General features: G+C 44.5%; 4 protein-coding genes across 13 annotated transcripts; 2 read left to right on the top strand and 2 right to left on the bottom strand.

Moving 5' to 3' along the window:
• Window positions 1–18,387: 18,387 nt before the first annotated feature.
• Window positions 18,388–23,145, top strand: cops2 (COP9 signalosome subunit 2). 2 transcript variants are annotated; one of them, XM_056608555.1, is made up of 13 exons: window positions 18,388–18,549; window positions 18,998–19,111; window positions 19,240–19,317; window positions 19,410–19,535; window positions 19,644–19,733; window positions 19,827–19,904; window positions 20,340–20,514; window positions 20,910–21,088; window positions 21,238–21,290; window positions 21,608–21,705; window positions 21,800–21,882; window positions 22,073–22,131; window positions 22,513–23,145. In XM_056608555.1, exons 1-13 carry the CDS (start codon window positions 18,496–18,498, stop codon window positions 22,655–22,657), a joined length of 1,332 nt encoding a protein of 443 aa, XP_056464530.1. In that variant the 5' UTR covers window positions 18,388–18,495; the 3' UTR covers window positions 22,658–23,145. The 2 variants fall into 2 exon arrangements, with proteins under 2 accessions (XP_056464530.1, XP_056464529.1); XM_056608554.1 differs by having other exon boundaries at window positions 18,405–18,549; window positions 19,410–19,541; window positions 22,513–23,131.
• Window positions 23,146–23,296: 151 nt separating this feature from the next.
• Window positions 23,297–43,702, top strand: secisbp2l (SECIS binding protein 2-like). 8 transcript variants are annotated; one of them, XM_056608550.1, is made up of 18 exons: window positions 23,297–23,514; window positions 26,331–26,581; window positions 27,707–28,037; window positions 28,322–28,487; window positions 29,987–30,213; window positions 31,358–31,382; window positions 31,571–31,686; window positions 32,123–32,248; window positions 32,445–32,555; window positions 33,609–33,776; window positions 34,068–34,209; window positions 34,509–34,696; window positions 35,503–35,638; window positions 36,033–36,195; window positions 38,167–38,387; window positions 39,167–39,321; window positions 39,776–39,995; window positions 41,786–43,702. In XM_056608550.1, the coding sequence occupies exons 1-18, from the start codon at window positions 23,494–23,496 to the stop codon at window positions 42,448–42,450; spliced, it is 3,432 nt and encodes a 1,143-aa protein (XP_056464525.1). In that variant the 5' UTR covers window positions 23,297–23,493; the 3' UTR covers window positions 42,451–43,702. The 8 variants fall into 8 exon arrangements, with proteins under 8 accessions (XP_056464525.1, XP_056464524.1, XP_056464523.1 ...); XM_056608549.1 differs by having other exon boundaries at window positions 28,319–28,487; XM_056608548.1 differs by having other exon boundaries at window positions 28,313–28,487.
• A 5,007-nt stretch (window positions 43,703–48,709) lies between these two features.
• Window positions 48,710–58,582, bottom strand: mylk3 (myosin light chain kinase 3). 2 transcript variants are annotated; one of them, XM_056608553.1, is made up of 13 exons: window positions 57,648–58,582; window positions 55,396–55,498; window positions 54,893–55,187; window positions 54,159–54,592; window positions 53,702–53,807; window positions 52,870–52,942; window positions 52,382–52,491; window positions 52,130–52,271; window positions 51,496–51,566; window positions 51,210–51,338; window positions 50,263–50,415; window positions 50,014–50,149; window positions 48,710–49,934 (listed from the first exon to the last, which is right to left on the bottom strand). In XM_056608553.1, the coding sequence occupies exons 1-13, from the start codon at window positions 58,248–58,250 to the stop codon at window positions 49,866–49,868; spliced, it is 2,424 nt and encodes an 807-aa protein (XP_056464528.1). In that variant the 5' UTR covers window positions 58,251–58,582; the 3' UTR covers window positions 48,710–49,865. The 2 variants fall into 2 exon arrangements, with proteins under 2 accessions (XP_056464528.1, XP_056464527.1); XM_056608552.1 differs by having other exon boundaries at window positions 48,712–49,934; window positions 52,849–52,942; window positions 57,648–58,580.
• Window positions 58,583–64,124: 5,542 nt separating this feature from the next.
• Window positions 64,125–68,439, bottom strand: c14h16orf87 (chromosome 14 C16orf87 homolog). Its single transcript, XM_056608556.1, has 4 exons — window positions 68,004–68,439; window positions 65,638–65,737; window positions 65,044–65,223; window positions 64,125–64,302 (listed from the first exon to the last, which is right to left on the bottom strand). Exons 1-4 carry the CDS (start codon window positions 68,067–68,069, stop codon window positions 64,184–64,186), a joined length of 465 nt encoding a protein of 154 aa, XP_056464531.1. The 5' UTR covers window positions 68,070–68,439; the 3' UTR covers window positions 64,125–64,183.
• Window positions 68,440–71,074: the final 2,635 nt, after the last annotated feature.

The raw sequence follows: 71,074 nt of genomic DNA, 5'->3' as shown, positions 1-71,074 counted from the left end.
CTCTCTCGCTAGCTCTCTCTCTCTCTCTCTCTCTCTCTCTCTCTCTCTCTCTCTCTCTCTCTCTCTCTCTCTCTCTCTCTCTCTCTCTCTCTCTCTCTCTCTCTCTCTCTCTCTCTCTCTCTCTCTCTCTCTCTCTCATTCTCTCTCTCTGTCTGTCTGTCTGTCTGTCTGTCTGTCTGTCTGTCTGTCTGTCTGTCTGTCTGTCTGTCTGTCTGTCTGTCTGTCTGTTTGTCGCTAGCTCTGTCTCTCTCTCTCCCCTACTCTCTCTCCCTGTCTGTCTGTCTGTCTGTCTGTCTGTCTGTCTGTCTGTCTGTCTGTCTGTCTGTCTGTCTGTCTGTCTCTCTCTCTCTCTCTCTGTCTCTCTCTCTCTCTCTCTCTCTCTCTCTCTCTCTCTCTCTCTCTCTCTCTCTCTCTTTCTCTCTTTCTCTCTCTCTCTCTCTCTCTCTCTCTCTCTCTCTCTCTCTCTCTCTCTCTCTCTCTCTCTCTCCTGTGTCTCTGTTCCTCTGTCTGTTATACCCTCCAGTGGTTTTATGAGCTGTGATTGCGCGCTGTGTTACCATCAATGATACCATAATGAGTGTGCTCTCTGCTCGGGCCCCACTCATTAAAAGGACTGGTTATCACAGGAATGGCAGCCAGCGGGACGCGGTGATAACTACACGCGTGGCGGGCTGTTCAAACGCGCTGCAGAGCCCATTAACTTCACATGAGCAGGGCCCTGCACAAGGCTGCACTGGGCCAAATGAGGCACCTAATGATCCTGGTGCCGGGGTGCGTGTCAGGGTGGAGGAGAAGGCGGGGAAAGGCTCCGGGGTTGGGGGTGGGAGTGTCGGCAGGGGGATGGGGGTTGGTGAGGAGAAAGGCAGTATCGTAGGAGGTCCTGCTAAGCGGTGGTTAGGGTTTGGCATCCCTAGCACCAGAGACTGCCTTCGTGTGGTACTTGTGGTGGTGTGCGATGTTCTTATTACGTGTGTATTGTACTTTAATGGGTTACATGTGTATCACTAATGTGGAATTACACGATGCAAAGGATAACCAAACTAGAACCGCTAAGCCAGGCTATGTCTTGTGTAAATGGTTGGTTTGTTATTGGTTTGAACTGTTGGCCGATAAGCAAGAGCAAGTGGTCCGCTTATTCAATGTCACATGCTTGTCAACACTTGACCTCTCTCCCAGCTGCAACAGACCCACTTGGGCCTGAGATAGTGGTCTTCAGTCCGTTCTGACAGTGAAATGCTCAGTTGTAGCCTCTACACCTCAAAATTGCAGAGCAACTCCAATTCATTCCTTAGACCGTGCATAACCTGGACATGTATATAACGGTACAGATCCAAATGTGTAGTTGGCTCATATATGTATGCAGATGTATCCTTTAACTTGGCGGCTGAGCCTGTATGTCTTCCTGATTGTGTATCGGACATTTAGGCCGGTTACATACAGCAGACTGTGACTTGAAGAATATTCGTTTTCATCTATATAACAACATGGTACAAAGTGTGTGTTGGGGTCTGATTTGTAGTTATCTTTTATCAGCAGTTTACGGCAATACTCCTCATCGCAGAATGTCCTTAGAAAAGTATTGAGGTTGCTATGGTAGTGAAGACGGAATAACACATCAATCCATAGCGCAGTAGCAGAGTTACTTTAAAGCTCTGCGAATGACACGTAGGGAAAGAGCGAGCAGCGCTGTGGGAATATTTCCCTGGCCCAGACCTTTGACGCAGACGTACCGATGGGCTTTTAACGAGAGGAGGGCCGAGCGAGGAAGGAAGCGTTGGGGCCAGCCAGCTCTCTGTGACCGCTCTCTACCCTCTCCAACCAGCCAGAAGCTTTCCTTCACTCATGAGTGTCCCGTTGTGCATTAGTTAACCTTTTGGAGCATACACGGATGCTTGATGATAGACATTACTTACCCATGATCTTCTCAGAGCTACTGGCTTTAGTGGAGGCCTAACTAAAACACTGAGTCACTCATCTGCCCACTGGCTTCTGACAGGAATGTCTGTGTCATGTGTTATGACAGAGGGGAACGAGAGCCAGCATTTTGTGTTTAACTTTCATTTCCCGCATGACAAAAGGTTGACCAATTCATGGATCTGCAAACAATGATGGACATGCACGTGCTTAAGAATGTATCCTAATGTTCCTTCCTTTTGCTGTATTGAAGCATATGGCATATGTTTTTTTCCCATTCATTATTGTTGGGGTATTTATCATTTCTATTGTGTATACCGATGTTGGATGTATGTGTGTGTGTGTATGTATGTGTGTTTTTTGCATGATTGCATCTGTGCCTCACACTTTCTTGATATCTGTTTCTCTTCAACACACCTGTATGTTTTTGTAAAAACCCCATCCTCTCAGAAACATAATCTTTTTGTTTGCGTAGTCAAGGGTTTTGCTACATTCATATCTGGTAATATCACCAGAGTGCCCTTTTTGTATTTCGCCACCAAGTGGCAGGGCTACCCAGAAATCTGGAGTGGAGGGGGTCTATAAGGTTGTTCAAGAAAGGGAGTTTCAGAACACAGTGGACAGGCATCCATCTTTTTTCGTGAAATCACACACATTATCCACCTGAACAGCAACCAGCAGCTAGCCTGGCTCCGCCCGCCTAAGTACTTCTGCTAAATTGTTATTTCCCTTCAGTACTTGGTCTGGGTCTGCGGTATGATCGTTGGTTTTCTCCTTCCAAATTGTCTGCGTCCAATCAGCGAACAGAGGGAGTGGCTGAGAACAATGGCGTTAAAGTCAGCTCTCGTTGACGGACATCTTCACGCACTGTGTTTGGTTTGTTTGCTGCCTGCGCGCAACGTGATTCCCGGCCAAACGTTAGCGATCGGTTATGGCAGATCCAGAGTGGCACTGGGTAGATCCAATAGTTTTAAACTTCAACAGACACCCGCCTCCAAGTGAGTTAACGTTTGTCAATTGAGTAGGTCCAGGCTCTCTGTGCAAATGAAATGAGGTACGAGAGTCTGGTAGGGCCAGGCTAAGCAGCAGCCACATAATCGCACCCATTCCATCTCCCCCAGTACTCTCTCTCCCCTCTCTACCAGTCGACTTTCCCTGGATGGAGCCTCAGCAGGCGGGAGCATTGGCCAACCCCTGACTCGGCTGTCTTCTTCCACTCCATGGCAGTGACTCGTGTCGACTTCTCAGGCCCTCTAGTTCTGAGTCCCGCTTCTCACACCATGAGCCCCCCTCCCCCCCCTGTCTGTATCAGCCTGGGGTCACAGAGCACAGGTTGTGAAGTGTTTCATTAAAGCCCCTGGAGTCTGGGAGGCCAAGAGACCACTTACGTGAGAGGAGGAGGAACAGTGGGGGGGAATGGGGGGAGAGAGAGAGAGAGAGAGAGAGAGAGAGAGAGAGAGAGAGAGAGAGAGAGAGAGAGAGAGAGAGAGAGAGAGAGAGAGAGAGAGAGAGAGAGAGAGAGAGAGAGAGAGAGAGAGAGAGAGAGAGAGAGAGAGAGAGAGAGAGAGAAGGTGGTTTTGGGCAGAGAGTAGCTCCGGTGCATGTTGGGTGCGACGAGGGGTGCCCCTTTGGGTGTGGGGGTTCGTGTCCTGGATTGTGGGAGACCTTGCGGCGAGAAATGCCAGGCCTCTCCTGGAGTGGGAATGTCAGGAGTTTGAGGGAAATGGCTTGTTTGTTTTGTGCACAACTCTGTCCTGAACTGGCCTGTTTTTTTTATGACTGAAGGTGTGTGTGTGTGTGTGTGTGTGTGTGTGTGTGTGTGTGTGTGTGTGTGTGTGTGTGTGTGTGTGTGTGTGTGTGTGTGTGTGTGTGTGTGTGTGTGTGTGTGTGTGTGTGTGTGTGTGTGTGGTCTGCTTAAATAGCAAACAAACCAGTGAGCCTGCTATAGTGACATATGTTTCTGTTTACCTGTGACATCTGTTGTCGAAAATTAGTCACAGATAGCAATTCAAAGGTCTCCTTAACTTGCATTTAAAACACATGTTTCCTAACAGGGCATTGCTTAACATGACCTTTTGTGTTTTAAATTGATAAAATATGAAGATACTAACATTTCCTAATAGTAAAGATAAGATGCCATCAGTGTTATCCTACATCCACACAGAGGATGGCACTGGATTACGAATATGACATACAAGATAAAGATACGATGCCTTGTGTCAACATGGGGAAAGCTATTGTAATACTAACAGAACACTAACTGAACCGGGGATCTGTCACAACCGATATCGCGTGGTAGTATTTTATTTGACACAATTACACATGGGACAAGCCTGTTTCACAGATCATTTGATTATGTGCAACCACTATTCCCGTTCGCCTGAGAAGATATAACTTACCACTTGAGAAGATGACAGAATTCCCTCCAGCGAACGGGATCACGAGGTAGTCGGGACGCAGAGGCCTGTTTCTCAATGTGCTTTCACTCAGCCCACAACGAGAGTTGCGTGCGAGATTTCCATATCTCACAAACTCGTGTTCATCACAATTGAACAGTAGTAACTCACAGAGTGAACTCTGAACACCGTCTGCTTTCAATCTGAGCCGGGGGGGGGACTGTGCCAAGGCCAGAGTGGGCCCACATACCAACCCTCCCCAATGTGCTCATCACTGCACTCTGACCGGCCTGCTGTCGCCTCAACCAATCAGTTCACTTAAAGCAGACAGACAGACAGACAGACAGAAACAAGCAAACGCATACACACACACACAGAAACACATACTACCTCACTCACCCACTCACCCTCTCACGCACTCACTCATACACACACACACACAAACACACACACACACACACACACACACACACACACACACACACACACACACACACACACACACACACACACACACACACACACACACACACACACACACACACACACACAATTATACAGGACAACAAGTAGGATCTGCACATAATGCAACAAATGTGTGTATGAGAGAGAGAGAGAGAGAGAGAGAGATCTTGGATTATTATATTAGGGTTAGTGTGACTTCTAATTTTCCTGATACTGTGTACGAGGAAACAATCCCTCCATCCAGATTCAAGTCTATACCTTGGACATGCTAGTTGACATCCGACGCTGCTGAAGTATTCCCTGGCCTACCCTCTATAGGTGTCTTAAGTGCCTTACCCACTGAATCTTCTTAAGGCTGGGACTGCCATGTCATCTGGGCTATAAAATAAAGATGAACGCTGCAGAAGTTATGCAGAAATTAAATTTGAAACGTATATAAGGCTACGTTTACATGATAATGGTCTGAACAGAAGACGCAAAAGTGGCGTCGCGTCTTCACCTTTTATTCAGCGTTTAGACCTTGGGTTTAGACGAGTGTTTTCGGGAGGAAATCTGCGTGCATACGGTGACGCTAAAGTGTGTGGAATTCGATTGGGTATGCATGTCAGGCGGCTAGGTGGTGCTGTGATACACCATCACACAACACCGCCATGTCTGAGCACATGTGTAGAATCTTCCTTCTTCTCTTATCTGCGCCGCGAAAACCAAAACATAATTACAGATCCTTCTCTGTTCAGTAATACTATCTGTACATATCCTGTACATTTCGTGGAAAGACTCCTGTACATTTATTAGAGCTGTCAGAGCAGCTTGACGGTCCGACGCATGGAAATAATCCAACATGTTTGTTTATTTCCCTGTACTGGCTCATGCATGTGACTTAAATGCGTACGCAACGTGAGCAGATCTGAGCAGAGTTTTGCGTCTTGGCAGTGTAGACGGAAACGCTACGGCGGAGCGTATTCAAGTTTTCCTTTCTGGAGGGGGGTTCCAGACTTCTGCGTTTTTAAGCCCCAAAAACGCTGTCACCGTCTAAACGAAAAGCACTTCCGATCAAATATTTGGTCTCCGATCAAATATTTTGTCTTTTTTACCCGCAAGCATCCTCGTGTAAACGGGGTCTAAGGTTTATCATGCAAGGTTCCTTTGCGCTTCTTCTGGAAGGGGGTAATACAGTTGCTCTGTCTTTCTTTCACACTGTGTTTTCCAGTTTGTCCTCGGCCCTTGCTTGCGCTTAGTGTATGTTGAACCATATTTAAAAAGTCACCGGACTGCTGTGGTCTGCATGCCAATGGGCAAAGGGGTTTCTTCCAACCTCTGGCATTGGGCACTCTTCAAATGAACAAGGTTTGGGATAGCTCTGGTTTGGTCAATGGGAATGCAGATGTAGTCGGGGATGTGGGACATCATGAGGTGGCCGACTATACCACAGCTCTCAGGTTTCGTGTGCAGGGAGATGTGACTCAGAGAGTCCTGGGGGTCACCGGGTTTGGATGTTGGAATCTAGGAATACCCTGGCTGAAATTTTGCTAGTTATAAGTTAAGATTAGTTTTTCTCCAGCGCCATTTGAGTTACACCACATTTAGTTTTTTGAGTCATTGAGATTAATAATATGCTGCGTGGTTCTTTTGCAATTATCTATTTGAGTTTGATATTTGTAGCAATTTGTTAACCATGACGGAGAGTTGAGAAACATCAAACCACACGCGTACAAAAATGACAAGGCCAGCAATTTTAACTTCAGCTGGATCTGCCAACACTCCAGATGAAATAACCAAAAACAACAATGTTTTTCCCTTTTCCTAATTGCCTAAACATCACTTTGTATTTATTTTCTTCTATAAAAACCTGAGGACCCCCAGTACATTATAGTGACGGGTTCAGCTGACCAGAACAACAATACGATCCCTCGACATATTTTAATGTGTTTCAAATCCCAAAACAATGGCGCTGCATGGCATTCAAAGAATGTATTTATCTGTCATTTTTCATTACAGGAATTGCTGTTTTGGATGTCTATCTTGGTGGGATGACAGCAATACCAAAAATATATAGAATTGCACCAGCCTTGTTCTGTGAAAACCACAGATTGCTACACACATTTAGCTATATGCATGCTACATGTACCCACGTTATCCGCCTGGTTGTACACTGCTGGCTCAGAACTAGGGTCAGATGTTGGGCTCACAAACAAGTTTTTCGGGAAGAAATATGGCAGGCTATAACAGGCTTTCCTGATACCTTTTGGGTGAAAAATAAAAAGGAGATGATTTGTGAATGCATTTCGGAAAGACAACGACCAATAATAAAACAAACTCACGCTCTGGTTATGTTCCAAAGTGGAGGCTGCAGTCTTTCTAGTACACTTCCGTGCGAGTCGTGGTCTATGGAGATGAGGCTAGAGAGCTGCCTAGCGTTTGGGAGCATTCAGAGTTTGGAACGACTTGCTAATGTGGAAGCCCTTCCGCTTCCACTTTTTAATACTGCTCCAATGGTAATTATTAAAAAGTAAAATAATTGTTGATCTTATTATTGGTGTCAGTAGTTTGTTTAAACACCAGCTACGTACACATTAAAACAAATCAATCCATGCGAAATATTGCCTTTCATTTTGTTGAAAAATCGTTTTTGCATTTACAAGATGAATCACACTTAAAAGGGCGGCCGTTGGGAAACAGCCTATGTCTGCCCGGTCTGCTGAAGGGTGGAAGCCTCACATGAAAAAGCGTGACAGAAGTTTTTAGAGAATCTGAATAATCAGCTTACATTTGAGCTAAGTAGGACCAGAGGGGGTTTGGACCCTTGTTTTTGCTTTCCACTCTTCAGCTTTGGCAGCTTTGGTAAAGGCCACCTTGAAGAGATGAAACCATTACCCGGCTGATGGGAAAAGCGCAGCCTGTGTATAGGATATCAAACAGAGCCATGTCTCATAGGGGAGACAGAGGACACGGGTGGAGGGGAGCTGAGAGGTGGGCCAGGTGAGGAGGGGTTCGGGGGGGGGGATCAACCGTTGGGATGTCGTGCGAAAGAGGAGGGAGAGAGAGAGAGAGAGAGAGAGAGAGAGAGGAGACCAGCAGCCAATCGGCGTCTACACAAGACATCTCCATTACGTCTCCTTTATGTTGAAGACACTTGGATCCAGGGAGAGCAGGGGCTATTCTGGGGGGCGGTAACACAACACGAGAGCAGGCTTGTGTTGTTACCTCCGAGGCTGGCCTGCCACTGACCCTTCACGTGGAGAGGTACGTTCGGTACGTTCACGCTCTCTCGCTTGCCCTCCGAGGAACTCTGGCACCCCACCACGGATCGCTCTTTGCGTGAACACGGAGGGGAGCCTCGCACACAAAGTCAACATCCATCACTTGTTTCTATGGCACCGGGCTCCCTTCTGACTGATACCTCTTAACAGCGGCCAAACACCAAGACAGTCTTGTAGCAATGCACATCTTTGCATGTTTGTTGCAAACATCTGCGATAGTGCGTGCACAAGGTTATGACTGCCCCGACGTGGAGACCCTGGAGATGCGGTCGGTTCCCTGGCCTATTTTCCTCAATATTCCCTCTTGAATACTTTCACTGTGGTTTTATATTGCATTTGTGTAATAATAGTGTCAAGTTTATTCGTATTTTTTTATTACACTCCCAAGTCGGTTTGAAGTTCCAGCTGGAAAACATATAGAATCAAATCATCACAACACCCAAATATAATTAAAAACAGGAAATGTATATTTATTAAGGCAACATTTGTGCCATTTGAGTTTTGGTCCTGTTAGATTTAACGGTTGTGTATTATTGATTATATTTCTGGCAATTCCTTTCAAAGTCACAATATTATCAAAGTATTCAGCAAACAGGCGCAAAGGAATCCCTTTTAGTGATTACAAGAGGAGCTTTCTCCCTCTTAATAATACAAGGGCTATATTCTTTTGATATGTGAGATCATTAAATGAGATCACCTCGGAATAATCATCCCTTGACAGGAATCCTGACAGATCCTGCGCAGTCTACCTCCTACTCTCACGCTAACGCGCTGATGTCATTGAGCCTTTTATCTTCCACACCCCGTCTTCCTTCCCGCTGGAGAGCGCTTTCACAACAAGACACCGGGGTTTATGATGCCGCGCTCTATTACGCGAGAGACATGCAAGCGAGGAGGGAACTGGCAAGCTCCGGGGAAGCACGCGAGTGATGGGGGGAACACGCGAGCGGTGTTGCTCAAGCCTCAAGTCTCTTAGCTGTGAACCAGACCGGGGTTCTGTGACGGAGTAGCAACGTTACCTCGTCCGTGTTTTCAGCCACCTGCAACTGCCCTATGTCGTGCATAGTTAAAGGCATAAAGTAAATGAAAGCCAGACCCTGATGAGTCGGGATTTGTGGAGCGCAGAGTCGTAAGAGGGACGTGTAATGGGAAAGCAGCGCACTCTCTGGTCTGCACTGTACACAACAGTCATTAGGAAACCCATCTGCTCGACGCTTGCATGCTAAGCAGTCATTTTCAGACCTTGGTGTGTGTGTGTGTGCGTGTGTGTGTGTGTCTGTGAGTGTGTGTGTGTGAGAGAGAGAGTATATGGGTTACCGTGTGCATCAATCTATCTGTCAGGACAACAGAAGATTTGTGTGTGTGTGTGTGTGTGTGGTTGTGTTTCTGCGTATCTGTCTGTGTAAGGACAAAGAACTGTATTTTGTGTGTGTGTGTGTGTGTGTGTGTGTGTGTGTGTGTGTGTGTGTGTGTGTGTGTGTGTGTGTGTGTGTGTGTGTGTGTGTGTGTGTGTGTGTGTGTGTGTGTGTGTGCGTGCCTCCATGCATGCATGCGCTATTATCTGGATGTCATCCCAACCACAGAAATCAGGGCCTGATGGTATCTTCCCCGCTGCCTTGTCCCATTCTCAGACACAGTCACGAGAGCCTGGGGTCCCCTCTGACCACACACACACACACACACACACACACACACACACACACACACACACACACACACACAAACACACACACACACACACACACACACACACACACACACACACACACACACACACACACACACACACACACAGACACACACACATATCATCCATCTGGATATCTCTATATTAATAGAAAAATTTATAAAAAAAAGAATAAAAAAATATATATATTTCGAATAATTACACTCAACTAAAGACACACAGGGGAAGACATCCACCCCCCTCCATCCACTGCATCATGCCTTCTACGTTGAGTAGGTAAACGTCTCCAGATTGCCGAGGCAGGGTGGAACTCCCGCCATTGTGGGAAGTGCGCCCAGAACCATTTGTAAGTCCTCGCCTCCGCCGCCTCTTTAACTCTTTACAGATTGTAAAAGCTCTGCATTTCTATATTAGGTTACCTCTCTGGAGTTCTCGACCCGGCTCTCTCTCCAGGTCACGAGAGAGACTCCACGCAATCACACGAAACACCGTATTTTAAGCCCACTCAGACAGGCTAACAACGTATCAGGTTCGAACCCATGGGCCCCGTTTCAAAGAGGTTTACTTAGGCCGCACGCTGCCTCTTTCATCTTTTATGCTCGGTAATATACGGTGAAAATAATTAATCATCTATAACCTCTCTATTGATTCATCTTTTCACTGGGTCATAAAATTGTATTCATGCTTGCAAAGAAAAATGTGAAGGGGAAGGGAAGAGAATCTGCCCATTTTCAGTTGTGTCGGCATGAGAGACGCAGAACCTGCACCGGGCATGGTGTCGTAGGCCCCAGGCCAGCCTCCACTGTGGTAACAGATTAACCTGGGCCATATGCCTCTGCTGGAGCACTCATAGAACTGTAGAATTTTGGTAATAACATCTGTTTTGTTATGCTATTTCTCACTTTCATTAATATGAGATTCTTTGGCATCTGGATCCACTTCATTAAAAGGTGTCTGCACGCAACTGAGCGAGCAGTGGATCTGGTAGCACTCTGGCTTGCCATGAGCCCCCTTCATCACGCCCACACTCAGTGTATATGGTCCATATACAGGCTCATGTTACTCACTGAACATTCACACTCAGTTTAAACACTCAACATACACACTGAGACTAGTTAATATACATGTTTATTCTCTTCACTGAATATACACACTTGGCTTATACACTTAACATACACACTCAGTATATACACTTAACATCAAACTCAGTATATACAATTAACATACACACTCTGTATATACACTTGACATACACACTCAGTATATACACTTAACATCAAACTCAGTATATACACTTAACATACACACTCTGTATATACACTTGACATACACACGCAGTATATACACTTAACATATGCACACTGTATATACACTTAACATACACACGCAGTATATACACTTAACATCAAACTCAGTATATAAACTTAACATACACACTCTGTATATACACTTAACATACGCACACTGTATATGCACTAAACTTCAAACTCAGTATCTTAACAGACACACTCTGTATATACACTTAACATACATAGTCTGTATATACACTTAACATACACACTCTGTATATACACTTAACATACGCACACTGTATGTACGCTTAACATACGCACACTGTATATACACTTAACATACACACTCAGTATATACACTTAACATCAAACTCAGTATATACACTTAACATACACATTCAGTATATACACTTAACATACACACGCAGTATATACACTTAACATCAAACTCAGTATCTTAACAGACACACTCTGTATATACACTTAACATACACACTGAGCCTATATACACTCCACATACACACTGAACCTGACTTCATTTTTTGCGTGACCTTTGACCTGTGTCTGCAGACTGCCCCTTAGGTCTGTACAATTAGAGAGAGCTCCCGAACACCCAGCACTTTATACCCGGGTGGAACCGAAAGGCACCGTGTCTTCCATCGTGTTAGGATTCAGATTCAGATTCAACTTTATTGTCATTGTGCAGAGTATAGTGACAACGAAATGTATTTGGAGATCTAAAAAGATGTGCAAAAGAGCAATTAAGGTGTAGTTTGAATATGAATTGTCATATAGTGCAATGCAGCAGCAAAACTAAAGTGACCTAGTGAGGTATGATAGGTACGATAAGTATGAACAGTATGTTAATAAATAATCAAGCAGCTTAGATACAGTGTATAATACAGTCAAGTAGTATACTTGTTATCTGTCTCTGTTTATGATGCTTGTTGGTGATTTCAGCATGTTAATGATGTCGAGTCTGGTCGCATGAGCGGCACTGGTGTTGCCCTGTGGTGTCACTCTCTGTCCTTATCGTAACCACTCCTTCGGGACTCCATTCCAACCTGACGATTAGACGTCAGGCGGCTCATGGGATGCTGAGAGATCGGCTTAAAGGCCGGGATACTTCAAACTCATTCAACCCGGCATGCTAACACAAACTCATACACACACACGCACCGAGTGACATTTGTCAAAAGAACAGAGGGGTGGGATGTTTTTTTCAATTTATTTTTTATCATGAAAAAATAGGCAATCAACAGGCCTAATTCTTTTTTTAAGTTATTGGTAGGCCCTATTAGCCTACATTTCAAACAGTTGAAGATTCCCCTTTGAAGAGGACATATTATGAAAAAAAACAGTCTGTACTTTTTTCAGATTTTTTTGAGTGAGATATGCATTTCTGAAAGTACCCCGCCTACAGTTACCAAACGAGCGAGTCAGTTTCGGCGCCCCCACCTACGTAGGAAGGGGATACATTTGAAAACTACCTCCAACATCCCAACCCCCCTCCGAAATCAACATTTCGTGGACCAGCGGACGAGCTCGGCGCTAGTCCGGCAGCTCCAGTCAGAGGGAGCTCTGTGGCAGCCCGGCAGCTCAGCTCCGGGAGTACAATCCCTTTCTCCTCCATGTCGCGGGTCAATATGGACTTCAGAGAGTCACGGCCAAAGTTCCTTTCCGCCAATTCTTCTCAACCATGGCCGAGATAACCCCCACTACGAGTCTTTACTTGTTGTGGAAGTACCAGAGACATCAGACGCAGTCTGACATCTGCGTCTGACGTCCGCAAACGGCAACAGTCACTTCTACTATTTTCAAGATTAGTATTATTTTTCCCTCAAACAGCTTCAAAAACATGTTTTCTGGAACTCATATATTATGTTAACTTGTTGGGAAAACACCATAATATGTCTCCTTTATTGCAAATTAAAAGACATGAAACATTTAGTTTCCCCCCAAAAACCAACGTGAAACAAATCGCACCCTGCACACACACATACAAACAAGGCAGTGTGTAGGATGGAGACAGACAAAGAGGAAGATGTTGACACCCAGTCACACGAGAGCGAACAAGAGTGAAGGGCCAATGAATGGCTGTCCGTTCGCACCCTGATGAAGATGCCGTCTCCCTTGTCTCCGCCGCCACCCCTCCACAAACCCACAATTTTAATGCCCTGTGTTGCTGTCTTGGCCTTTGAACTGCACTCTGCTGTCATTAAACCACTGTGGCACTCAGGCAGATACGACAGTTAAAGGCACATCAAAGAACCGCGTCTTCCAGAATCTCGGATCCGTGCAAATGGAAACCGATATTGGAAACCACCTAGCCAGTGGAAAACTCTCACGGGCCTCAGTGGGAGCCACTAGTGCTTACAATGTGGGTGTCACCTTTATAGCAGTAAACAAAGTGGGCCCTAATGGACTATCTGGGGAGGCTTTTATTTGATCTAGGGGATGCTCTTTGACCAGGCCCTGTGCTGTGGGTTTCAGTGCAGCAGGGATAGGATTAACACACATAGAGAATGTCTGTCAGCGGGCCCTCTGTGTTTGCACATCAGGCAACAGAAAGTTTGTTATTCTGGTTTGGGGTTTAGGGCAACTGCACAAAAGTGCACATGGGGCTTGTGTTAAGCCCACCATAAAGGAGACGTATGCTACACTTCTTTCAACTTGAACATTGTTTTTGCTTTGTCTACGGGCACATCCCTATACCCATAGTGAGATGTACAGGCCATGAAGATATTCGTAATACTTCCAGCTTGTTGTCGTCGTTGTCCTGTAAGGATTCATCAGGTAACGAATAACCAGAAACGGCTGTCCTGGTAATGGACAATAACGTATGATGGGGGTGGTGATGACTATTTCCACAAACAGGACAGCGGAGGAGTTAATTCCATTTCTTCCTCAGTTACCAACTATAATGATGAGATTGTTGTTACTTCTATCTATGATATTATTGGGTATTTATCAACTCAAAGCTAGTTTAAACAATTTGGAGGAACCAGACAAAATATGCTAGTTTTGAAAGTATTTTACCAACAAAAGCCACACCCCTCCATTCAGGCTTCCTGAAAAAAAAAAGAAGAGACATGTGACTTGCCGCTAGCTTTAGCAATAGGTCTTCCTAGCCTTGTGGAAGACTCCGGTCATGCTTGATGAGTGCCAGGCAGAGTGTGCGCAGGCAGGCAGCCGGGTATAGATAGGTAGATGGACAGGTAAGGCATCCAATCATGTCATTCAGGCCGAATGACCTGATTGGATGGGCTTAATACAGACATGCGACAGCCACAGATACTATATTGCTTTGCTTTTATTTGTGGGAGCATTACATTTTTTCAACAATTTCAACAAATATGACAAAATAGCTTCTGAAATTCTGAGATTTATGTACTATTCACTATTCCTCCACGGGGCCTTGAGCCTATCATCTTATTTTTGTATTTGATTGAATCCCTAGGTCTCTGATATTCCAGGTCGGCCATGACTCCACCAATTTTGGCTCTCAGCTTTTGGCATGAACACATGTATTATTGTTCTTCTGGCTAGAACAAATACAGGGGAGAGAGAGAGAGAGAGAGAGAGAGAGAGAGAGAGAGAGAGAGAGAGAGAGAGAGAGAGAGAGAGAGAGAGAGAGAGAGAGAGAGAGAGAGAGAGAGAGAGAGAGAGAGAGAGAGAGAGAGAGAGGGGGAGAGGGAGAGAGCCAGACAGAAAGACAGACAGGCAGGCAGGCAGGCAGGCAGGCAGGCAGGCAGGCAGACAGACAGACAGACAGACAGACAGACAGACAGACAGACAGACAGACAGACAGAGAGAGAGAGAGAGAGAGAGAGAGAGAGAGAGAGAGAGAGAGAGAGAGAGAGAGAGAGAGAGAGAGAGAGAGAGAGAGAGAGAGAGCAGGGAAGAGGACATCTTCTCCAGCAGAGGAGAGATGTATAATTTACAGGGTGGCATCTGGGCCCTGACCTGAGTGCTGCACGCTTTCGTTCCCAAGGTACATCTGCTTCCAGTTTCCATGGCAGTTGAGAACAATGAAAACACAGCAGTGTAGTGCCGTGTCTGCTGTCCCCCCTTGACCCACCACCCTAACCCCTGCCTCATCCATCCATCCCCACTACGGAAGGGAAGGAAGTCACGGCAGCGTGCGAGCAGATGGGATCATTCGGAGTGTCTGGGCTGCACAGGGTTGCACCTCTTTGGCCTGCTGGACTGAGGATTATCAGAGATGTCTGATGGAAAGGCTTTCATGCTTTGACGGCATGCATCAGCAGGTCCTTTAGGCATACCTATTGTCTGTCTGTCTGTCTGTCTGTCTGTCTGTCTGTCTGTCTGTCTGTCTGTCTGTCTGTCTGTCTGTCTGTCTGTCTGTCTGTCTGTCTGTCTGTCTGTCTGTCTGTCTGTCTGTCTGTCTGTCTGTCTGTCTGTCTGTCTGTCTGTCTGTCTGTCTGTCTGTCTGTCTGTCTGTCTGTCTGTCTGTCTGTCTGTCTGTCTGTCTGTCTGTCTGTCTGCCTGTACCAAGCTATCCTGTCATCATCAGAATCAGCTAAGACTTATTAAGGTTACTTGTGACTTAAGATTGGACTACAGTGTAATACTTACAATAATAAATCTTAATAGAAATAGCTCATTGGACAATAACCCTTCATTGCATAAGCATTTTTGGATATTGTTTATTTATCATTTCGGTAATGCAACCAGTTATGATACCCGTTTCAATCAAGATTAGTACATCCTATTTATTTTGCTCACAGCCTCATTGACTGTGAGCAAAAGTTTCAGAAGTTTCAGAAAGTTGAGTGACATTTGTTGATTTCTAAGCATTCATTCGCCTATCATACATGTCCTCTCCATACAATATATAACCCCACTCCCAAGATACCCCCATGCCCACAAGGCGATACTCTCTATCCCACACATTAAATTGAATGCTGCGCTCCACACACACACACGAATACCACAGCGCACTAGCGTGCGACGCACAGGCGCTCCGTTCGTCATCTTGGCAACCCCTGCGAGTTTCAGCTCTTGGACCCGGCATTTGATGTGCAATAACAGCCCGAATGGATCAAAACGGTTGCATAAAATTGGGACACGCTTCTACATACCTTGTAAAAACGAAACAGAAAGAGGGCAAAAACAGGGAGCCTACTCACGCATCGTGCCCAGGTTAAGGCAGTGTGCCTACGATAACCTCAGGAGTTGGACGTGGTCAGGGTATTCGGTGCTAAGAGGTAGCACAGGGATGGGGTGTTGCGTAAGGCTGGCAACCGCACAAGCTCTTTAGAGAGGCATGGGAAAATATGCGAGAGCTTAAGCAAGTTTTTTTCATCAAGCAGATGGGTATGTTGGAGAGTATTAATGCGATGCATGTATGTATACGTGTCCCTGAGTGTTTGTGTCATCTAGCTGAGCTCTTCAGCGTTCGAGGGCCATTTAGGGAGAGCATAAAATGAGCAGGCCTCACTGAGACAGGCACACACAGCCTTTTGCGGCCAGATGCCATTCTGGAGAGATATTAAGGCACCAGCGTGTGTTTAAGGAACTGTCAGAAATTGGCTTACATGAACTCTATTACGGTTATTAGGTCCTGCATAAAACAATTTTTGGCAACCTCAAATTGAGCGGCTGATGGAGCCATGTGTTTACGTGAGAACAGTTTTAACACACTGGCTGTCTCAAATGAGTCAACAAAGGTTATTTTAGATGCTTTCCCTGTTTATAATGCTTAATAACACACCGGTGGATGCTTAGGTGGCTTACGCATTGAGTTTGAATCCGGTAAAATGGTCTGTGTTTCATTTCCTTTTGTATATATTTTTAATAAATATATAATTTTTGTTGCTGGGCTCTGATTCATCGTTGGGTATGGCGGGACATTACAGTTGGATTGGGCTGTCCTTCGGTGCCCTTGAAGTCCAACCATGCGGTCCTACCAGATGGCCTTTCTTCGCTTGAGGAGAAGGTGTCGACAGCGGATCACTCAGACTGCGGTTAAAATTATTTATGCGAGCCATGCGAGCATCAAGTATGGCTTCCTGTAGTTTCAGGGCTATCTCTATGGGTGTTACAAGGATAAATCAGAGCTCAGTTAGCAGGGCCATGTGTGTGTTGTCTCCAGATCCAGAGCACCCTTGCTTTGAGGCTCCAAACAGAGATGGAGCCTCTCCTTTCTCTCTGTTGGTGAAAGCCTAACACAACACTACAGCAGCACTGACAGACAGTGCACATGCGCCAGGAAATGTCTCAAGGTGCACATGATCTGCATGGATACACACACGTACACACACGTACACACACACACACACACACACACACACACACACACACACACACACACACACACACACACACACACACACACACACACACACACACACACATACACACACACACACACACACACACATACACTCACATGACTAACCCAGGTCCAGTGATATAACATAATTTTTATAAGACGTGTTTCTGTGTAAAATCCCATCGACTGCCCCTGCATGACTAGTAGTAACTGTGTCAGTACACATTAATGATGATTAATGGCAGCAAGAGTGTATTGTCAAATGCTTGAAAACACACAAACAATTGCCTTTTCGCTTTATTAATCACTGCATGACTAATTTCCTAGTTGTTATTTTATTCTAGATACTGTAAATATTATGGTGAAACTGACCGCAGAAGATGAAGGACATGCGTTTTTCCAACCAAAAAACAACAACAATTTGGAATGGATTGCGTGCATTGCAAATCTTTTTTCAAAGACACAACATTTCTCCTATCAAAGCTGCTTGACATGGAATGACCCCTTCGATGAGTGAGAGAAGCGGATAGACTTAGGTAGAGCTCTGCCAATTGCCCTCACTTTGCTGTGACCGCCAAAGCCATTAAACTAACTTCTGTCACGAAACATATTGGATGTAGTAATGCTTTCCGTTGCACTGTGACAGGAAATGAGAAACATATAAGAGAAATCACATGATGGTTATTATGTTTGTTTAAAACTGAGGTTATTTAGAGAAAAACACCTATAGTAAGATGGTTTTGTTGTTAGATGGAACTTAGATTAATGTGAACTTTTTTTTTGCTTATAATGTTTTTTTTATCGATTAGCCTACTTTAATAAAATGCCTCTGCAAGACTCACCTCACCAGCCACCGCTCTGAGATCCCCAGGTCACACCGACATTCAACTTGTTGAAGGAATCATGACACAATAAATTAAAATAATTGATCATACATCATCTTAGCAAATAACAAACACATCCATAATGAATGTGGACACATACGATTACACATACGTGAATTATGTATGTGCTAACATATACGCCAAACTTTTGTAACGCAGTAGTCTGGAGCGATCCAGTAGCGCCATCTATAGTGAAAACAGTGAGCTACACTCCGAGCGACTACCACACTGGCACAGGACAGGACAACACAGGCCAGGCTAGTGAGGCTGCTTAGATAAATACAAAGATTACCGTCAAGATGTCCGACATGGAAGATGATTTCATGTGTGATGATGAAGAGGACTATGATTTGGTATACGGATTGCAAATGGCTATAGTTTAGTTGGGTTTTGTTTAGTTCCCTTAGAGGGATGTTGGATATCTTATCAGTCAACTAGCAAGCTCATGTTAGCTAGTATGCTAACTGACGCCAATGTAATAGCAGAGGGCTAACTTGGCTAACGTCAAGCTGTCTGGCTGTAGAACTAGCTTGTTAGTTGTTAACTCTAGGATGTAGCCCACGTTGCATGTTTATATGCACAGTAGTAGCGCATGGTTAGATTTCGTTATACTTTATGTGTGTGGTCATTTGACTATCACCAAACATTAACTTGTTTTGATTAATGTTTGCTGAAGAACATGGATGCTAGCTGCTAGCGTTATCTGCCAGATAGTTCAATCTTCTGCTGGATAAATGCAGTGGACATTTTGCACATTTGGATTAAATTACAATCTAAAAATGAATATGTGTGACATCCTAGGAATACTCGGAAGACAGCAACTCGGAACCTAACGTAGACCTGGAAAACCAGTATTATAACTCCAAAGCCCTGAAAGAGGATGACCCCAAAGCAGCACTTAGCAGTTTTCAAAAGGTAAATTGAACACGTTATTTATTTGTTGTCCTATTCTTCCTAACAAATATTAGTATTTTTTTATTTTGTGCAAATATTTAGCCATGACACATTTTCGACTTGACATAATCATCCTATAATGTATCCAGGTCTTGGACCTAGAAGGAGAGAAGGGAGAATGGGGATTCAAAGCACTCAAACAAATGATAAAAATCAACTTCAAACTGGTAAGTGTCATAACACAACTGAGTAGCTGCCACAGAATAAAATCCTCAAAAATGCATGCAAAATATGTTAATTTGTGTTAATATCATTGCAGACCAACTTTCCAGAGATGATGAACAGATACAAACAGCTGCTAACGTACATCCGAAGCGCAGTTACCAGAAACTACTCAGAGAAGTCCATCAACTCTATTCTGGACTACATCTCTACCTCCAAACAGGTTTGGGTACTGGTAAAACCCATAATGGCAGCCACATAACGCAGTTGCTTCTTAATTTTTTAGTATGAATTTCTGTCTGTATATGTGAGACATTTCTTTTGTTATTAGATGGACTTGCTCCAGGAGTTCTATGAAACAACATTGGAGGCTTTGAAAGATGCCAAAAATGACAGATTATGGTTTAAAACAAATACAAAGGTAAGAAATCCATCGACTATTTAACCATATGTCTCGAAGGGTGAGAATTGTTTTTAAAATACCTGATGTTGATGTGATGTTTATTTTCTTTAGCTGGGTAAACTGTATCTGGAGAGAGAAGAGTATGGAAAACTACAAAAGATCCTCAGACAACTACACCAGTCATGCCAGGTACATGCAAGCAATACATGTGTTCCGTTACAGTACTTTTCTGTAAAAATGTATTGAATCCATAAAATAATTCAAATATTTTGGTTTGGGTTCCCCCATAAATAAAGCACAGTTTTTTTAAAATAAAAAACAAGATGGATTATGATAAAATAGTCATATAATAATCCCATATAGGAAGTTCAGCAATTTTGACATAATATACATATTTAACATGGTTTGACCCGATTGTACTGTAATATTTATATTCATAAAATCAAAATGGTACTACATTCTCCGCGACCAGACGCATACGTTTCCGAAAAACAAACTGCTGTGAAACTCCCCTTCACTTAAAAAGAGGCCATGGGATGTGAACTTGAAAAGCGCCACAGCGGGCGTTGTTGGGAGGGTGTTGGGCGCGAAGCAACAGCCTCTGTGTATTTATGTAACCGACAGACGGACGATGGGGAGGATGACCTGAAGAAGGGCACGCAGCTGTTGGAGATCTACGCCCTGGAGATCCAGATGTACACGGCCCAGAAGAACAACAAGAAACTGAAGGCCCTCTACGAGCAATCGCTCCACATCAAATCCGCCATCCCCCATCCACTTATCATGGGAGTCATCAGAGGTACGGTGGATGGCCAAGAACCCTAGGCTTTTTGTTGAGTTTTTTTGTTGTTTAAAGGTGACATATTATACCACCAGGTGTGTGTGATTAGCCGGTACAAACCGCTTTTGAAAATCGGCGTCTTCTGACATCCCTAGTGGGCGTGTCCACCTAGATGTGTGCTGGATAGATACGTCAACCAGCCTACCCAGTGGACTACAGCAAACGTTGCTCATCTATCCTGCACACATCTAGGTTGACACGCCCACTAGTGATGTCAGAAGACGCCCATTTTCAAATCGGCTTGTAACGGCTAATCAGACTTACGCCTGGTGATATAAAATGTCCCCTTTTGAAGTAGCATTCCTGCAAGATGGATTGTTTATTGACCCGTGTTGGGCGGGTCCATCTCCCAGAGTGTGGCGGAAAGATGCACCTCAGGGAGGGCGAGTTTGAGAAGGCTCACACAGACTTCTTTGAGGCCTTCAAGAACTACGACGAATCCGGCAGCCCGAGGAGAACCACGTGCTTGAAGTACCTCGTCCTTGCCAACATGCTGATGAAGTCCGGGATCAACCCCTTTGACTCCCAGGAGGTGTGTTTGAGGAAGTGATCATGATTGCGTTGGCTCCCACAGCGTCAATCAGATTACGTGGCCATAAGTGTGCCATGTATATAATATCATTTTAGGTTTCAGATTGACATCATAAAATAACTAATATTTCTTTGTTTTTCTGCTTAAAGGCCAAGCCATACAAAAATGACCCTGAGATCTTAGCAATGACAAACCTAGTAAGGTAAGCCTCTGTTGAGGTGCAGTTTGGAACGTGTTGGTGTTATCCCACTGACCTATCTCAAAACGTCTTTTGCTCTCCAATTTCCTTCTGTTATTCTTTCTTTAGACGATATGGGGTTACTGGTCAGTTTCCTTGCATGCATTTTAAGTTTGTTACATAAACAATTGACTTTCCACACACCCAAAACTGTAGTTTTGTTACCATAGAATGAATTGGAAACATTTATACTTAAGACATTTCCATTGTCTTGTGAAAGCTGTGGGGTGGGAGCCAGACAATGTATAGTGCCTAATAACAGGTTTGTTATTTCTCTGCAGCGCCTACCAGAATAATGACATCACAGAGTTCGAGAAAATCTTGAAAACAAACCACAGCAACATAATGGACGACCCATTTATTAGAGAGCACATAGAAGGTAAGTTGGGACCGAAGCATAGAAGTTCTATATTTAGAATGATGGAAAGATCAAAGAGTATACCCTTTATGCTATATCTGATCTTTCATTGCAGAACTTTTAAGAAACATCAGAACCCAAGTGCTTATCAAACTCATCAAGCCATACACGAGAATACATATCCCTTTCATTTCCAAGGTGAGCCTCAATGTCTTAAAACATACTCCGTATAACAATCAGGGTTGAAAAGGCTCACTGTAAGCCATGTGTTTGATTTTCAGTTTAAGCATAATTGAACATTTGGAGCTAAATCATACCACTTGTCTTTGACCTACAACCAAGCACATTCTTTTTATGTGTCGAGTGTTTTTCGTCCTCTCCGTTTCAGGAACTGAACATCGATGTTTGTGACGTGGAGAGTTTGCTGGTGCAGTGCATCTTGGACAAGTACGTGCGACGATCAACACAGAATGCTGAATAACTTGTTTTCAGTTTCTAAAGATAAGCAGAGAGTCCCACTTCCTCGTAGCTATTGCCATTATGTTGAAGCTTCAGATAGATAATGACAAATGAGTCTTCTGCTGTTTCTAGTGCTGATGGAACCCCAACTGTCTAGCAACCGTATGATGATCATTGTGCAGGATTTGAAGGCTGAACTATGTTATGCATAACCCCATTCTGAGCCATTTGTTCAAATTAATTATTCAGTCAGATGGTTGGGTAAAACATTGAGTTTAATAGAGCTATAATGAAGTGAGAAACACATTTTTTTTCAGTTCAATGCATCTGGTTTAACCAGTGATTTTCTTTTTGTTTTTTTTTCCTCAGTACCATCCATGGCCGAATTGATCAAGTGAACCAGCTACTAGAACTGGACTACCAGAAGAGAGGAGGTTCTCGCTACACAGCTTTAGACAAATGGACGAATCAGCTGAACTCGCTTAACCAAGCTATCGTTAGCAAGCTCACATGATTGACGTGTAAAAACAGAGACAAACAGAGCGGCATGTTGAATGCGTCCATACAGTTATCCTACCATGCTCCTTTAAGTATACCGTATGGTGATTTACACATCATAGGTGTGGGGAAAATGCCAGCATTTTCGGGATGTGAAAAGCTTCCAAGATCCACAAGAAAAATCAGTGGAAAATATGTTTGACCAGGGGAAAACACTGATTTCTGTTCTTGCCACAACTTATTGGCAAACCTTTTTTTCATATGCAGAACACAACTGCTTTGTGTTTTGGAAGGGAAGTCCGAATTGTGTATAAGTAATTGTACACAATAGTCGATGTATACTTTTGCTTGGTGGTAAAAATAAACACAGACTCCTCACAGCACTCATAAGAAATGCATCTGCCTATGACTATAGTTGATTACATTTTAAATTGTATTGAACAGGGCATGCATACCCCCTTTGATTAAGTAGAAGTCTAATAAAATGTTTTTTAATATATTCCAAGGTCAAGCACTGAATATCTTTTCTCATTGTTTTTATATAACGAGCCATCAACAGTTTGCTTGGTTGGTGTATTAGACCTCTACGGCTTCCGTTCCTTTTGACGCCCATTTTTTTTTTGCATTGACGATGCTCGTCAGCAAGCCACTGCATAGCTACGAGGAGCTAGTGTCCAGAGAGCAGCTAGCGCTGCAGCACGGAGAAGCTGGAGCGGCTTGCGGTCTGGGAACAACTGGGTGTGAATCGCAGTTCAGACGCGTCCCGTTTGTATAATGAAGAAAATAAAAGGATTTACATCCTGACGTCCACGTCGTGGTCAATGAGGGTCTGTCGTGGCATCGCTGAATGACATGGATGCAAGTGACAACAAGGTGAACGTCTTAATAGACCCTTAGCAGTCTGGGAGACTTGAGTGTGTTGCGTTCGTTCATAGTAGGGGATAGAGTTTGTAGCTTAGGCCCAGCGTATCTTTAACACGAGTAGTCATTAAATATGTCTTATTTAAAATATGAATATGACATTCGGGGGCAGTTGTCTCCGAGCAGGTCTGAAGCCTGGAAACAAAATGTAAACAGGGCGCAACTTCTTAGTGTTTCCAATCCAACAACGCTAATATGCTAATACGTAGCCAAACCCAGCTAACGCCACTCATCCTATTTATGTCAAGAGTGCGCTAAGTAATTACAATGGCTTTAGGGACAGCAGTTTATATTACAGCTATTGTACGTGTTTGGCGCACTGTTGATATACTCAATATCATGACACGTTATCTTATACATGATGGGTCTCATGAGGATCAGAACAATGTCGCCGAGGCTTTAGGTTAATCAGCTGTTATCTGACAGCAGTGGTTTGTCAGTCACATGTTACGTTGTATGTCCGGACATAAATTCCCATATACACGATTCATATATTAATAACTACAACCCTCTAACAAACTGCTCTTTGTTTTCATGTCTGAGGAGCCAAATAGTTGAGTAGATTGAATGTAGTTGTGTTTCTGGTTCCTCAGCATTGATGACATTCCATTAATGTCATCTGCAGTGCGTGATACTCTCTCTGTCAAGTTGGCCTTGAAGGAGGTTCTGAAACTTTAGGAGGTATAGGTTCTAACCACTAGCGTCAAATTAATGAAATAATTTCTTAAACCATTTTGTGGTTGGATTTGTTTAAATGATGTGAAATTATGGTAACCTTAACTTCCCATTAAGGATAGTTATGCCCACTTTATAAAAAAAAAAGAAATCCCAATTGTTTTTATAATTGCAGGGTAACAACAGATACTACAACCCAGCATTGCTATTTGAAAAGTATGTATGAGAGTGAATAACAAAGGCTGTGAGGAAACAAAGGACTTTGAGATTGGTAGCACCCACCAGGCCAGCCGTTCCTAGTTCTGGTCAGGCCAGCAGCTGTACATCTGGGTCTGACCTAATGCCGTTCCACAATCAAAGCTATTCACAAGTATGCACACCCATGCCACACAATCTTAGCATCTCTCACCAATCTGACCTCAATTATATTTTTGAGAATAGTTTTTCACTCTCCTCTTGCTTTAGAGACATTTCTCGAAATGGGGTCTAGCACTAAAAATCTCAAACTAATTGAAGCCAGACCTAATTAGCTTATCTTGTGGTTCTTCTGCTACTAATTTATCCTCTGAAACCTAATCCAAACCAGCTTTGTGTCAACGAAGCAGTAGTACAGTCAAACAAGCCTACTCAATAGCAGTTGGTAAACCTGGAGATTTATTGGAGCATGCTCCAAGGTAACAGTGTAGTTCTCTATCTGTCATCCGAATCTTCTCATTGGTCTTGACACTTTCTCTGTACTGAACTAGGAGTGCAGGCGTCGGCAGATGTTTCAGTATGTCTAGATTGTCTTGGGCAGAGTGAGGGATAGAGGGAAGTGCCCGCAGTCTCTGGGCTGTTGTGGAAAACAATGACAACCATTGGCTGCACTGCTCCTTGATTCATTCGTCCCGGCCTCTGTTGCGAAGAATTGTTGGGAGCGTCTTTGTGCTGTGAACTCGGGTCAACTCTCATCCTCCACCCCTGTAAGAGAGAGCTGAGGTCGACATGGCCTCTCACCCAGATCTTCTTCTGTGATGAATGACAACTAGTCCGTCTGATTTTAACCCTGACTTTAGCCCTGACTTGAGTCACGTGTCAGTCATGTCAAGTTTTGCCTTTTTTCTGGGGGATGGATTAATGCACCTTTTTGCATGACACAGGAAGTGTTTTGAATTGAAGTATTAATAGTAGGGAAAATGTAAAAACGTGTAGGAAACCAAACGTACATCCCTCTGTATGTTTGGTCTCTCCTACATGTTTTTACAGTTTTGGAGACTGTTGTTTTTGAGAGGGCCGGTTGACTCTGTGTCCCAGACAACCTGGGACAGGCTTAAGAATGCTTTGTTGCAAGGCTGGATTTATTTTCCTGAACTGAATGTTGATGTCATGATATGAGAATTTTAATACAAATAAATTATATGTTCAGTTATTTTATATTCTGTTTATCATATATTATCTATGTTTTATATTGTATAACATGTTTGGAGGGAGCTCTTTTGAGTGTGATTTTTAACTTAATGTTATTTGCTTTTTTGTTTTTTGTTGGTTCCATATTTTCTAGTCTGCCTGGGAGTTGTCTTGGTTACTTAAGAACTTGACTCTAGATAAATAACTTTCATGGGTCCATTGTGTGCCTTCTGTTAATCCCCTTGATCAAATACGACCAAATCACTTTGTCTCTCACTCTCTCTGAGACTCTCAAAGTCAAGTAAGGTATTGACTTGGTTATTTTACAGGTGTCTGTGTGATACCACATGATACACTTGTAGGATCCTCGTAGATCTAGCCATGTTTGTAGACGTGTTGCACTGTATCTGCCCTGGAGAAGTATGTAATTGAAAGCAATTACATTTTATTTTGTGTAGTGCCGCTAGAATCTGTGACATAACAAATCCTGGCAAGTTTGCAAGATAACCGCCGTCCACTAATCTGGATATGATTTGGTTTGACGGAGACTGAACCAACAGTGCCCTGTTGTTATTTTCCGAGTTCCAAACACACCAGCATAGAACCAACCGTCTCGCTGTTGACCGGATCCCCACCCCTCACCGCCCCATGAAGGCGACTAATGAGCCAATGGATCCTAATGGACATGCACCGCTCTCTCCATGCAGGATGTAAAACTATCGGCAGAAGTGGAACCGTTCATCCCACAGAGGAAAGGTGTGGAAGGGCACTTGGTCAGAATGAGTCTCCCTGGAGAGTCTGGGGGCAACAACAACAACAACATCAGCAGCAGCAACAACAACAACGGCGGTGGTGGTGGAGGCGGAGGCGGAGGAGGAGGAGGAGGAGTCGAGACAACCCCCATCCCCAGCTACCTCATCACCTGTTACCCCTTCGTCCAGGAGAACCAGCCCAACAGGTACTGTTGGTGTTCCGCTTCATCTCTACGGCGAGACCGCATATTTTAACCAAATTGGTGAAACCTCAACAAAAGTCTGGGGCTTGTAGATCGGGGGTGGGTGTACTTTCTCTCGCGTTCTACAATTTGCAACCTAAAGTGGGGCTTTAAATCGGTTGTCTTTATATGGAAATGAGGTTGGTCATGTTTGAGAGCAGTCCCGTTAGTACTAAAACTCACAAATCATTCCAATATCGTTCCCATAAAACGCCTCCTACCATTCACTGTATTTTCTGTTGCCTCTCATAATGAGCAGGGAGGCTCTGACTCCGCCCCTTAGCGATATAGATCAGCGACGCTCACGCCACCTCCATATTGCTGTCCAGCCATTGGCTCCCCAGGTCACTTATACTCTGAACGGACACGGCCTGTTCCACAGTTCACACGCAGCCGCTATCTGCCTCTCGGCAGCGAGTCTCTCTTTGTCTGAGGAGATCTGTTGTATCCTGTGCACATCCGGCCCCTTTGTTTCCTTCCTCTGCCTTATTGAATACAAGGAAGTGGCCACTTATAGAACGCTGGCTGGCAGTGCGCCGTTTTGATCCTTGCAAAAACGAGTCGCATGGCAGACCGAAGCACGGGCCCTGTGCTTCGATTACTCATTGAGTCATTTCTACTGTCCCCAAACCATTTCCATCCCCATCCAAATGTATGTAAATCACTTTGAAGGTGAAGACATTTACATCTAGGCCAGTGGGAGGGCCAGAGTTGGGGGCGTTGTCTTGCATAACATTTGTGGGAAATCCCACAGGGACTTTCTGAAAATCTATTTTTCTTTTATATATTTGTAATTTACGATTGTAATGGAATGTAATCAAAAGCGCCAAGGTATTTTGTTATTGCTCTGATTCAGGAGCAAATCAGCAATCTTTATGGGCTCTGTGCCCAGTGATTAATTACTCTTGGTCCCCCTGTCAGCAAATTAGACTCCAGTGCATGATCACAACACGAATAACAGAATGCTACAACTCACCGGAATCTAGTTGCATCATTATCAAGGCAGTGTCGTGTCTCCATCGCACCCCATTAACCCAAGAGAATAACATGGACTTACACCACATCCTGCCTTGGTTTTCCCCCTCACAGGCAGCACACGGCGATGTACAACGGAGGAGAGCTGCGCTGGCAGCAGCCCAACCCCAACCCCGGTGGGCCGTACCTGGCCTACCCCATCATGCCCTCCCCTCAGCCGCCGGTCTCCAACGACTACGCCTACTACCAGATCATGCCCGCACCGTGTCCGCCCGTCATGGGCTTCTATCAGTCCTTCCCCGGACCCTACCCCGGGTCCGTGCAGGCCGGGGTGGTGAACCCCGTCTCCGCGGCTGACGTCGGCGAGAGACCACATTTCGGACAAGCCTTTGGACTGACCAATCAGAGAGGACGGGCTCTGATCCGGCCCCCTCTGCTGCCCAAGGTAACCCCGTCTGTAGTCGTTCTTAAGGGCTGACTACGGTAAAAAAAAAAGGTTAACCTTGCGTCGAGCAGCAAAAGGCTGTGATTGGTCTGCTCGCTAAAACCCAACGCAGGACCACTGCAGCTTCCTGACTGCTTCCGCGGGCCAGAACCATAATCAGCCGTTTACAGCCAGAGGTCTTACATGGAGCAGGCACTAGAAACAGTGTGGGGCCCTCTCCTGTCGACGTGTCTTTTTAAACCCTTTCTCTTTGCACTTGTTTCCAGCAGCAGCAGCAGCAGCAGCAGCAGCAGCAGCAGCAGCAGCAGCAGCAGCTGGGGGCGTGCCACCCTCTCCGGGGCCGGCGCCCCCCCACCAGGAGTGTAGCGGTGCAGAAGGAGGTGTGCGGGGCCCCGGGGCCCAACGCTAGAGCCAGGACGGTCCTGCTGGTGGACGCAGCGCAGCAGACCGGTATGCCGTACCACAGCAGTAATTACTCCACTTCTTAATACCTCGCATGATGTCACTGTTAACGAGGGACCTCCCTGACGGCTAACTGAGCGTTTAGTGTCAGCGACTAGTCTATTAAAAAAAGAGAAGGCTTAGAAATGGTTTCAAACTGGTACTGATTTCCTTGACAGAAGTATCATGCCAACGTACGGTTTCAACCCACCGTAGCTCCCCTCATGACGCGTCTAATATGGCCCCACTGTATCTGCCGGCATCCTGGATGAATCGCAGCGTCTGAGAGAGTCTTGACTTGATGCCACGGAGCTGCCACAAGCACAACAAGAGCAACTCTCCTTCGATTGAAACCCCTGACCAGCCAACTGCTTGGTGAAAGTTTCTCTTCAGCAGTCTCCTGATCAGTGTTATGTAAAGTAACACTTTACATTATGTAAAGTAACACTTTACATAACCACTCATTAACGCAGTAATACACACTACTAAAAAGCATTAGCAAAGAGGTTAGTGGTTTTGAGTTAACCCTGATAAATATTGTATAAATTAATACAGCAAAGGATTACAGAACAAATAGTTAACTTTTCAAGTTGTTAGTTATTGCTTATGACTGCATTTACTCATGTTGAATAAGGCTTATATAATTTTCCCCTATTGTAAAATTTCCAATGACGCAAAGGGAATGTGGCAGCAATGAGGTTGAGTCACACGACATAATAAAATGCTTTCACGCTAGTCAGGCGACAATAAACAAGGCTGTAAACAATGACGGTAAACCTCGTAGAAACCAGGCTGGCATGCATGAGGTGACAGCCATGCTACATCACCTGTGGAAACCACAGGAAGAATGCCGGTCTACCAGTTGGAGAAGTGTGTTCCGTGACTCAGGCTGGCACCGCATGTTAAGAAGATGTTAAGCTGAACAGTTGCCAAACACATTCTACTCCACCGAATGACTAAGCTCATTCTTGTGTGGATGGAAAACATTACGTTATTCAGTTTGTTTACTTATTTCGTTAATAAGTAAATGTAAAACGTAATGTTTTAGGTCAAGTTGAAAATGATATTTAACAAAATCCTAAATGTATATTAAATTGCATTTTGCTTTACGACTATATGGAAAAAGTCAATAATCCATAATCTTCCAGTTAGTTCTGACTTGTTAGATAGAAGAAGCTAATTCCAGCCTTTATTAAAGACCGTAAAACAGCCATCAGCGTGACGTCTTGCACTGGAGACGGCGCGTCCTTCAGGCTTGTTTTCTTTCTTTCTTCTTTCTGGTGTCACCACTGTCCTTCTGTAGGGCTGATCGATTGATCATATTCAAACCGACATCGCGATGTTGTAGAAAAGGCTGATATTAATAAAAAAGAACTTTATTTATTTATTTTTATTTGTAGGATTTGTTGCTGTAACTGACTGGAGATCAGTAAGATTCCTATTCATTTTCTTGTACAATTCAATAGTTAGATGAAGACGAACTCTCTCCTCCTCCTCCTCCTCCCCAGACTTCCCCGGGGAGGTGGCCATGCGAGCGGGCGCGGAGCACGGCAGCCCCCTGCTGTGGAAGAGCCGGCCCAAGAGGAGGCAGGGGTCCAACGGGGGGGCGGAGGGCTACAGCGAGCAGGGGGGCGGCGGGGGAGAGGTGGACGTCGACAGCGACAGCGGCTATTGCAGCCCCAAGCACAACCAGACGGCCGCCCAGCACGCCGCCATGGGCACGCCAGCGTCCACGGTACCGTGTGTGTGTGTGTGTGTGTGTGTGTGTGTGTGTGTGTGTGTGTGTGTGTGTGTGTGTGTGTGTGTGTGTGTGTGTGTGTGTGTGTGTGTGTGTGTGTGTGTGTGTGTGTGTGTGTGTGTGTGTGTGTGTGCGTGCGCATAGGTGACTGCATACGTGTTTGTGTGTGTTGAGATATACTTTCAGCACACACACATATACTTGCTATGCATTAAAAAGTACCACTGACACCATGATATAATACCATAGTGACTTATCCTGTGTATCTTATTTTATGTACGAGTGGACCACATTTACACAAATGTTGGTCAACGAGCTGGTAAAAAAAACTGTTTTAGTAGTAGGGGTTGGAATCTCTTGGCCCCTCACGATTCGATTCGATTCCAATTATGAGGTCAACGATTCGATTCTGAAGCGATTATCGATGAATCTCGATGCATCTTGATGCAACAAAAAATTGTATGTACATTTCCATGCGTGATTTTCAAAAATATATATATACATCTGGGTTTGCTACTCAGTTTGCTAATCACTTCCTACTTTTGTGATGATCATTAAAGACATCAACAGATGAATTAACTTATCTAATATTTCATAAGAGAGAAAGCTTTTGTCACAAATATGACTTTCTATGAACAATGCAATAATCATGCAGCTTGCATTATAACACAATATGGAAGAATGTAAAAAATAGGTTTCAGTTTTCTTTTCTTTCTAATCTTTCTTTTCTATGTCATTAAAGGAAAAGCTTCTCTTGAATTAGAAGGAGTTCTTGTGTCTGGCTGTGAGTTTGCACGCATGCTATGCGTAGTCTGAATCGCAATTGTGTCAAGACTAATCAGATTGGCCAATACACACTGAAGATAAATTCAATGATTTAAAATTTACGAAAATTATCCCTCTCTGGCGAACAGAATGTTGCAGCAGGCAAAAAAAATCCTTTCTTTCAATTATTATTATTATTTTTTATTCCGATTATTAATTTATCTGCATCGAGACAGAATCATTCTAGCGAGAATCGCGATGCATCGAAGAATCGATTATTTTCCCACCCCTATTTAGTAGCTACTAATCAGGAAAATGGTCTACAAAGTCAAGTTCTTTATGGTCCTTAACTATTTTGTTCTTTTTTTCTTGACAGGGAGTAGAAGCAGGTGTGATGACAGGTATGTTAATTTAAATGTTTATTTCTTCATTGTGTGTGTGTGTGGTTAAAAATGCACTAAATTGACATTTGACAAGAGAAGCTGGTGGGATACATAAAGCAATGTTACTTTTAAGTCTGGGATGGTATTGGATGTATTTGGTTTGCAATTGTGTGTGTGTGTGTGTGTGTGTGTGTGTGTGTGTTCAGCAGGGAGCTGGGTGAATGTTGCCCCCCAGGCAGCCCAGAAGCCCTGGGGGGAGAGGAATGGCCCCTACCACAGAGGAGACCAGAGGAAGCCCCCTGACCAGAGAGGCTTCCCACAGGTGCGCAGCATGTCCACTATACACTGTCTTACTAAAGGGCAGATTATGGATCCACGTTGACGCAACGCAAGGGGGTTCACGGACCCATTACGTCCGTGCGGACCCTCCTGACGTGCGCCTCCAAAAAATGCTAACCTCGTGTCGAGGTGACGCAGCAGCAAGGGTCGTGATTGGTTCGCTCACTAAAACCGACGCAGAGACAAAACAGGTTGCGTCGAAGTGTCTGCGTGGTCGTTGCACTGCGTCGACGAGGAACCATAATCAGCCCTTAAGTGCAGCTTGTGAGTTGTGAGAAATAAACGCCCTTCTCAAAGGAGGATATGTTTTTTTGCTTTAACTCCGAGCGGATTGCGCCAGAGCAGAGCCGAGCCACAGCCGAGCCACAGCGTGACTCTGGTTATTTAATCTGATTGGCCGTCTGCCATCCTCTCGTCAGGATTTCCATGTCGGAGGCTACGCTGGCCGCCTGCAGCACAACCTGAACGCCAACCCCACAGACAAGAGGCTGTTGCCCGGAGGGGCCCCCGGGTCCCAGGCCGCTCCCGAACCCCTGTACTTTGAGGTGGGTGGGGCTCACGATCACATGCACTGGATCATCCACCACAAAGAGTCCTCGACTCTTTTCCAACCCCGTTACTAAAGTAACAGGGTTGGTTTAGGTGGTGTTGTTGTTGTTATGCTACGTGGTTCAGCCTCACTGCATGAAACCTTTTGCATGGGAGTCATGATTTCCATTATGTCTATTCATCTCCTGTCAGGATGAGGATGAGTTTCCGGAGCTGGCCCCAAGCGGGTTGGCCCAGCGCAACGCCAAGGCGGATTCCAACACGGGGCCGACGCAGACACAAGCCAAGATCCACAAGAACCTGGTGAGAAGGGTTCTCGTATTCGATGAAAGACTAGAACCTGAAGGGCCATCGGAGTAGGCTTCACCACTGGACACGGATCAGTCTTCTACAAAAACAACAGAAAGCAAGAAAAATTTTAATAAATGAAAAAGGAGTCATAGCTTTCACACTTCCACTTCAAGCTGGACATTCTCCTGATATCACCCAAGGGGGATGTATGTGTGAATGCAAAAGTCTGAATCCCCCCCCCTCCTCCCTCACCGCCCCGGCAGGGCCCCCAGTGTATAAAGTCTGGGGATCAGAGAGCTTCAGAAGTCCAAACAAGCCAGTGGGCGTGTTGCTGGCGTGTGGGGGACGTTTCATTGCTGACGGAGTTTAGCTGCTTCGTACTTTTCTGTCATCGCCTGTATTTTGCGTTCCAACCCCTTCCTGCTTTCCACTCCTCTGTTTCCACTCTTCTGTTGTTATGCGGATACGGTCTAAATAAATTCAGTATAGATATCAACGGAAAAAGTGTCAGCATTACGCAGTTGGAAGCCTCACCCGCGACCTTCGGTGTGTTATAAACAGACCACTGTGGCTTCTGCTGCATACGTGTTGCGTCACGTCCTGGCTCCAACACGCTCTACCCAGGCGCCACTAAAATATCTCATGTGTGTGGACTGTGTGTGTTGAATGTGTGAAACGTCAACTCCGGATCATCTCTGGACCCGATTGTCTGGAGAAGATCGTGTGTGAAAGGCCTGTGTCTATTTTTGCTAAAGCCTTTTATGCATTTTTTTTAATTGCCCTGTAACCAGGAATTTCACCGCTCAGAGTGACCATGTGTACTTTGCATGTGACATTTACATTTAGGGCATTTAGCAGACGCTTTTATCCAAAGTGACTTGTAAGTACATTTGTCATAAGAAAGTGAACAAATATCTTTGTTGCGTGCACAACAAAGATACCTAGGATAAGATGCTACACTAAATAAGTACTATAACTAAACACAACTTGTTTCTAACAACCCATGTGGGCTTTGACAGTGTGTCCGAGACCTCCGTGACACCGTCTGCCTCGTCTGACCCACAGCTGGACAACCTGCCGGAGAACTCCCCCATGAACATCGTGCAGACGCCCATCCCCATCACCACCTCGGTGCCCAAGCGGGCCAAGAGCCAGAGGAAGAAGGCGCTGGCGGCCGCCCTGGCCACGGCCCAGGAGTACTCCGAGATTAGCATGGAGCAGCGCAAACTACAGGTCAGGGTCAAAGGTCAAAGGTTATTATTTGTCACGTACTCGTACAGCATGTGCAGTGAAATGTTTGTGTGACACACTCTGTATTTTTGTACTTAAATAGAATATAATAAAATACAATATTAAGTTTTACTAAACTAAGAACATTATAAATAGATATAAAATGAAAACTGGATAAACAGGGAGATGTACAAATTGTATTGTGCAATATGGCCACGGTTAAAGCAGGCATTGCGGTCACCCGGGCAGTGCAGAGGTTTAACCCCAGGGTGTCGTTCCCTTGCGGGCCTGCAGGAGGCGCTGACCAAGGCGGCGGGCAAGAAGAGCAAGACCCCGGTGCAGCTGGACCTGGGAGACATGCTGGCTGCGCTGGAGAAACACCAGCAGGCCATGAAGGCCCGGCAGCTCACCAACACCAAGCCACTGTCCTTCACAGGTACCAGCACTGACAGACAGACAGACAGACAGACAGACTGACTGACTGACTGACTGACTGACTGACTGACTGACTGACTGACTGACTGACTGACTGACTGACTGACTGACTGACTGACTGACGTTTTAATTACTTCATTATTAGAGTTTTCCTACTTCATTATTAGTGAAAGTTAGTTCACCAGAGTCGGCTCCACTTGCTTAACCTCTCCCTCTGTCTTAATGATGAGATCATGATACAAACCCAGCCATGTTGACCGTACTCTGAGGTTTGACGAGACTGCTCTCCTCCCCGTCCAGTGGGGACGACGGCCCCCTTCCACAGCTCGGGCCCCAGTGGTGTGCCGTCCGCGTCCAAGGGCCACCACCACCACCAGCAGCAGGCCGGGCCCCCCTCCCACAACGCCCTCGACTCCACCGCCCCCCGCGTCCGCAGGGGCAAGGAGCGAGAGATGCCCAAGGTCAAGCGTCCCACGGCGCTCAAGAAGGTACGCACTAATGTTACAATGAATTAACATTAGTTAATGCAGTGATATGAAATATTGTATTTTATTGAGTTAGGGTTAACCCTATTCAATTGTATATTTTAATGAATTAGGTTAGGGTTAGGGTTAGGTGTGTGTGTGTGTAAAATGCAATAAAATAATAATGTCAAACATAATTGTGTGTGCGTGCCACCACAGAAGCAGGTCTTTAAAACGTGTATCTGTGTAAATAATTACGTTTTTTTGAAAGCTGAAAACAACAATACAAGAATATTGCAAAACATAATTGTGTGTGTGTGTGCCAGTGATACACACACACACACACACACACACACACACACACACACACACACACACACACACACACACACACACACACACACACACACACACACACACACACACACACACACACACACACACACACACACACACACACACATGTATTGGTAAACATGCACTCCATTAGTTAACTGTTTGCTAACTTTCAGTTCATGCTTATAACTGCATTAGCCAACGTTAATTCAAGGATAATAAGCTAAGGTTCCCTTCCCTGGGAGTATTAGATTCAAGATTCAAGAGGGGTCATTGTCATATGCACAGCAATTACAGCAGCAGGCGCTGCCAATGAACTTCTTGAGTCTCAGGCTCCTTCAACAATGCAACATAAAAAGTGTAAGAGAATAAAATCTAATAATAATAGCTGTAAACGAGGCTGCCTGGTCTCAGTGCCTCCCATCAGTGTGTACGAGGTGAGCATGACGAGTGAGGGGTTTGATTGACGGGGATGGTGTTCTGCTCCCGTCCAGATCATCCTGAAGGAGCGCGAGGGGAAGAAGGGGAAGCCCAGCGTGGAGCCAGGGACCTCGGGCCCCGAGGGGCAGAACCCGGACGAGGAGCTCCACTTCACTGACGACCTCACGCAGGAGCCCGCCTCCCAAGAGGGTGAGCCTGGGTGCTGGGGGGGGTGGGGGGGGGGGGTCAGACAACCACGTCCACGTCCACTCGGCTTGGTCCGTTCACAACCCCTTCTTCTTTAGAATTTAGAATTTTCGCTTTACACTATATAATTAATAATTTATATTGTTTATACCGTCTTGTTTTGTTTGCACTGTTTGTCTTGTCCTGTCCTTACTTTAGCATTTAGTTTAGCATTTACCTTAGCGTTTAGCGTGTCTATTTTTATTGTATTGTATTTGTGTCCTGTGTTTTCCCACTGCTGTTGCAACAAACAAATTTCTCTATCTAATCTAATCGATCTGATCTTGTACCTAACAACAATCTCTGTCTCAACAACGCGCTTCACTGTCTCATCTTTGTGTGTCTGTCTTTCTGTCAGAGAACGGACTGAGCATGCCCAGTGACGCCTCCCTGTCACCGGCGAGTCAGAACTCTCCGTACAGCATCACGCCCGTGTCCCAGGGCTCCCCCGCCAGCTCTGGCATCGGCAGCCCTATGGCGTCCAACGCCATCACCAAGATCCACAGCCGGCGCTTCAGAGAGTGAGCACGCACACGCGCACGCACGCATTAAAACCAACAAACGCAGTCACATACACACACACACACACACACACACACACACACGTATGCACGCACATATTACCTCAAATAAACACAGTCAGACACACACACCAACGCACTTATGCACTCACACATTACCACAAATAAACACGGTCACTCACACACATACAACACATGTATGCACTCACACATTACCACAGATCAATGCTGTCACGCACACACCAACTCGCGTATGCACTCACACACGTTCACACAATTGCACGTAAACACACGCGGAACACTAGTAGTCATGCAAACGAACACGCATGCAGTAACGTACATAAAATGCACACACGTACGCAAACACACATGCACGCACATATGCGCACATGCACCATCACACATGCACACATACATGCACACATAAGTGCACACATTCACACTAAAGCCACCTTTTGCACATGCGTTTTGCATCAGAGAGCCAGATAAGTAGAAAAAACATGTTCTATGAAAACCCCAATAACTAGAAAATGACTGGAAAATGCATTCTGCCCTTGGCAGCGGACATGTGTGGCCATCCTTGATGGATTCAGCCGCTCTTTAGCTGACCAGCATATTTTAAAAGTGGACAGCTTTTCTTGAGGGTGGTGCCATACAATAAGGACTTGTGGCTCTTTGAGTATGGCACAGACGCCTCTCACGTATCCCCATGCTCAGCAAATCCTCAGCTCGGTGTCACAGGGAGGTCTTTGTCCCACGGCTGTGGGCTCCATTGTCCTCCGCACCCCCCCCCCTCCTCCTCCTGACACGTCCAGCGATTTAAAGCCTCCACAACACCGCTGGCGCCAGGCTCCGCCCCCGTCCTCGCTCTGCTCCCCAGAGGGACGTGGTCGGCTCAGGCCACACTGCGTCGATAGCGCGTCGCCGGGCGGCCGTGGAGCACCATGGCTGCTGCGAGATGGTCTGACTGCTCACTGCAGCTCTGCTCGTGGGGCAGCATAGAAGGGCTGAGCGATTGAACGAGTTCGAACCGGCATCGTGATGTAATGGAAAGAGATGTGCAAATCGTAAAAGGCTGCGTTTTTTGTTATCTTTTGTGATTTGTTGCTGTAGCTGACTGGAGATCAGCTGGATTTGTATTTCTTTTTCTTTTACAATTCAATAGTTAAATAAAGACAAAGGCCTGACCTAAAGGAAAGGGCCGTTTATATGTTGACTGCTTCCAGTGTACGTAAGGAACTTTAACAAGAAAAATCGCATACTAACTAACAATCACACACTATTGGTCAAAATAATCGCAATTAGAATATTTCCCCAAACGTTTCAGCCCTACAGCATAGTTTCCTGATCGATGTGGATCGGTTAGATGTAATATCTGGGGGGTTGACAGACTGAACAAAACAGCACTTCACACACAAGGGTAGCAGCTGTGGAACGTTGCATAAACCAACCCTAACCCTAGTTGGGTTTGACTATTCTGTGGTTAATGCAAATGAGCGACGTACCTATATAGTATCTATCCAAAAACTGAGAAGGAAACCAGAAAGTGGAAGTGGCGGGGCAAAACATTTATTTATTTGAAAGTAATTTTGTATAGGCCTACTTAATCTATGCAATATATAACATACAATAAGGATTTCTTTCATCCTTCATTTGCAGTTCATCTAGATACATTTTTATCCCACACGTAGTCTTTTTAGCCATGGTGTGGGGCAGATCCCTCCAGGATCGGATGTTTTGGCTTGTCCTTCCCCCGCTTAAAGTTTAGTGTTCACTTCTAGCCAATCACGTGCTAACTGATCCCCGACTCCAGCACCACGATTGGTCGAAAATAAATATGAAGTGAAAGTGGGTGTCGCCCATATCTGAGACGGTCTGCCAACAGATGTCAGACTTTCTTTGATTCCAAAGTGTGAGCGGTGAGCCTGTGACTCAGTGGTGACCCCTTGTGGCCGTGCTCCGCCCCTGCAGGTACTGCAACCAGGTGCTGAATAAGGAGATAGACGAGAGCGTGACCATGCTGCTGCAGGAGCTGGTGCGCTTCCAGGAGCGCGTGTACCAGAAGGACCCCACCAAGGCCAAGTCAAAGCGGCGGCTGGTCATGGGCCTGCGGGAGGTCACTAAGCACATGAAGCTCAGCAAGATCAAGTGCGTCATCATCTCCCCCAACTGTGAGAAGATCCAGGCCAAAGGTGAGTGCAGCGGGCGGAGGGGAACCCCCCTTTCTTTGTGGGAACACTCGCTGGTAAAAACAAGGAAAACACACATTAGTTTCTATGGGCAGGCTTTTAGTTTTCCTCTTTACTGGTAAAGTGTTAACTTTTCTGAATATTGTTGATACATGTATGTCATTGTTAATGTGTGTCAGACAATGCAGAGGCCAGCAGAGGGGGATAGGCGTGTTTCTTAAAGACAAAGGGGGCAGAGATGACACTTGAACTTTTATGAAATGTTTTTCCACTGTGTTTATTCCACTGGTCAGGGTTTATGTGTTCATTCCACTGGTCAGGGTTAATGGGTTCATTCCACTGGTCAGGGTTAATGGGTTCATTCTACTGGTCAGGGTTAATGGGTTCATTCCACTGGTCAGGGTTAATGTGTTCATTCTACTGGTCAGGTTTAATGTGTTCATTCCACTTGCAGAGTTAATGGGTTCATTCCACTGATCAGGTTTAAAGGTGACATAATAAACCACAAGTTGTGAGTTTGATTATCTAGGTGGGCGTGTCCACCTAGATGTATGACAGATAGATAAGCAACGTTTTTTTACAGTCCACTGGGTAGGCTGGTAGACTGATCTATCCAGCACACATCTAGGTGGACACGCCCACTAGTGATGTCAGAAGAGGCAGATTTCCAAAACAGCTTGTAACGGCCAACCCCACTCACACCTGGTGGTATAATATGTCACCTGTAATGCGTTCACTCCACAGTGCAGGTTGACTACAGCTCTACTGTGTGTGGGTTTCAGGTGGGCTGGATGAAGCTCTGTACAACGTGATCGCCATGGCCAGGGAGCAGGAGATCCCCTTCGTGTTCGCCCTGGGCCGGAAGGCTCTGGGGCGCTGCGTCAACAAGCTGGTGCCCGTCAGCGTGGTGGGCATCTTCAACTTCTCGGGGGCCGAGGTGAGTCGCTGCTACCCGGTCACACATATTCAGTTTGGTATATTTAAACATACAGAGTGACTCGGCGAGGGGGGTGCATAAAAGAAAATAAGCAGCATGATGTAAGCAATCTATTTACAAAATATTGAAAAATAAGAATTAAAACCAGATGGCAAGATAAAATGTTAAGTTATTGCCAACCTACTATTAATCATGTAGGCTGTCAAAGGCTAATAGAGGCTTTGAAATGGGAATGGTGCGTGTACACTATAATTAGAACAAAAACAAATAAATACTGATTTAGGTACTATGTATACATTTGTATAACTTTCTATAATATTTGTATAGTAAATTTTGTTATTCTTAATTTTGATTTTAAAAACATTGAATTAGAATTCTAATGGCAGGATGCTTCTATCCAAGTGTTTTAGGTCTCTCTTTACCGCTCTCAATCCCTCTCTCTCTCCTCTGCTAGGCCTTGTTCAACCAGCTGGTGTCCCTCACCGAGGAGGCCCGCAAGGCCTACAAGGACATGGTGTCGGCCCTGGAGCAGGAGCAGGCTGAGGAGGCCCTGAAGAACGTCAAGAAGGTCCCCCACCACATGGGCCACTCCCGCAACCCCTCCGCCGCCTCCGCCATCTCCTTCTGCTCCGTCATCTCCGAGCCCATCTCTGAGGTCAACGAGAAGGAGTACGGTAAGACCCCCCCACACACACACACACACACAGGCTCCTCCCCCGTTCTCCTGGTCACCGTGGTTACAACGCGGTCACGAGCTCTACATGTCTGACTGAGCCGACCCAGTCACGAGGGTCGAATCATTAGATTAAGATCCATGGGACAAAGATTTGTGATTTTCAAGCTGAGTAATTTAGTTAAAACGAGAAGACGTGAGCGTCCCTCAGATTAACCCACGGCCCTTGTTTTAACGTGCGCTACAGTGGCATCACAAATGTGTGTCCAGTGGAGGCTTCTCCATTGAGGAGAGGGAGGAAGATCCTCCCTAACATTGTTGAGAATAAAAAATGTAGATTGCCCAGACTATTGTAATGAATTAATGCCCTTAAATATGACTACTTTATTGCCTTTGAATATATAATGTTCGTTTCCCTGCGTAAAGGGACATTAGCACCCCCTATCGCCTATTGACAATTACTTCAGGGAGGAAGGTCCTCCCTCCGCCGCCGTCCACTCCCATTCATTTACCCGAAAGTACTGGCGGCCGGTGGATAACATGGGTTTCAATGGGAGAGAGGAGGAAAATCCTCCTCTTAGTGGGTGGGACCTTAAGGGGTCTGATTCGCGCAAAAATCTATCCGTCTGCGCTATGAACCAATAAGCAGGATCCCTGGATGTTGAGCAGTGTTGCCAGATTGGTCCGATTTCCCACCCAATTGGGCTACTTTTAACCATGTTAGGCTGCAAAGATTATCATTGGGCGGGAAATCTGCCCAATCTGGCAACGCTGTCGATAGCAAACCCGGTCTGCATTGCCGCGGTGCTCAGTCTGAGAGACGCAGAGCAACTGAAATCTGCGACAGCGAGATCCTAAATGCACAATGGAAACATTGGAAACGGAGGACATTGTTAACGTCTTATTACAAAAAGCATTCTATTCATTCAGTTACAGTGCTAAGTTTGCGACCAAAGAAAGAGGTAGACCACTTCCCAAAATCAAGGTCACCAGAAGTAATGGCAACGTCAGTGTTGTGAGTGCTACATGGTTTGCTAGGTACGCAACTGGAAGCATTACAAGCAATTGTAACTGAAAATAAACATAGCTAAATAACTTCAGTCAGTGAGGGCAAAAATAGGCCCAATGATAGGCCCAGATTTTTTGATTTACTTTTACAAATCAATAGTAGGCCTGATTTGACTAATATGCTTTGCATCCTTTCCTTCTCAAATTACAGTGATGCCACTGGTGGCTTTGTATACATTTTGTTCACATAACTCCCTCCCTGCTATTTTGTAGTTCACCAAAACACCCTGAAACAACTTGAGTCTCACATTCTTATGCCACCATACACCAACAGTGCAAGCAGGCCAATGGCAACCAAGCGCGCAGTCCTTCCTCCCTCACTTTAAAAACCACCAGCCGCCACTGGTCTGCACCCCTGTCTCCCAGAAAACCAGGCTGTAACGACCCCCTTTCAAGTACCACACAAAGCAGTAGGGCTGCTCCGTGATGAGTTTGAAAACATAATGCACTTATTCTGCATTTCTCTCCAAAAAACCCTTTGGAACTGAGACAAAATGTAAAAATAGAAAATGTTAAATTAGAAAATAATGTTCAAATATGTAGCCGCCTTCTCTGCGATTTCAATAAGCATCTAATATATATATATATTTTTTTTTTGATAATAGTTTCTACTCGATTATTTTTCGAAATCGCTATCAAAATGAGATGAACTACACAGCCCTACAAGGCAGTGCATTGTCATCACCAACACGTTCCCCCGGCTGGGTCTCTGCTCCGCTCTAGAGACCAACTGGAGGAGCATGGTGGAGACGTCCGACGCCCAGGAGCCTGCCGTGGCTGAGCCTAGCCGCCTGGCCCCCGCCTCCACCTCCAACGCCGCCGCCGCCTCCCAGAAGGACCACCACAGCCCAGCCGCCGCCGCCAGCAGCACCACCACCACCACCACCACCAGCAGCCAGGTGGTGACCCAGGCGTCGCCCGCGCCCCAGCCCAGGGGGAGTGCGTCGATGGCGGGCAGCGGCGGCGGCGGCGAGCGGGAGGAGGGCCGCGTGGACGACCGGCTGGAGCTGGCCTCTCAGCAGAGCACGGAGACGGGCTCCCTGGACGGCAGCTGCCGGGAGCAGCTGCACTCGTCCATCACCTCCACCACCTCCACCCTGGTGCCGGGCATGCTGGAGGAGGAGGACGAGGAGGAGGAGGAGGAGGAGGACTACACGCCGGAGCCCATCTCGGTGGAGGTGCCGCCGCTGAGCAGCCGCATCGAGTCCTGGGTCTCCAAGACCCTGGAGAACCTGCAGCTGGGAAAGGACCAGGACAGCACGGACGACGAGGACGAGGACGAGGAGGAGACGGCGGGACAGAGCGAGGAGGAGATCGAGTCGGCCGACCTCCCGGATGAGCGGGCTGAAGGCGAGGAGCAGGCGGAGACCAAGAAGAAGGCGGGTTGATCCCGCGACGACTCCTCCTTGTTCTTCTCTCGCTTCAGACTTTCCTTTTTATCGGTTGATTTTTATTTGTCAGTTTTTTTTCGTTCATCCGTTTCATCCTCTTTCCGTCGTGTCCAGGGCGACTTCACCCCCGTCTCCAGACACCCAGACATTATCTCAGGTATATCCAGCGAACCCACCGCGTGTGTCCGCTCCACACGGACACACACACCCCCTCCACCACCGCACGCAGCAGGCTGAGGTTCTACAGAGAGACAGAGGGGCAGCCCAACCCAAACCTAAGACAGTCACAAATACACAACCCAACACCTTCGTTCTTCTCCTTTTGTTTTGATTCCCTTTCTTTTTCTGATCTGCGAATACCTGATTTTGCCCTATTTTCGTTTTCTTCTGTTTCTTTTTTCCAACACGTGCGTCTCTTAAGAGGAACTGGCCCACTGCCTGTTTACACTTGAATCAGAGGATTACCGAGAGGAGAGAGAGAGAGCGAGAGAGACGGTAGGCTCCACGGACGGGGACCCGGGCTCTGTCCCGGATCCCTTCCTCTCTTCCACCCCTCATGTGTCTCTCCCCTTCAGAGCACAGAGTTCACTACGTTTACGGTCTCTGTTTGCGTGTACGTGTGCATATATAGCTGCGTGTGTGTGGGTCCAGTTTGTTTGTAGCTGGGCGCTAGCTGCTACGAGACCTAGCGTCCCGCCGTGTGGATTAGCTTTATGTTCTGACAATATGCAGTTCCATCATTTTTATTTCTTTGACTTATTTGCAGCTTCTTCACCCCCCCCCCCCCCCCTTTCTCAAGAAGGAAAGGATATCTATGTGTGCACTATTGCTGTGATGCTTTTTAATTCAGCAGGATATTAGCACTCGGGTTTTACTCAAGTGAAACTCACTCCCATCTAGAAGTTGTCCTTTTTTTTTTATCGTTTTGTTTTCATTAATATGTTACATAAACAAACAAGTCAATTTGACCCACTAATGGTTCAAGATGCTTGTATGTGTATATAAAATGACCTGTAGTGTCTGCTCTATTTGGCCGTGCCTGGTGTGAAATGATTCTTTGTTTTAGTGTGGAGTGGTGTTGCAATCCGTCTGCAGTCTTGTCGTGTTTCCATCTTGGGTTACTCTGCTCTGTCCCTAATAAGACCTGCAGAGCAGAGGACACACACACACACACACACACACACACACACACACACACACACACACACACACACACACACACACACACACACACACACACACACACACACACACACACACACACACACACACACACACACACACACTATTAAACCACTCCTGTCACATCATTGACGTAGACAGATGTATTATATTTTGTTCTGCCATATCCACCACCAAACGACCCCTCTCGCTGCTCACACCCTAGGGACAAGATATGCTCTCATTGGGATTGGGCAAAATTTAGGCGCGCTGTGATGAGGCTATCATACATAGGGACTACTTCAGCACTGGTAGTGACCGGAAACGTGTAAATATATACGTTTTTTTTTTTTGTTTTGAAGTGTTCTAAAACATGACCACCTTGTTTGTTAAGCCATATAGGAACAACTGTGGTGTGTCCGTTGGAAGCTAATTCAATAAAGTATTTGATGGTGAGGCGTTCAGTGAACTGTATGCCATGCAGTGACTCTGCTATGGAGACCGCGTGTAGGGCCATATGCAATATGAAGCCCTGCAGATGGAACAAGGCAATGTACTTAGTATTATGCTTTTTGGATGATGAAACATCTTCAGTAGTTTAATAATTGGGTACGCTGTGTCTTGGCTACAAGATGCCGTTTCTTCCATAAAAGTGTGTTGGTAGTGTGTATGTGTGTGGCGATCGACAGCAAGTGTGTCCTTTGCACTATGTATATACAGTACCGGAAAGGTCTGGTAACTAATGTGAAAAAAATGGTTCCATGAAGTACCTTTTTCAGTGTGTTCTTCGTCTTTATATGGATATTTAAAGTTTCATGTGTCACACTAGCAATGTCGTTTATAGGACATGGCTTCATACCCTGGTGTTTATACTACCATCTATTTTACGATTAATATCATTAAACTATTGTTTAAGTAACCCTTTTACCCTGGTTCATCTTTGTTCTATCTATCAAACAAGAAAAATGTCCCGAGCACCTACCACTCGACACTGTAATCCTACAGTTTGGCCACCAGGGGGAGAAAGTGCTTCTTAGATCCGTCTTGACTGGACCATTTGTTAGTGGTCCGTTTTGTTTGTTTAAATATTATCCCAAACATACACGCATTTATGGAATAGTGATGTACTGTGTAAACAAACAAAAAGGAAAAAAACATTGTGACTTAAGAATTTATTTTTACACCATGTAAAATGTTTACTTTGTAATTAAATTTGTACTTACTGTGTGTAACTACATGGATTCTAGTTTGACCATATGCTTGCTGTGAAGCTAATGGATATGATGACTGTTTTCCGTAACTCCTCCCTGTGCAGATGACAAGAAAATAAAAGTATAAAAACATATGCTTTGCGAGGTATAACTACAATCCACATTGTCCTCATAAGGAAATGCATATCTCCTGCAAATTCCGTTCTGTTCCTATGTGTAAGTTCAAGTTCAGATGTCATTTTCATCTAACCGGCCCAGATTTCTGAATGGTGCAACAGCATCCGATATTGTGAAAAAAGTGTTGAGTCCAACTTTATTTTCTTTTACATTTCATATGGAAAGTAACCTCAAGGTCTCATCTCATCTCATCTTCATCCGCTTATCCGGGGTCGGGTCGCGGGGGGAGCAGCTCAAGCAGGGGGACCCAGACTTCCCTTTCCCGGGCCACATTGACCAGCTCTGACGGGGGGATCCCGAGGCGTTCCCAGGCCAGTGTTGAGATATAATCTCTCCACCTAGTCCTGGGTATTCCCTGAGGTATCCTCCCCACTGGACGTGCCGGAAACACCTCCCAAGGGAGGCGCCCATTGGGCATCCTTACCAGATGCCCGAACCACCTCAGCTGACTCCTTTCTAAGTAAAGGAGCAGCGGCCCAGAGTTCCTCACGGATGGCTGAGCTTCTCACCCTATCCCTAAGGGAGACGCCAGCCATCCTTCTGAGAAAACTCATCTCGGCCGCTTGTACCCGCGATCTCGTCCTTTCGGTCATCACCCAACCCTCATGACCATAGGTGAGGATAGGAACTAAGATCGACCGGTAGATCGAGAGCTTTGCCTTGCGGCTCAGCTCTCTGCGGTAAAGCGAACGCAATACCGCCCCCGCTGCTCCGATTCTCCGGCCAATCTCACGCTCCATCGTACCCTCACTCGCGAACAAGACCCCGAGGTACTTGAACTCCTTGGGCTAAGGACTCATTTCCTACCCGGAGTAAGCAATCCACCGGTTTCCTGCTAAGAGTGATGCCCTCAGATTTAGCGGTGCTGATCCTCATCCCAGCCGCTTCACACTCGGCCGCCAGCCGATCCAGTGAGTGATGAAGGTCACAGGCCGATGATTCAATGAGGACCACATCATCTGCAAAAAGCAGTGACGATATCCTCAGACCACCGAACTGCAACCCCTCCCTACCACGACTACGCCTCGATATCCTGTCCATGTATATCACAAACAAGATTGGTGACAAGGCGCAGCCCTGGCGGAGACCAAAACCCACTGAGAACGAAACTGACTGGCTGCCGAGGACGCGAACACAGCTCTCGCTTTGGGAGTACAGAGATTGGATGGCCCTGAGGAGAGACCCCCTTACCCCATACTCCCGCAGCACCTCCCACAGTTTCTCCCGGGGGACCCGGTCATACGCCACCTCCAGATCCACAAAACAAATGTAGACCGGATGGGTATACCCCCAGGTCCCCTCCAGGATCCTTGCGAGAGTGAAGAGCTGGTCCGTAGTTCCACGTCCGGGGCGAAAACCGCATTGTTCCTCTTCGGCCGAACCCTCCTTTCCAGCACCTTGGAGTAGACTTTACCAGGGAGGCTGAGAAGTGTGATACCCCGGTAATTGGCACACACTCTCTGGTCCCCCTCTTTGAACAGGGGAACCACCACCCCGGTTTGCCACTCCTTTGGCGCACTGTACCCGACTCCCACGCAATGTTGAACAGGTGTGTCAACCATGATATCCCCTCAACACCAAGAGCCTTTAGCATTTCTGGCTGGATCTCATCAATCCCTGGGGCTTTGCCACTGCGGAGATGTTTGACTACCTCAGTGACCTCCACCAGGGAAATTGATGACCAAACACCATCAACCTCGAGCTCTGCTTCCAACATAGAGGGCGTGTTATTCGGATTCAGGAGTTCCCCAAAGTGTTCCTTCCAACGTCCGACGATCTCCTCAGTTGAGGTCACCAGAGTCCCATCCTTACTGTACACAGCTTGGATGGTTCCCTGTTTCCTCCTCCTGAGGTGCCGGATAGTCTTCCAGAAACACTTTGGTGCCGACCAAAAGTCCTTCTCCATGGCCTCTCCGAACTTCTCCCACACCCGCTGCTTAGCCTCCGACACGGCAGCAGCTGCAGCTCTTCGAGCCTGTCGGTACCCTGCAACCGAGTCAGGAGTCCTGCAGGATATCATATCCCGGAAGGCCTCCTTCTTCACTCGGACGGCTTCCCTGACCACCGGTGTCCACCACGGTGTCCGAGGGTTACCGCCCCTTGAGGAGCCTAAGACCCTGAAGCCACAGCTAGCTGCTGCAGCTTCAGCAATGGAGGCTTTGAACACCGCCCACTCCGGCTCAATGCCCCCAACCTCCACAGGAATGCCAGAAAAACTCTGCCGGAGGTGTGAGTTGAAGATACCTAGGACGGGGGCTTCCTCCAGATGTTCCCAATTTACTCGCACTACTCGTTTGGGCTTACCAGGTCTGTCCGGAAATTTCCCCCATTCCTTGATCCAACTCACCACCAGATGGTGTTCGGTTGACAGTTCCGCCCCTCTCTTAACCCGAGTGTCCAAAACATGCGGCCTCAGATCAGACGACACGATCACAAAATCGATCATCGATCTTCGGCCTAGGGTACTCTGGTACCAGGTACACTTATGAGCACCCTTAGGTTCGAACATGGAGTACGTTATGGATAATCCTTGACTAGCACAGAAGTCCAATAACAAACGACCGCTCGGGTTTAGATCAGGGAGGCCGTTCCTCCCCACCACGCCTCTCCAGGTGTCTCCATCGTTGCCCACGTGGGCGTTGAAGTCTCCCAGCAGAACTAAGGAGTCCCCTACTGGAGCCCCATACAGGACTCCATTCAGGGTCTCCAAGAAGGCAGAGTACTCTGAACTTCTGTTTGGTGCATACGCACAAACAACAGTCAGAGTTTTCCCCCCTACAACCCTTAGGCGCAGGGAGGCGACCCTCTCGTCTACCGGGGTAAACGCCAACACCGTGGCGCTCAGCCGGGGATTTATGAGTATCCCCACACCCGCCCGGCGCCTCACGCCCTCGGCAACTCCGGAGAAGAATAGAGTCCAACCCCTATCCAGGAGTACGGTACCAGAGCTGAGACTGTGCGTGGAGGTAAGCCCCACCAGATCTAACTGATAGCGCTCCACCTCCCTCACAAGCTCCGGTTCCTTTCCCCACAGCGAGGTGACGTTCCACGTCCCCAGAGCCTCAAGGTGCTTCACATTACTAATGATTAGTCAATCGAACTGTCGTCGAAAACTAGAAATCGCGATTCCTACCTGCTTTTTCTGCCTGATTGAAAAACGCATTGAAATACAACTGTTGAATTGAGAAAACGAGACGAACAGCTTATCATGTGATTTTGTGCTAATGCTCACGAAAGATATCGATATAGATTTTTCGTCTGTTGAATCGTGTTTTACGTGCTACACAGAACGACATTTAAACCAATGCATTTCAGTGGGGTTTTTTCGACTTCAGAAGTGTACACTCTTTAGTTAAGGATACGTGAAGACAACACGATTTTAACGGCTACAATAACGGCTCTAAACATGTGATATGCCTGTGTTTTTTTGGCCTATTCTTTTGTCCATGTCACGTGGCTATCAAGGTTGCTATGGTGATTGCTATGGACACCTCCCCCGTACACCCAGTTATCGTATATATCCATATGCACTTGTATACGACCTATCGCCATTATTTCATTTCAGTGTCAAAAGTGGTATCAAAATTTTTATTTCACAATTGACCAAATTCATGAAGACATTTGGCCTATAAACATTTGACAACAAGGAGACAATGTTTCCATTTAGCAAATTGCACAGATGAATCATTAAAAAAAAACAAAGTAAATCAAACTTATTAGCATCTTGACGGAAAAAAATATGACGCGTATAGGCAAAATGGCTTTAAACTTCAATTTTTATATATATATATTGGATGAATTAGATGGGAATATACAATAGCTTTAGTCTACTAGTAATAAGAAGATAAAACAGTTGGGACAGCAAACACCTTACTTTAGCTGGGCACGACCACAGCATGAAATTACATGTAGAATACGATCAAATCAAACATTTATTTTCAAAGGAAATATGAGGTTACAGTTGGACGTTGATTGCAAGGATTGAATAGGATCGAGTCAAGGGTTCCTTTGCTTTGTGCGTTCAGTTTCACTCTTCCTCATTCATGCGATATCCAGCCTCTCTGGCTACATGGATACCAGTTTCCCATCATGTACAACAACACAGTCTCCCATCATGTTCAACAACACATACTCCCATAATGTGCAACCCCAAACACACCACATGACCAACACCTGCACCTAACCACCTTGTGTAATATGACTCTTGCCTAGGTCTGCAAACGGATCTGACTGAACTGGCTACTGATTGGTGTGAACAGATATGGTTCTTGTGTCGAGTGAGGAGCTAGACAGACGGCTACCTAATCATTTGGAAAAATGACATTTTGAGAATTATGATTCAGATGACAGATTTTATTACACTTATATTATTACTATATTTCTATGGCTAAACAGTTGTAAACCCTGTGTGCTGTACAATATAATATATTTGAACTAAACAAAAGTAAAAATACATTGACATAGGCAGAACTTACAACTCGAAAGAATAAACCCACGATAATGTGCCAAATGTTTCCATCTGAAATGGGTCGCCTATGATTTAAACCTCCACTACGTAACATTTCTACTGCTACTAAATAAAAAAAATATTGAATATTTTTCTTTGGAAACATTCTATTAATCAGTCAATCGATCTAATCAGTTACCTGGTTTCCTTAGCAAATAACGTGAGTTGTGAAGTCAATAAGAAGCATCAACATTTTCAGCTGACTAACTGTCATGAGAAAAACAGATATGGCTACAACTCTGTAGCTTCAACTCAAGCCACTAGGGGCTGCTAACGGGAAAATATACATAGTGCAGGTTTAAATGACAAAAGAGGTAACAGTTTCTGGATGGATTTGAAAATGTAATGGCAGGAGCCTACACCGCATTGGCAGCTTGAGAGAACCTCTGCAATCGGTTAGCTGCGGTTACCACGTAGAAATGTTTCTAGAAAGAAAGAGAAACTTTGTTGAATTTAGTTTCACTATGATGCTGAATATTACTGTGCAAGCGTGTGTGTCCGTACCTTCCATTGGCGCTGAGCAGCCAGATAGCGCTGCAGTTTGATCTGAGACTTCAATGTTACTTGATGGTGTTTGGCTTTCTCCTCAAGCTTATTCAACCACCTGTGTTTTGTGCACCCAGAAGCACTCAGTCGTCCACTGTCACACAAAAAAAAGACATAACTGCCAAGCTCACAATTGTGCTAAAGATGTCCCTTTTTGATTGACAAGCCTTAGCACAAATAGAGCGTGGGTCTTTATGCTTACGTTACCTTTTGGCTGGGATGAGAAGTTCGGATATAAAGTCTTTGGCCTCACTAGTGACATTTTCAAAGCATTCACTGTCGAATTCCCATTGGCCAAGGAGGATGTTGTTCATGGTCTCGGCATCATTGTCTCCCAGGAAAGGAGAGAGACCACTTAGACTAGAAAGCAACCGAAAACCATTAGACGTTCTGTCTCTGTGCATACATGCATTGTAAGTGTTTATTAATATACTGTAGATTTTGTATTATTTGTGTTATTTATTTTTTTATATTTAAAATTACCAAGAAATTAAGACTGTATGCACAAGCAGTAGCTAGTGGCTGCTGACTGCTCAGCGATTATAGTCTGTTAGTGAGGGAGTTTACAATATATATAGGGCATGTATCTGACATGTAAAAATTACGGACACATGGTGGTGCATTTCAAAGGTCAAATGAGACAATTTAGGGACCAAATCAAGCCTGATATACAGACAGCATTCAATGTAGCATTGTCCGCCATCAAATGTCAGCGAGATATTCAACGTTTAACATGTAGCTTTAGCCACTGCAGTTTAAGTTCTCACTGGATATCTTATGTTGGGCTTGTGTGCAAAAAAGGGAGGTTAGGGGCAGGGGTGTAAACTGTATCTATCCATATTCACAGGAAGCAACTGACTGTAGCAAACGTTGCTCATCTATCCATCATACATCTAGATAGATAGACACGCCCACCTATGATGTCAGAAGAGACAGATTTTCAAAACGTCTTGTAACGGCTAATCAAATTCACACCTGGTGTAATATGTCACCTTTAACCTGTAGCTTTAGCCACTACAGCTGAACTTCTCACTGGATATCTAATGTTGTGCTTGTGTACAAAAGGGAAGGGGGCAGGGGTATAAACTGTATCTGTCCACATTCACAGGAATTTGTCGTTAAGTTATTTGTGTGTCTTGTGTGCCGGCACTTACAGCATATACACAATCACGCCAACGCTCCACATGTCGGTGGGAAATGAGACAAAGTCATAGTTGACCACCTCAGGGGCCAGGAACTCAGGGGTACCAAAATTAACCTTTAGCTTCTCCCGTGGTCGGAACCTTGGATATGTACAGGAAGGAACATCATCCCAAATTAACAATAGTATTAGTTTCAATCTTACAAGAGATTTTAAAAACAGACTTATTTCTTTTATTTAGAGTTTTTGCCTTGTTAAGCTGTTAGCATGTTGAATGCAGGTCTATATACTGTACGTACTTCCGGGCCAGCCCAAAGTCAATGATCTTGATCTGATTGCCTGTAGCACTCACACAAAGTATGTTCTCTGGCTAAGATAGGAGAGAGAAATCACATAGACACAAATCACACACACATTAAAGCATTGTGAACATCATCACACACCTTGGAATTTGATATTTTGTTGTCATTCTAGAGATTACATATGTCTGATTCTAGCCAGACAAGAGTTTAACCACTGCAGGGCATGGGGCTTATGTACGTATTTACGTATTTTACTTGATTACATTTGAATCAAAAGAGAAGTACAAACATTTCTGTCAGACACATCAACATCAAACAGGGTCACAAACCCAAGAAACATCTTCGTTGTGTGTTTATTTAAAAAAAATATTTTTTTACTGCAATATTTATATTAGTTTCAAAATTCTCTTGCCACAGACTGGGACCTAACGTGAACAACTGAACACAAAAGACCTTGGCAAAACAATTAGAATTGAGCATTAGGTTAATGAAACTTGTAAATCTGAAGTATCATCTGACACCCCTAGCTTGTAAAACATAGTTGCACAATAACAAAGGCAACATGAACAATTTTGCAAACAGCTGCAACGGGATCCTGTTTTGCATGTTAATGATCCAAATGGGGTTTTACCTTGAGATCAAGGTGCAGGATGTACTGCTGGTGTAGGTACTGCACCCCTTCACATATCTGCTTGGTAAACACAATGGCATCTAACTCGGTCAGCTTGTAGTTCTCATCCACGATGCGGTCAAACAGTTCCCCGCCTTCCACGCTAAAAGGCAAATGATCAGTCACTGTTGAACCATTGCTTGAATAACACATTGCCCAACAAACACATCAGGACCATGTCTGACTGGCTTTAAACTGTGCAGGATAACTCACTACTCCATGATCAATATCAGGTTTGTCCGTGATTCGAAGGCGTCGTAGAGCTGAATCAGGTTCACATGGTTCAGTTGGTTCATTACCCCGATCTCATTCTTCACTTCATCCTGTGACAGTAAATGGAAGACAGTCCAGTACACAGAAAGAGAGGGATAAATTACATCCAAGGTGCATGCTTTCTTATTAATGATAATTCAGTTATGATTGTGAACTGCAGAAGAAAGGGTTTGAGATTGAGTGAATGCTGTGAGGATCAATAAACAATTTAAAAAATGGATAAAATCCAAACAAATGAATACAAATGGAAACTACTCTTTTTATGCTTCACTGATGAGTCCTTTAAGGGGCTGGAGGCTTGCCAGTCTGACTATAAATGGAGGCAACAAGAATGTTGTAGCTAGCAAGGTAGTGAGGGTGTCGGGGGTGGGGGGGAGGGAACTATAGGCCTGCTGTTGCTCACTCACTCGTTCCCTCATTACCCGGACCTTGATGATCTTGGCAGCAAGGGTCAGACCTGAGGAAAGCTCCGCACATTTATGGACCTGACCAAACCTGCCCCTGGGAAAGAGAAGGCAGATATTGTGTATAGACATGAGGACGAGTGTACCTCATGCATCTGGCTTGAAGCTCTACAGCTAGTGTGGTAACACTATGCACATGTATGTGCATTACGTACACGTGCTATCCCCTCTTTAAAAGGTGCTGACCCCTACAACAGACGATTACAATGGAGCCCTCTCAACACTCCAACCAAAAATAACTTCACTGCCGCAGCCAGTGTCTAAACATAGCCAATGAGAGCCCAGTGTTGGTACCTGCTATCTATCTCCTCCGACAATGTGGGCAGCGGAACAGGAGAGCTAACAGGAGATTCTTGATGTTGTCCAGAGCATTTCTAGCCAAATAGTGCAGATAGTGAAATGCATACCAAACTGACAGCAATTGGAGACCCTTTACTATATTAGAACTAAACATGGGTACTGTGTTTTAGATATATCATACTAGTATTGCATTTCATATACATGAAACCAACAATTAGTCTGAAAAGGACAACAGTATTTTGATTATTCATTTCAAATGCACACCAAAAGCATCTTTCACCTGAAGCTGGAATGCCACAGCCGGGATTTTACACAAAAACTTATGCGAACAAACTTGTTAATTAATAATAATTACTTGTCAATTTGACTTAAATTTATTATAAAGTGTTAACAAAATGAATGGGCCACTCTTTTTTCAGTGCGTGTGCCTTTAGCCGTCATCTGTATTTTTCATTCATTCACATTAAGGACACCAGCAGCAGGTAAGTGAACGCACCCTCCAAGGACCTCATCGGGCATGATACTGTAGTAGGAGCCCATGGGGACCTGCTTGGCAGTGACAATGCGGTGTTGGAAGGGGGCAGAGGCAGGGGGACAGTCATCTGGCAATGAAACAAACATCGAATCATTAGTGTAGAGCTTTCACTACTGAACAAGATGTGCCAGTTCATTAAAATAAACTATGACATGTTAATGGATGCACAGCTGTCCAAAACTCTGTTTTCAAGCAAATGTCCGGATTAACATTTTGAAATGTTTCAAAATGAAGCCCCTTTATCCTCTACCGAAATACCAAATACGGAACAAATATGGTAGTATTTTGAAAGACACGCTCACTCGATGACGTACAGTAAAAATTCTAAATCTGTTCACACTAAGCAACAAATAGGATTACGGATTATGGATATTGCCATATTCCTAATGCAAATTGTGAATATGAAAGTTCCCCTCACCTATGACAGCATGTGGCAGGGCTGTGGCTGCTGTTAAGCTACCAACGAGTGAGACCGTTTCCGGAGCAGGAGGCTTTGGTAACTCCTTGTGTACCCCTGTTTGTAGCTGGGTGGTCTGCTGCACAGAGCCTGGCTCACTGAGAACTCCTTCAATCTGAACAAAGGCATTCTTCCCCTTGTCTCCCTCCACCTTCGTGTTCCTTTGCCACAAACACCTGTTGGGACTCAGTTCTGTAGATGCTTCTTCAAGCGCTGGTGTCTCATGGCTGGAGCTGTGGTCTTGCTCATTGGCAGTGACAGAGATGGTTTCACAAACAACACTTTGCTTGGTGTTCAGCACGTTGACTTTGGTTTTTGATAGGGAGGCAGGTACGGGAAACTTGGGTTCCTTGGTAATCACTCCTGCGAGATCCTCTGAATTTGCGTCAGAGGGTCTATAGGACAGTAAAAAAGTTAATTATCGGAAATATTACAATCAAATGCAAGACTTAATTACAGGACATTTCTTAACATATGTGGCTACCCTGGTAGTGTTAATAAGAAGCTTCAGCAATGGAGCAACACAGTACGACATATGGTTATTAATTGAAAGTATAGAATCAATAGAATAGTGTTAAATTCCAATGTGTAAAGCGTCTTAGAGTACCATATTAAGCGCTATATAAATTTCATTTATTATTATTATTATTATTAAATTGAAAAACAGCTAAATGCAAATCATTCTCATACCATACCTATCTCGTACATGACCTGTTGCTGTCTCCTGTTTTCCCAGTAAATCCCGAGTCTTCCGCACAATGGTCTGATCTCTGCCAGGTTCCTTCTTGCTATTCAGAGTCACCTCTTTGGATCTACAAGTCCCTTTCCTGGGGGCGTCTCTAATCAGAAAACTGGCTTTATTTACTTGTTTGGCCATAGTCACACTTGTGGGTGGACAATGGGGAGATGTTGGAGGAGCCAGCTCAGTTTGAATTGAACTATCAGCGTCATGGTTTGCCGCCTTGATCTCCTGTGAAGTCACTTTGGAATCTGTAGAGAAATTAACAAGGAAGAAGGCGTGGTACTGAGAAATCACAGTATCAAGATTAATGGATATTATGATTTCCAATAAAGAGCTAAAAGTGTGTGTGTGGGGGGGGGGTTAATAGGTAATTGAGGTGCGGTTTAAGACGATTTAAAGCTTACGTATACTATGTGTTTGGCAACATTTGATTGTGCTCTTTCAACCCATCATCACCTGATATAAGTTTAAATGCCTCATTCTCCCCCAGCGTTTTCTCTGGGGAAACTGCGATGGAAGGCGTTGGTTTCTGTTCTCCGGAGTACTCTTGCTCCTCCCCCTAAGAGGAGAATGACACCTTCTCACGAGTTAAACATAAAATACTTATGTCTGCTTGGCAACAAACATTATAAGGCTGTAGTCTGGGAAAATAGACAAAATAGACACAATACCGCTCATCCTTATCAACAGCCTCAACCGCCCAGTAGCCATCCCTCAACACAGGGAATCAGCCTACCAGTAGCCATCCCTCAACACAGGGAATCAGCCCACCAGTAGCCATCCCTAAACACAGGGAATCAGCCCACCAGTAGCCATCCCTCAACACAGGGAATCAGCCTACCAGTAGCCATCCCTCAACACAGGGAATCAGCCTACCAGCCGTAGCCAAAGGGTCAAAGGGAAAGACCTTAGGTAAAACGTCTGAACTTCTACACACCCAGTAATCTCTCTCCTCAAATACCAGAGCCAGGCCTCCGACATCTAACTTTTATACTGACCACACTACTCAAAGGATAACATCGTCTGGCAATAAGAGATATATGCCAAACTCAAGGTTCTCCAAAGTAGACTGCACTCAGACATCCTGTCCAATATCAATAACAGGGGCTCACAACACAGCCACAGTGTCCCTACTATCACTACCCTTTATCCAGGTCCACAAAGCACACGGAAACACCCAGGCGCCAGTCACCTCTCCAGCACCCTGGCACAAGCATTCCTAAGGGGGGGCAGAAGTGTGGTTCCCTGGTAGTGGGAACACACCACCTGGAACAAACAGTCCACAGGCGTTGTCACGGAGGTGTATGCAAGGCTGTATAAATGGCCTTAGCCAAAATAGCCCACAAACCTCCAGAGCCATTTGCAACTCTAAGCTTTTCTCTCTCTGTCCCTGCCTGCTGCAAGACTACTTTGTTTTATCTTCTGCCCAGTGACAGTCCACATTTCACTGCCCTGCGCTAGGTGATGCCGGCTTCAGCCTCCTGTGTACCCGAATGATTTTGTAGAACCTCCTTGATGCCAGCTCAAAGTCTTTCCTCATCCCTCCCAACTCCTACCTGGAGTCCCTGGAGCAGTGAGGCCTTCCTCCTTTAGCCTGATGGCCTTACAACGGCTGTCCGCTAATCAAATCAAATATAATTCATGGACCCCAGGGGGGAATTATTAATGAACCCCAGTGTGGCTGCCAGCCACACATACACGGCGTGCCTGCATGGCAGTTTGTATGTCATGCATGCATGTCTTGTACGTGTATAAACATACAATTTTCCTAAGTCCTAGTTGAACAGATTGCCCTCTCACATTTGCAGTCCTTGCCTATCATCGGACATACATTGAACAAGTGTCGTCGTGAACGATGAATGATTAATTACACAAAATAAGAGCGACTCTTATTGCATATTTCACAAGGGTGAAAACTAACTGGGCATGGTCTTAATTAAAATACACTAAATCATTTTATTAAAACATTGAAAGACCATCATAAACCTCGAAGCTATATTATTACCCCAAATAATAAAAACCAACCTACTGAAACCAATGAGCCTCAACAATACAATTTTAGAAAGCTTACAATGCGGGGTTGGCTTCGACACATATCTTCCTTAGTATGTATTGGTTTAAGTTAAGTCGTCATTTTCACAACCTATTGCAAATAAGGCTGAGGAAAAACATTGTTGTTTCAATTAACGTGTGTGTGCATGCGTGTGTGCGTGTGCGTGCGTGTGTGCGTGCGTGCGTGCGCAACATTTGATATGCATCAAAATCTGTGAAAAGTTCGGAGTAATTCAGGAATGGAAATTATACTAATGGTGGGAAATATCGTAACTTTAAATTCCTTCATATACTTTAAATGAAATTGGCATGTTCGGTTCAACATGTTAAAAGTTGAACCGCTGTCAAACACTGATCTCGACAGGGTACAATGTAGACACTCGTGGGCTCTTGGATGACTGGAGTCAAGGTAGGAGGAGAAGCAGGAAACCACAATCCACCAAAAACAAATCATCAATCATTCATGAGGTATCGTTGACAAGTTACAGGCAGCAGTCAATTTGGTGGCATTTGTTGGACAATTTCTGCAGAGTTCTCTGCACACACAGTGGAGGGGGATCGGAGCCTATTTCGATATTGTACACTGCCACCTTAAGAAATGTAACAAGGGGACACTTTTTAAAATGAAGATGAACAGAAAGCCAGAATGGACTGACCTGATGCCCGTTCGAAATGGTTGATCCAAGCAAGCCTTTAATTCTCCACGGCACATCTCCTTTCAGAGTAAACTCTACCACTTTCGAGCTCTGAAACACTTCGGCGATATATTCCAGCATTGTGTCCACAGAGGAAACCGATTCCTCGATACCTGCAAGTCTCTCTCTCTGGCTCTTGCCTTCCTGGGTGAGGTTCTTGAGCAGCTTCCTGTTCTCCCAGCACGGTCCCTCGACCTCAGAGCATGCGTTCTGTACCCCTTCTTTGGAAGAGGTCGAGCGATCTGTTTGATTATCGACAGCCTGACACTCTGCTTCTCTTCCCAAAGTCCTCTGGATCTGGGCGAGGCCTTTCTCCAAGCATCCCAGGCCTTTGCAGACCATGTCCAGCCTCTGGAGAACATCAGCATGGCCAGAGGCGATCCGCTCCACGTGGCTCTCTAACCTGACCAGTTTGACCTCCATGCTTCCCAGAGCGTTCACGATCCCGGAGCCAGGGATTATGCAGGGTTTCCTCACAGCTCCAGATGCGGCCCCTGATGTGTCGGCCTTGGTGCCGTCATACATTTTGGCAATGCAGCTGGCCAGAGTTTCCGGTTTGCTCATGGCTTTTTTCCAAGGCTCAAAAGACGTTCAATGAATGGAAAAGAGTGGACTGGAGATCAGGGTTGAGGGGGGTTAGCTTTGATGCTCTCGTTAGTCCGAACCTGCGTGCTCTTCATAAGCTCTATTTTGGTGTGAATGCATTCCACATTGCTCCGTCTCCTTTAGTTCATTCAGTTCCGGCAGGCCTAATGCTTGCCCCCTGCTTCTTTGTCTGGGTGTATTTCTGTATGTGTTGACGATACAGCACTCCTGAAATAAACACCTCCTCCCAGTTATCTTATCCACCCAGTACTCTGGGCCCCTCCCCACTCTGTCTTTCCTACCCAGGCAGAATTCCACTGGTGGGTTTGACGTCACAGCCAATGAACATTGTGTAAACGGCCATCTGTTAAATCAGGGCTACATTACATACATACATGCATACATGCATCAATAATTATGGTGGATTTATTTAATAGAGACAAGACCATATTGCCCTCACAGTTTTGATATTGCTCCCACAGTGTTGCTAAAAAAATAGTAAAAACAAATATTTAAATATTTAAATATGGGTGACAAAAATATGATTAAATTATAGGGGACGCTCCCAAGCGTCTTCTTATTCTTTTTTTACATTCAAGGGCATTTTCGGAGGGCATGACGAAAGGAAACCGGTACGCTAAAGCCATGGTGTGTGTGTGGACACGAAGAGCTCTGTCTGCGCAGTGGTGGATGTTGATGTTGGATTCAAGAGAGGGCTAAGCTACTCGACACTTAACGCCATGGTGAGTGGTGCATTTCATACACAACATCGATCATTAAAGCACTCGTATTCGATGACATGTACTAGCTTAGAAGAAGTGTCCCAAAGTTGATGTGAGTCATAATAACCATGGGGAACATAACATCTAATGTTTTATACAGCTGTTAAAGCTTACATTAAACACTATTATTTACACTACACTACACTACGCAAGTATTTACAATGTTTTTTAACTTGCTTTAGTTACGAATAAAATACGATGCTTTGTAACATAACCTTTTATTTATTAAATATTGAGGTATTGCTAACAAAATACCGTTGTTACCTCTTACCCATTATAGTAACAGAGGATAACCTATTTCTAGGATGGTGATGAGATGCCCATCTGTGTATTTTGATTGCTGTAGTTGTTGAGTTCCAACAAAAGACCAAACTGCAAACTGCAATAAACGCCAAGGCCCAGGGAAGCACATTATTCTGGCTCTTAGTTGTCCAGAACTGTGCTGCTTGTATGGAGCCCACAAAGCCAAACTACCCTATGTCATCTAAACGCAAAGGTTCAGTGGAGAGGCTGTGGCTCAACTACACCATATGTACCTTTGAGCTCTCTGGAGGAAGATGAACAACCCTGGTGGTCTAAAATACACATAACAGTTAAGTAAATTATTATTTTTTTCTTATGTTTAGAAGGCATGCATGCCTTCCAAACCAGTCTATCGTGAATAATAGCCGGTTGTCCACATAGAATGCCTTCATAACAAAAGGGATGAAACGAAATCAGGATGAGCATTGGATGTATGTTGTTCCAAAAGGATGAACTTGTCACAGATCTGGTGCCTGGGATCCAGTTCCATTCCGCAACAGGGCTATGTCAAATGTCAACAGGTGAACCTGATGGAACATAGACTGCATGTTCCAATTGGGGGGGACAGGGACCCTGAGCAATGATGGCCCCAGAGCTGGTCCAGGCAGCATGTCATTTAATAGACTTGTCTTTGCTCACCTGGAAGGAGCAGTTAAACCCAATCTTCTCTCTAATCTCTAGTTTATAGCTAACTCTGGTACTGCTAATGAGCTGTGCATTGTCCTTGTAAAATAAATAAATGAATAAATAATCTGATTATTGTTGGGTAACCAAGTGACGTGGTGCCCAGGTATCAATACCCTCTTCGGCGTAGGGGTTGTAGGGTACGGCACCTCAGTCAACCTAATGGATCTATTGCTTCCTGTTACTGGAACCAGAATGAAGAACAGGGTGCCAAAGACATGCAAGCTAATTGAAGAGGAACGATGGTAAATGGTGCAAGGAGAGCTCTGATGATTGTGGTCGGATGGACTCCTGGGCTGGCTGTCACAACATAGCTAAGACGATTCAAGCCAGTTCTAATGGCATCTACCATACATGCAAAAGAGCCGAAAGATGTAGATGGCCAGGAAGGATAGTGCACAAATCTAAGTATAAAGACCTGCAGCAATCAGAGTACAATGAAAACATGAGCAAGTTGGATTTACTTAGCTTCAATAGAATTTTCGGCAAAAAAAACAAATGGGCAGCATGTGCTGCCCGTGGTCGCTTCTTTAGTTATTTCTTTAATGTTGCCATCATGAACGCCTGGATCCAATACAAGTTGGAAAGCGGAGGCCTACACCAACCTCCAAAGGTACTCAACAGCTACTGGACTTCCAATGAATAGGGCATGCAGAGTATGGTTTCACTCTGAAAACAAATCAAGGTCTTCTAATCCTGGTGTGGATTTACCACATATCAACTGCCTTTAAAAATTGTGTCTAAGTAACCATTCACAAGTTGTTAAGATACAGCAGATTTGTTTGTTTTACCGCAAAAATTGTAATGGCATCTTGTTACACGAGTAATTCTATTTGCATGGACGAAGTAAAAAGCTGTGTCCAGGCATTCTCATCGGTGTGTAGTAATCTTTAGTTTAGTTTATTTATTTCAACAATGATTATAAGATACAATAGAAGCACTTTTTAAAAACCAAAGGAAATACAAGTGCAGGAAAGGGAAAGAAATCTCAGCAGGCTCACGACATTCCCTCCACGATACAGAAACAAAAATATTATTTCAAATTCTGGTGGCGGGAATTATTAAAGAAAGACCCAATGTTATCAATAGTATTCATCATCCTAGGTTGGAACAATAGGGATGGCCTCCATGACGATACCCCAATGGAACTGTATGTCAACAAAGCCATCATTCATTTATCTTATCACTCCATTCAGGGTTTAGGGACATACACAATACAGAAATAAACACATACAAGCCCCAACAAATGATGCACCATCCAGAGAGTCAATGCTGATTAATATCTTACTACCTTCATCTTACCGTGAATGTGCGCATGTAGTCAGACTAAGAATATTGATAGCACAAGAGATGTCCCCATTGTTATTCAAAAGTTCAAAGCCTTGGTCATCTCTCCTTTAATTAGTCCACAGGTCCTTTTTCGATGAATAGAAGCACATCTAAGCTATTTATTTGAGAATACGAAGACCAGGAGAACGCAGTGGAAAAGTAGAGCAGCTCTTCAACCGAGCAAGATGATTACTGACATGTTATCTTGTCCTCCTGTACTCTGGTACGAGGACCAATGGGCACGCATGGGGGTACCGTTGCTTCTTTGTGGGAGATAGCAGCTGTGTGAGATTAGGCAGGGTATGCAGGAAATGTGAGTGTGCAGTTTTATTCTTAGGCACAGAGATTGGACGCACATTATTTTATATATAGGCTATATATACATGGTGTAAAGATCGGAACGATGCAATTTGATGGGTGCCAGTTTGGTGCAGTCAGAACTGTTTGACACCTCAATCATAGACATTATTTCCCGTTTCATCATCATTCTGTCAAATGTAAATTGTAACCAAACACCACCGAAAATGGTCCCAAATTGACACAAAAAGCAGACCAATTGCCGGGATTATATATTCTCAAGGTTTTATTAGCTTTTGCATTTCTTGTTTTTGCCTAGCTCTACCGAAAGACACTCGGAGAATCTTCTCGCAGATGAATCATCATGTTGGTTGGCCGAGCAGAGGTTACATGATACCGTGACAGTTCTTTCAACCCGTGGACAACACGGTTACTGTGTTGAACCTGAATGAGTGAGGGTTTTCTTTAGCTTAGCACTTGCTACCTGACGGGTCGACGTGACATCATCAGGTACTAAATGTGACCACAATTAAACCATTAACATGGACAAATATTGATTTGACAGTCCAGGACTATCATTTGTAAAGAACGTTCAAAGAGGGCCTTATTTTTCAATAGCAGCTCAGCCTTTTATATGTTTCAAATGAATGCAGTGTAAATCCAACATTAACGGTGAAATAACTATTGACTATGCTCAAAGCACCAGGGAAAACTTAATGTCATCTTATTGAAGTAAAAAATAAAATATATATATATATGTAGGTTTAAGACCATCTAGTTCTGTTTGAAATTGACACAACTAAATTGATTTTGTCAAGTGTAAAATTCAATTAAACATTTAATTGGTTGCAATTAGTTCTGTCAAAGTTGTCAAAACATAAGTAATCAGTTAACATTTGTCACACTTTAAGGTAGAAAGTGATAAGAGATTGTATATATACCATGCGTGTGTGTCGATGGCGGAGCCGTTATGTTTAAAAACATAACGTCTTAGCTCGGCGAGTGTGTCGCTGCCTTTGTCTTGACGTACGGTGTGTGTGTGCATGTGTGTGCGCTTCCGTGAATGTGTCGCTGCCTTTGTCTTGAAGTGCGTGGGCGCTTGCATGTTTGTGTGCGTGTGTTTTTGTGCATGTGTTTGTGTGCGTTTCCATGTATGTTTGTGCGCATTTGCGTGTGTGGTGTGTGCATGCGGTGTGTATGCGCGTGCTTGTGGTGTATGTATGCGTTTGCGCGTGCTGTGTGTGTGTGAGCTGCGGACTGCTTGGCACATGCGCACAAGAGTAACTTGAATAACTGGTGCGACAGGCCTGCTATTATAGTAATAGGATTACCCATTACCGGCAGCTTAGTTATTTGGTAATCAAACATTGTAGCTATACCTTAATAGTATTTTAGCAAGTGGGAGTGGCTTGTGTAAAATAGAGAGCCAGAACTGCTATACAGCCCTGTCCCTTCCCTTCAAGTGTAATTCCAGCGAAATTTTCAGAGGTTGGAGGGTCAATTAGCATAGTCTGCATGTGAAGGTCAGAGTGCCACACAGAATTCAGTTGGAGGTCACTCCCACAAGCGTGGCTGTAGCTCAGGAGGGTTTACGCAAGAATGAAACGGTTTAAAACGAACTGGTCCGCGAGTTTGCTAAACTACTCTCAACATTCTTAACCGCGACAGTCGAAAGAAAATCAGTTCCAGCTGCAGCCCTTAATATACGCGTTCTGGGTCACAGGTGAATTTAATTAGGCTAATGTGAATTCCTCTGTTCATTGTTTGATGCGCTTAAAATAATTTGCTCATTCGCTAAATGTCTAGTGACATATATGATTGCTGGTTCGGAACTACCTGTGCCTTAATACGTTGAGTTAAATGCTCACTTACTCTAAAATAAAACTATACTATAGCGCCAATGCCTGTGGCTCCCTCTTGCAATTGGTTAAAAACATTTAGACCAGTAAAATTAACCAGTTAGTGAAGTACCTCATAGAGATTACATATACATATTACTGGGACCATATAATGCACATCAATAATGAGGTCAACATTTTTCGATGATAGATTATATTTAAATGACAACATATGAACAGAACATTAAAAATAATTCTCAACAACATCCCACATCTTTATTTCCCTAAAAATCTTTAGACGGCTCACTTTTATAATGAAGTGTCCATAAAGGTTTCTCAATTAACATGGACTTAATTAATCAATTAAGGCAAAACTATGTTTTAACTGTTGCTTCAGCAAAGATATTCACAGAGAAGCACTTATATATAATGATTATGCCGTCTTTCAGGTGACAATTTCAGGATTTCTAACCCATGAAGGCCGGACACATAACAGTACATGTAGAAGGACAGAGTACTTCCACTGCAGGCTTCATCCATGTCATCAATCCACCTGATGCACGCCGATGCGAGTCAGATTTCTGGAGCTGCCATTTCCCATAGTCTTTGGTTGTCCCGTCTCTCCTCTCAATGTTTTACAGGTTACTTATTCAAAGTGCTCTGTATATTGCAGTGGCGTCTATAATATCAGCCTCTGACCCAGGATCTTGCGGTTGATTTCAGCCAACGCCACCGAGAACACAAAAGCCTTCTCGTCTGAGAGATTTGCATAGATGTCCACTTCCTTCTCCTGTTTTTCTGTAGATAAAAAATTGAAAAGAAAAAAAATGTAATGCAGCATTACCATACTAAATCACAATCAGGACTGAAGGAAGCAATGAAAACAGTAACCAAATTTGAAATGACGGTCCAAATCTCTACTAAAATGCATATGCTTTAAAACGCAGGATAATATGTTAAGATGGAATCAAATTGGTTTATTTCCGTTAAATGCATGCTATTCAATGCGTAACATGTTACTCGCAGTCTTGGGTTACCAGGGAATGTCAATCAACCATTCATAGACCCCCCACATCTAATTGCAACGAGGGAGAGTGCCTTGTGTAGGAAATAGTGAAAGCCTGTAAAGAAATATAGCCTCCACACTAAATAAAAGCATCTACCAGAAGATGGCAATGTGTGGTCTTATTTTCAGTACTGGACTATGCATGGTGGTAAATTGCACCTAAGATTGAGGTGAGTTTGAGCATGAAATTTGCCATTATTTATATCAAACTCAATTATTTTACATTGCCTGATCAGCTCTCATTTGACAAGAGGATCAGCAGCACCAATCATCCATTTAGCATTTATCGGCCAATAATGATCTTTTGCTGTCTGATCTAATCGGTGCAGCCCCATTCAATATAGTTGATCTTGAAACACCTCAACAGACAATAAGTTCAATGTTTATTTTGTGGGCAAATATCCATCCCTAGTCAGAACACAAGCCATGTATCATCGCATTGCACCACCTTCAAATCAATAAAACAATGTTACCTTTCTCTTCTTCGGGTTTTTTGAGGCCGACCGTCTTGGGTCTTCCACGCCCCCTGCGGATGGGGTCTGACTGGCTGTTGGAGCGGGAGTGTCTCCTGTTCTCCAAATCGTTCACCATGGGGGAGTCGATGTGATCTCGACGGATGCGCTCCGTTCTTCTCCGTTTTGGGTCCAACTTTTCTGAAGAGTTAATGCAGCAATGATGAATATAACTAAGCATTACAAATAAAAAATAATTGTATTTTGCAACACGTATTGAATGTTATTTATTTCATGATTGAAAAAGAGACATTACATTGCAAAAACCAGTGGTTAGAAAAAGGAAATGGAAACTTCTCCACCAAACAATCAATAACTGGACACAGAAGACGTAACAGTATGCTTTGAAACGATCTTGAGACAAGAGAAATACAATAGAAATAATTGAACTGATTAAGTTCGGTAAGTACTTGAAATTCCTTAGCACTTAATCCCTGGATCATAAAGTTAATCCCTGCTAAGGGTTAATTAACTTCATGCACATAAAATCCTGAGTGGGGAGATTTGAGGTATGTGGAGATGTTTAATTTTTTGGAATAAAAAAAAAGAGACTACCTGCTATTGCTGAAGATGGACGATCATTTGGCTTTGCACTGAGCAGCTTCCGGCTAATAAATATAAAGCCACACGTGCAAGACTTGCACGCAACTGGAATCTAGAAAGAACAAACATGAGAAGGATTGATCATTAAATTGGACGCTGGAACATGATTAGAGCCTATAACTTTCTAAAACTAAGGCTGCTGACTCAATAAAACAGGGTTGACATTGACAATAGATATTGAGAAGGCCTAACCCCAGTGTGATAAATTCACACTTCAGTAAACTACTGGGAAAATGTGTAGCTTTTTGTAACAACAAGTATCTGTTAGTTGGTGATGCAGTTTTCAAATTATCATGACTAAAATACTAATCTCACCACCAGGCCGGGAAGCAAATTCTGCTAAAACTTTCGGGCCATAAAATGTAATTCACCATGTGCATCAGACCACTTATACCTCAACATCCTGAACTAGCTGCTAGCAAAGCTGCAGTGAGCCAGCCCAATGTCACAGAATCCCTCTCTGCATTGTATGCATCACACAACAGTAACAGGTTAAAGGACATAATCAGAAAGATGATCCAGGTAATGGCATGATAACCATCCATCCTAGGTGACGACCAGGGAATCCAATGTTTATTGAGGTACTTCAACCCACATTATACAATTCCTGGTACTCTTTTTTTCTCGATGAATCTACTACACAGATTCAAACCACGTTCATGATTTTTAAATGGCGCATAGTCCGTCAGTTTTACTTAGGTGTCAGCAAAATGTCCATGTTGAGCTTGGCTGCCCAGTCGCTGGTCGAAAACTAAAATAAACCATGTACTTGTGCAAGAGACGTCTGGATCCTGTCTCTCTTAGCAGTGCGTGGCTCATACTCTGCAGTAGGCAGTGAATGAAGACGTCATGCCCCAGCGAAGCATCAGCAAGGAAGACTTTTAAAACGTCTCGAATATCCAGGCACATTTGGGTCAGCCGTTAGGCTAACTATCCCCGTCTAAAAAAGGATTGTGGAGCCTGACAGAGCCTGACATGACAGAGAGGGGACCTTTGTGCATATGCTGGAAGCTGCAATGAGTACTTCTTTACTTAGCATTTTTTCTCTCTTGTGCAAAAGGTACAAGAGTTGTCCTTTCCCAGCTGAGGTCAATGAACTGACCATCGTCCCTCCCGTGTGTTGGAATCTCACAGGGTTTTGGGTCTCATATTGGTGTCTTAACTGGGTGAGCGATTAGAGCTGGCTCAAGTTACTGACCAGCTTGCTTCCAATGTTTGGTACAAGCTGGTACATTACCGGCACAGACAAAACAGCACTCTATTTACATAGGGCAATTCTAAATCGTATCTGTTCTATGAAGATAAGGTTCGAGAGATAATGGTTAACTTTCTCCAATGATATCAAAACGGTTGAATAGTTATCTATGTAATGCCTAATGTGTCTTCTGATCTGAATAATATAAATTAAAACAATCCTCCTTCCGCATGTGTGTAACAGAACATTTTTCAATTTATAGCAGATGGTATGGTTATGTTTTGATTACTAATGTTTTGGGGGGGAATTTATGAAATTATTTTTATGGAAAATTTCTTAGCTATGACATTTGCACAAAAATAAACGAAATAAGAAGCCATACAGTTATACATTGTACAAATCGGCACACTTTATTGACACATGCAGCACCAACTATATTATGAGCCTACATTCAGACTTGGACTGACGTTTTAGTATATTGCCCACAGGGGCGTCGATTGGTTATGACAGCCAACTGATGAAATATATATAACATGATTATTTAAAAGTAGTTCAGCCACTTCCCTCATCCCCTTATATGGTTATCTATTAATGGTATGTGCCAGGCTTGGGCCTGGCACATGAATTTAACCCACTTACCAATCAACGTCATGACTTCTTAACACGTTGATAATTGTATGACCATCAAGGTCGATCAGATATACATTTTAATCAATAGAGACTGTCTAATATGTTGGCCAGATGTCATCTCATCCCCTTAATAACCATTGTATAAATAAATATTCGACAAACGAACAGCAAGACAACGCATTAAAACGCACACCGAAAAAGAAAGTAGGCCTAACCCGTCTGTCGTATTGGGAGGTATGACCTATTTTTTTTTTTTTTAATCACTAATACGTGGTAGCTTGCAGAGTTGAACTAACCCCTAATATATGGTATAATTAGGTAGCCTACCTGCACCGTCGTTTTAAAGCTTGGCCTACTGCAAGAAATGCTATGTTCAATAATGGATTTGTAACATGTTATGGTGTAACCATACCCTGCTACACACACATCATCTGGAAGACCAATATCTAAAAACAAATAATGCAGGCATTTTATCAATAACGTCAGAGCTTACCTGTTGGTCACAATCCGGGCATGATTTAGTAGCCATTTTTACTTTCTTTGTTTTATTCGCCGACATAGTTGGACTCCGTGTCAAGAAAGCTTAAAAGTCCAGTAGTAGCGCGGTGGGAACTTGCGATTTGCTATCCGATGCACAGACTACAAGTCTACCGAAAAATAGAGGAAACTGCATTCAGCTAGCCACACAAACACACGCGCAAATGGACATCGCCTCGCTCACACACAGACCCACACAACGACCGCAAAAGCATTCGTTCACTCACGCTCAACTAGTATTACTTTGTTAACAACGGGTAAACAAGAATGACTGCTGTGTTGGGTCTGTCGTCGTCCCGAAAAGCTAATGTTTTCAGCATTCCTTCAGGCATGCGCGGTCGTGCTGGCGCAGCCATCGTTGACTGAGGGTTGTGTACTGTATGTACCATAGAGTTACCCGTAGTTTATGGAATACCTAAAAGGACGTAATGTTAAATATTTTAGGAAATTAATGTTTATAATTGAAAACGGAATGATATCCCACGTACAACGAGCTGAGTTAATGTTTCTGGTATAGGCGGTCCGTAATAATTACATGTGATTGTTCGCTCTAAAATACATAGAATAGGACACCGTGGGGAAGTTAGTTTGTTGATGGATATTCGACAGATATTCGCATATTCATTTCGGGTACATCAGAGTTTCCTGCCGTGCTTTCAGTCAGTCACGGCGGACAACCAAGGGACACCCACTTGCTCCTGACAAATTGCTTTTCACATAGGGACCGTCAATAAATAACTCCATTCATTTCCTATGGAAAATGGCTTTTTGCTCAATAGCTTAGTTCCATGGTATGGGAATACTAGGTGGTACTAATAAGAAACATAGTTTTATGTCATTATTTTAAACAATCCCCTCCCATGGGATTCTTTCAAAAAATCTAAATTGTATTATTGTAATGTACATATTATATTATCCTTGGGTGTGTCTAATTAGAATCACCTAGTAGAACAGTTCTGAATTGGTTTGGGGTGTTTTTGTACCATACCATGGAAGCTATTGAGCAAAAAGCTATTTGCCATAGGAAATGAATGGGATTCTTTGCAACATATTCGATTATCCTGGTTGTGTCTAATTAGTACCACCTAGTGGTAAAGTTCTAATGCTTACCCTAACCCTAACCCCTCCAATTGATAGTCTACTTTTATAATTTTCAGTCTACTTTTAGTTCAGTATCATGGATAAATAAGAGTTTATGGCATCTGGGTATATATATGTTAGCTCAGGAAAATTTGTTGATGTATATTAAGTTTGTGTTCACTGGAATGTATTTGGGGGATGTTAACTCCGTTCTGTCCCCTAGGTGGCAGCATAGTTATTTAAATACCATGTAAGTTGAAGCACCTGGTAGTACAACGTGGTAGTAGACATGTCATGTTCATTGTACTGCCCTGACTAGTGTTCAGTAAAAGCCAACCTAAATGTTATACAGCTGTCTGTCCCTTCTTTTAAGAGAATAGAGGATATTACAGTTAGTGCAACAAATTATTTTATCCATGGGTATGGCTAAAGTAATTAGTACCACCTATAGAACAGTTCTGCATTGGTTTGAGGTGTTTGGGTCCCATCCCATACCATGGAAGCTGTTGAGCAAAAAGCTATTTTCCTTAGGAAATTAATACGATTCTTTAAAAAATCGAATAAAATTGTAGGTGCAAAAAAATATATGATCCTTTGGTGTGTCTAATAAGTACCACTGAACAGTTCTGCACTGGTTTTATGTGTTTTTGTGCCATACCAAGAAAGCTCTAGCAGAAAGCTATTTTCCATAGGAAATTAATGGGAACTTTAAAAAATCAAATACATTTGTAGGTGAAACATATTCTATTATCCTTGGGTGTGTCTAATTAGTAGACCAGCTCTGCATTGGTTTGGTGAGTTTGGGTCCCATACAATGGAAGCTACGGAGTAAAAAGCTATTTTCAATAGTGTTACGTATTTTAAGAATCTAAGCTACCCACACATAGACCAAAATGAAGCAGGACCAAACATATAAACCGTAAATACTATACATAGCCACAAGGGGAGCAATACCTTATTGGAGGCTGCTCCAGCCACAGATAGCAGCACTTTTATATATACGAAGAAGCCGAAGTCATTACGTCACCCCGGCTACGCCCACTAGGCCACGCCCACTTGGCGGTCTCTTACCTGTGCGCCCAGTGTGAAGAGACCAGAGATTAATAACTACACGCGCGCAGGGTCACGGGCCTCTGCCCGTGGCCCATAGATCAGAGATTTGCAGCGACACCCGCGAGGGGACATGGGCCTTTGCCCATGTCCCGTAGTAGCCAGAGTTATTATCTCTCACACGTGTTCCACTCTTTAGCTACAATTCCCTCCGTATAGCTTCAGTTACCATGCCGAAACATGCCGACGACTTATAATAAATGAAGTGAGTTTAAAGCAACCCGGGATTGGACAAGTTTCTTCGAGAAAATGCAACAATAGGAAATTAATGGAGTAATTTATTGACTGTCCCCATATGAAAAGCAAGCAGTCAGGGGCAAGTGGGTGTCCCTTGGTGGTACGCCGAGACTGACTGATAGCACGGCAGGAATCGCTGATGGTTGTCCGCCAAGACTGACTGAAAGCACGGCAGCATGAACCGCTGATGAACCCGAAATAAATATGCGAATATCTGTCGAATATCCATCAACAAACTAACTTCACTACGGTTAATTTTCTACCTTGTCAGGGCCCAGGAGCCGTGCAAACATGTCTTTTTTTTCTGTCAGAAAGGCGCTGGCATGGTGCGGGGGTTGGAGGGGGGGGGGGGTAGGGTTGAAGTGCTGGCATGGTGCTGGGGGGAGCGGAGGGTTGAAGCGCTGGCAGGGTGCTGGGTGGGGGAGCCGAGGGTTGAAGCGCTGGTGCGGTCAGAGAATAAATGCTGCGCCCGGGTGCAGAGTGATCGGTTTCCGGGGACAGTCGCCGTTTCGCGTTCCCTGGCTGGAGCTGTCGGCGGTTAATGTATCCGTTTTTCAAACAGGATCCAATAATAAATATGAATACGTTTATAAATGGCAA

Source organism: Gadus chalcogrammus, chromosome 14, assembly GCF_026213295.1.
Source record: "Gadus chalcogrammus isolate NIFS_2021 chromosome 14, NIFS_Gcha_1.0, whole genome shotgun sequence".
In the NCBI taxonomy this organism is placed as follows: domain Eukaryota; kingdom Metazoa; phylum Chordata; class Actinopteri; order Gadiformes; family Gadidae; genus Gadus; species Gadus chalcogrammus.
The sequence above is the reverse complement of the archived record's forward strand: the minus strand, read 5'-3'. Positions and strand labels throughout refer to the sequence as shown.

Bases quoted from the DNA above. Each gene is read 5' to 3' on its own strand.
- cops2 (XM_056608554.1), top strand. From the start codon at position 18,496: ATGTCCGACATGGAAGATGATTTCATGTGTGATGATGAAGAGGACTAT. The intron at 19,542-19,643 runs GTACTGGTAAAA...TTTTGTTATTAG, and splicing joins CTACCTCCAAACAGGTTTGG to ATGGACTTGCTCCAGGAGTT. The intron at 19,905-20,339 runs GTACATGCAAGC...TGTAACCGACAG, and splicing joins AACTACACCAGTCATGCCAG to ACGGACGATGGGGAGGATGA.
- secisbp2l (XM_056608543.1), top strand. From the start codon at position 23,494: ATGGATGCAAGTGACAACAAG. The intron at 31,687-32,122 runs GTGCGCAGCATG...TCCTCTCGTCAG, and splicing joins ACCAGAGAGGCTTCCCACAG to GATTTCCATGTCGGAGGCTA. The intron at 38,388-39,166 runs GTGAGTGCAGCG...TGTGGGTTTCAG, and splicing joins TGAGAAGATCCAGGCCAAAG to GTGGGCTGGATGAAGCTCTG.
- mylk3 (XM_056608552.1), bottom strand. From the start codon at position 58,250: ATGAGCAAACCGGAAACTCTGGCCAGCTGCATTGCCAAAATGTATGAC. The intron at 55,188-55,395 runs GTGATGATGGGT...ATTTCTCTACAG, and splicing joins GGCATTTAAACTTATATCAG to ATTCCAAAGTGACTTCACAG. The intron at 52,943-53,701 runs GTGCGTTCACTT...TCTCTTTCCCAG, and splicing joins CCCGATGAGGTCCTTGGAGG to GGGCAGGTTTGGTCAGGTCC.
- c14h16orf87 (XM_056608556.1), bottom strand. From the start codon at position 68,069: ATGTCGGCGAATAAAACAAAGAAAGTAAAAATGGCTACTAAATCATGC. The intron at 65,738-68,003 runs GTAAGCTCTGAC...TGTTCTTTCTAG, and splicing joins GCCCGGATTGTGACCAACAG to ATTCCAGTTGCGTGCAAGTC. The intron at 64,303-65,043 runs GTAACATTGTTT...TTTTATCTACAG, and splicing joins AAAACCCGAAGAAGAGAAAG to AAAAACAGGAGAAGGAAGTG.